This window comes from Martes martes (genome assembly GCF_963455335.1).
Source record: "Martes martes genome assembly, chromosome: 9".
Classification (NCBI taxonomy): Eukaryota; Metazoa; Chordata; class Mammalia; order Carnivora; family Mustelidae; genus Martes; species Martes martes.
Window position 1 is genome coordinate 98,391,024 of NC_137896.1, and position 72,089 is coordinate 98,463,112.

General features: G+C 43.3%; 1 protein-coding gene across 1 annotated transcript; it reads right to left on the minus strand.

Annotated features, from left to right (window-relative positions):
* Positions 1-16,904: 16,904 nt before the first annotated feature.
* SUCLG1 (succinate-CoA ligase GDP/ADP-forming subunit alpha) lies at positions 16,905-49,579 on the minus strand. Its single transcript, XM_080813806.1, has 9 exons — positions 49,456-49,579; positions 39,691-39,794; positions 33,392-33,508; positions 29,610-29,822; positions 29,393-29,450; positions 26,151-26,234; positions 24,441-24,592; positions 18,699-18,887; positions 16,905-17,138 (listed from the first exon to the last, which is right to left on the minus strand). The coding sequence occupies exons 1-9, from the start codon at positions 49,550-49,552 to the stop codon at positions 17,112-17,114; spliced, it is 1,041 nt and encodes a 346-aa protein (XP_080669932.1). The 5' UTR covers positions 49,553-49,579; the 3' UTR covers positions 16,905-17,111.
* Positions 49,580-72,089: the final 22,510 nt, after the last annotated feature.

Sequence of the window (72,089 nt, forward strand, 5' to 3'; positions counted from 1 at the left end):
TATATGCCTTTTTCTTATGGTTGTTAGGGGCCATTTCCACAGTGGCTAGAAGGCTGTGGATGACATGATGTATTACCTCTCCATATCAGGGCTCAGCTATAGGGGACAGACTTCACTCTGGCTACTTTAAGCAGAAAGAAATTTATCATGTGTTATTAGGTGGCTGGCAGAAATACCTGGAGAGCAGGCTTGAGGGTGAGATTGTAGGAGCAACTTTCCAAATCATACAGCAGAACTCACCTTCTGAGAAAGCCTCAGCCATTTCAGAAAGAAAGCTGAGGAATCAGGAAGCTGTGTCCATGTTCCCTGCCTCCAGGATCACACTGCCTCTGCCATGATCAGCACCACCAGAATGGAGGCATCTGCCTCCCTAAGTCCACGCTGCCTTCCCACTCTCATGGGGCCATGTCTGCCTGGTGGAAGCTAGGACAGTTTGCAGAGCCCAAGATATAAGGAAGTCTGGAAACACAGGCTTCCGGTCCAATGGAAACTCAGTAGGATTTGGGGCTTCTGGGTTCTGGGACTCATTCAAATCCTCCCAAATGCACTCTTTTCCAATGTTAAGTTCCTGCTCCTTTCCACAATTATTCCAACATTCACATGCAATCTGGTGAGGCTAAGAGTGCAACCTGCATGTAATTAAGCATTCCCTGCCCCCATCAGACTGCTAGCTGACTTAGATTGTATTAACTCTACAATAGCAAGAAATAAGAGATTCTTTTAGGGCAGAAGAAACTCACTAGTTCTCTAGCCAAGGCTGGAATGAAATGTTTAAAATCTAAGTTCCTTTTTTCAAAGTTTGCAAATGCTATTATAAAAAGCCGACACAGGGGTGCCTAGGTGATGCAGTCAGTTGGGCACTGACTCTTGATTTCATCTCTGGTGTTGATTTCAGGGTCCTGGAATTGAGCCCTCAGTCAGGCTCCCCACTCAGCTCCCTTTCTCCCTCTGCTCCTCCCTCTGCTCCTCCCTCTGCTCTCTCCCTCTCTCAGATAAGTAAGTAAATAAGCCAGCACATTCCCATGGTCTTTGTACTGCTACCCCAATCCACACTCACTCAGTCTGAGAGCACCATGATTCCAATAGGCATTTTTTTCCAAGTGATGCTGGAATTTACATAACTGAAGTAACTTTTGTATCAGCCTGGCATGGTCTGTCAGGAGCCTACCCTCTCATGGTCACCAGATCTCAGTGCCTTCAAATCCAGCCAAGTCACGTCCCCCACCACAGATTCCCATCCTTGAGTTTCTGTTGCCTGATTTCGATATCACTCCCAGTTCCATGCAAACAACAGAGTTCATTCTAGCTAGCTTTAGTATAAAAGAATTTAATGCTCATTTTTTGATGACTTACAAAAAACACAAGAAAAACTGAGCTGAGCTTCCAGAAATGACCCTCAAAACAAAGCAGAACTTGCTTATCAGGAGCTGCTGCTTTCTACCATGATCCAGAAGCCACCTATTAGCACCAAGATCACCATGCCTCTACTGAGATGTTCATCAGCAAATAAAATACCATGTTTCTCAATACCCACAATATGAAACCAGACAGCAGGGCTCTGTGACAGTTGCTACAGAAAAATACTAAATGCTTCCACAACTATATTTAACTTGTGATGGTCACTTTTTCCTTCTATCTTGCATGGGCATGTCTGTTTGGAAGAAGCTGGGTCATTTCTAGAACCCAAGTGGAAGGGACTACTGAATATAGTATTTAGCTTTCTAGCCCCTATCATACAATAAGAATGATGCCAGGTCTCATCCTCAAAGAATCTTCAGCCTGGCAACTGGCATTTCTAAAAGCTGCCCAGGTGATTATTAAAAGTAAATTAAATGATCAGATTAGCTAAATTAATGTTTAAATGTTCAGCCAGAGTAAGAAGCCTTACCTCCACAGATCCCAACTCTGCCCCATCTAGGCTACTCCTGGCCAGGGACTTAAGAATGAAATCTTTACTTGGGGCACCTGGATGGCTCAGTGGGTTAAGCCTCTGCCTTCGGCTCAGGTCATGATCTCAGAGTCCTGGGATGGAGCCCCGCATCGGGCTCTCTGCTCCACAGGCAGCCTGCTTCCCCCCTCTCTCTGCCTGCCTGCCTACTTGTGATCTCTCTGTCAAATAAATAAATTTTAAAATCTTTAAAAAAAGAAAAAAGGAATGAAATCTTCACAAAGAATCCTATGGTCTGTGGGATCAAGACAATCAGGAGAAATTTTTTTAGTGAATAATGCCCAATATGCATCATACTTGGCTTCTATGGGGAAAATTAAGGCATGTGCGCTGATTAGAAGATTTAGCCAATTTAATAAAACAGACTGGTTGGATTTACATTATGCCAATCTCTAGGAAGTCCAAATAGCCCATCCAAACATTCTTTACATCCATTACAAAACAATTGCTGGGACACAATGTGCATCACTTGCCATGTTAGTGTTATGAGAAATACAAAATAGACAATGATGTCTGTCTTGGGAGCTCTGCAAGCCTTTGCAAGTGACACAATTAACAGAGAGAAAAATTATGATTAAGTTATTGCAGTTAAGAAGTTAAAAGTGTTTAGGGTGCTCAGATACAAGTGGCAGTAAACTGTGGCCAAGGAGTCAAACAGAGTGTAAGGTTTTACAGGTGAGATAAACACAACACCAGGTGAGGCAGGCACAAGGCAAGATTTATTAAAGGTGCCCTTGGGCGAGGTTCCACGACTCCGGAGAGGAGAGTCAGGGAAGTGGCGACGGGAGGGGGTCGAGTGCGTCTTTTATCTGGATTAAGACAGGGAATAGGTTCACAGCCATATAAGGTATGGTATTCGGGGATTGGAGGGTTGGGGGAGTCCTGATGTTCCGGTCTCTTGCATAGGTATCAGGTTACTTGTGGAGATGTGACCTCGGCATACATCCTTATGGTAGGAGAGTCAAGGGTCAGGAAGGGGGGGGGGGGGTGCTGGAAGATGGCGGCCCGGCGGTCATTTCTATTGTTTCTCCTGCATTCCCGGAGCCGCCGACCCAACACAGAGTCCAATCTTATTTATGTAAATATAGTTATATTAGAACATAGCCACACCCATTTATTTATATGTTGTCTACAGCTTATACGGGTGCTACAACAGCAACACAGACCATATGACCTACAGAGCCTAAACTCTTTACTGTCTGGCCTTTTCGGGTAAACTTTATTGACCCCTGTCCTTGTTCAATGACCCTGTTGAGTGGGCCTCCATCTATGCATGCCCTACCTCAATTTCCCATCGGATGGTTTGCGGTAGGAGTGAGGTGGCCCCTGACCCAGACTATCTCTCACCCACAAGTGTGAGTAGCTAATCAAATATTCTCTCTTGAGAACTGGAACTGAGAGACACAGACTGTAGTCAAATAGTGAGGATCAGGTCCAGCACCACTGCAAGCCAAAGTAAGTAAGTAAATGAGGGATGGATGGATGGATGGATGGATGGATGGATGGATGGATAACGCTGAAGATCTATAAGAGAAGAAATGTCATGAGTAAACAGAAGAAGCAGAAGAATAAAACACTTGGGTTTTCTGAAGAGTTATTTGAGATGTTGAATGGGAGATACTTTTTAAATCTACCGAAATAGTTATGGGCCAAAGTACACATCAAGCACTTGGTACTAGCTCCTGGGCTTGAATTAAAGCTGGCTCCAGGAAGCAAGTCTTGAGTTGCTGGAGAGATGAAGAAAGGCAGAGTGAGCAGGGCAGATTGCTGTTTATCCCTCCTCTCCTCTGAGAAAGCCATTTCAGTGATGCCTCAGTTATCTCAAAGTGATCAGTCATTAGGAATCAAAGACAGAATGACCCTGGGATAATAAACCAAAGCTTCCCCAACTGTGATTCCCAGACCAACAGCGTCATCACCTGGAAACTGGATCTTTCTCTCCTGAATACCCTCACACCCCAAATAATCAAATTTCAAATTACCCTGGCCCCACTGCAGACCTCATAAATCCTGCCTGCCCCAATGACAGACGAAAAAGCAGAAGAATCAAATGAGATACTCTGGGTCCCAAAGCCTTATTTCCCTTCTGAAGTTTTCCAGGCTACATGGACTCTTTTTTTTTTTTTTTAAAGATTTTATTTATTTATGTGACAGACAGAAATCACAAGTAGGCAGAGAGGCAGGCAGAGAGAGAGGGGGAGGCAGGCTCTCCTCTGAGCAGAGAGCCTGATGCGGGGCTTGATCCCAGGACCCTGGGATCATGACCTGAGCCGAAGGCAGAGGCTTTAACCCACGGAGCCACCCAGGCGCCCCGGCCACATGGACTCTTGAGGGTTACTCCATCCACGCATGTGTGAGAAAAGAAGTGGATTATACTCTGGGAGCAAGGCTTCTCAGCTTGTCTGTCACAAAAAAAAACTTAGACTGGTTCCAAGGGCTTGTCATTGCTACAGTCAAGACTCTAGGAACCCCTCTTCAGCCAATGCCCTAGCTGTGTTTCCTCCTCCACGCCACTGGTTCTTAGCCCTCATTGCACAAAAGAATCCCCTGGGGGCTTTTTTCTCCCCAAGCTTTGTGGAGGTTAAATTGACAAGCAAAACTGGATATATGCAAAGTAGACAATGTAATAGTTTGATACGTGTATACATTATGGGGTAATTACCAGATCAAGTTAATCCACACGTCCATCACCTTACCGGGTTACCTCCGCGCTTGAGACCTACTCTCAGCAAATTTCAAGTATACAATACACTATTGTTAACTGCAGTCCCCAGGTGGCACATTAGATCCCCAGAACGTACTTATAACTGAGAGTCAGTTCCCTTTGACCAACACCTCCCCCATGTCCCCCACCTCCCAGCACCGGCAGCCACCATTCTACTCTCTGTTTCTGTGAATTGGACTTTGTTCTTAGTTTCCACAAATAAGAGAGACCATGCTGCGTTTGTCTTTCTGTCTCACCTGGAAGCTTTTAAAACATCTCCGTGGAGGACCCACGGCCAAGATCCTGCTGTAAGTGTTCTGGTGTGGGGCCCAGACGGCCGTGCTCGTTCAAATCTTCCCCTGCAGTTTGAAGATCACCGTTCCGGCGTTTCAGTCACTCTTTAGGGCTGCCAGTAAAGGGAACGTGGGGCGCCTGGGTGACTCGGTTGGTTAACCATCGGCCTTCAGCTCGGGTCATGATCCTAGAGTCGTGAGATCCAGTCCCAGGTCAGGCTCCTTGCTCAGCGGGGGGTCTGCTTCTCCCTCAGACCCTACTCCCCCCCCATGCTTTGTCTCTCTCTCTCTCTCTCTCTCTAATAAAAATTGTTTTAAATAAATAAATAAAGGGAACGTGATTTCTTGCCTCTTACTTCTAAAGCCTAACACCGACAGGGACGGGGAAGCAGAAAGCAGGAGCAAAGTGGGTTCAAAGACTCTCCAACTCAGCTACTCCCTCAGAAAACAACGCAAGAAGAGCAAGGTCGAGGTCGGCTCCAGGTCCCTCAGAGCAAACTGTCACAAAATCACTGCCGGATTCTGCGCCACACCAGGGAGGGCAGAAGAGGGTTTTCCCTAATTGTTATTATGTTTTTAAGCACTTATCTATGTGCCTGACACAAATAATAAAAAACGCACAGTCCTCTAAGAACAGGGATGTGCAGTGAAAGAGATAATAATGTCAAGACAAACAATATAAGCAAATAAAAACGAAGCCGTAAAGCGACGTGATTTTCACTCCGTGCCGTGGAAGCGTCTGTCCACGGATTCATTAAACAGTCAGTGTGTCCACACTGTGTGCCAGGCAGCGTCTAAGACGGCGAACGTGGGTGAACACAAGTTAGCTCTACTTCCGCCCGCAAGTTTGCGGGGAGACAGGTGGGGCAGAGAGACGCATACAAATCACTGTAAGCTGAGGATGTGTGATGATCTCAAGGGTGGAAGCCTGCCGGTGCTACTTGGAAAGAGAATGAATGAGGGCAAGGAGGGGCCCCGGGGGATAGACCTGTAGACCGGCTGGGAAGGACCTCCTCAGGCTGATTGTGTCTGTGTGGGCCAAGGGGCACACAGAGAATAAGATGTGAGGTGTCCTGGAGGTGGCAAAGAGGGTGACCACGTACACGAACCAAAGGAAGGGGAGTGTGGCTGCTGGGAGTGAGGTAGGGGGGAAGTGGGGGAATGGGGAAGCTAGAGGAGTCCGGGAAATACTCCAGTGGGGTCTTTTCAACGGTGGCTTGAAATACATGTTGATCAAAACAGGTTTCCTGAAAATCAAAGAAGCATTCTAGGGAGAACCTCCCAGGACAGGTCTGAGTTTTGTGAGGCCTGAAGATTTTGAAGCTGTAAGGAAGAGAATACAAGAAGGGGAATAGAAAAATGCCGGGGCCCCTAGCTTAGCTGTGGAAGGGCAGGGGCGAAGAAGAGGCTGGAGGCTTAAGTTTGATTCGCTCCTCAGGAAGTCTGCCAGCAACCTCCATTCCAGTCCTGTGCCTCCCATTGACTGGTGTCGGGATAGCCTCTCATGGAGCTCACTAATTAAAACTTGCACGTACCCCACCCCCCTTTAAGCACACTCATTCCCATGCAGGCCAGCATCCCAAAGAAAACGATAATGGGGGCAGTCAAGAGCCATTCGATCATTTAACAAATATATATGTATTTGTTAGGTCACACCCATAGTGTATCACTTTTCATTGAAAATTATAGAGCACTTAATAGGTTATGAGGATGACCCAAGAAGACATATGTATTTCACATCTACTTTGTACCTAATACCACACTGGACTCCAGATGTGAATTAGATACACTTGGTCTTATGGACTGAGCAATTTTCAAGTAAGAGATCTACATGCCCCTTTGTTAAGTCTAGGCTAATGACTTCATTGGTCATGGTTAATGACCTCCCAGAAAGTATAAAGTTCTATAAAAGTTGGACAATCTGCAAAAGTCTTCTCAAGAGACTGTCTTATGAGAGCAATGGGTGGGAGTGATAACCAGCGTTCAGCTGTTCGTGCATCTTTACAGGTTCCACATATAACCGCTCCCCTGTATATGATAGTTGTACCGAGCAATGAGTCAGTCTGATTGTGTGGGTGGAGATAGAGTCTGGTGAGGAAGGAAGGAGCAGAATTCCTGCATGTGAGTTTGTGGTGTTTGTCTTTTCCACCAGAGAAGTCTGAGAGCAGGATGTCGCTGTGGTGGTGAAGGCTGAATGCCTGTGGGCTTCCCTGAGGTAACTCAGGGAATAATAAATTCCAGAGAAGAGAGAAAATACTAGGTCAGTCCTTATTTTCAAAACAAAACAAAACAGAACAATGTTTTTAGAGGGAGACACGTCTTTAACAATTATTATTTTCTACTTTGCAAAAATAGCATGGTGGCTATCTCAAGTTCAGGCTGAAGTTTCAACAGATGGACTCTGGAATGTTCCTGCAGTGGCGGTGGGGCATACCTAAGGTGAAGAAGTTGGAACATTCAGAATCCACTGTTTTCTCCCTAGCCTCCCTTCCCAGAGTAGCAGTCTCTCAAATGACGTCTGTTCAATGACCTCCAAATAATGCCCCTATCTGAAGGATACTCCATAGTTTCAGGCAGAGTCATCCAAATCATTGTCCAAATGGGCTGAACCACAATCAACACACCCCAAATTCCTTTTGCTTCTTTCCAGTGTGAATTAACTTTATGGTGCACAATTACCTGGTACAAGGTAAAAGCCTTTAATAAAATATCTGGTGTGGTCTGTTCCTTACATTACTGAAGGTTTTGGTATATGACTCTAGGTGACCGGGGGCTCTGTACCCTTATGTGTCACCTCCTATCTATTAGAGACAACAGAAATATAAGGTAATTTGGACTATATTAGGGGCATAAAGAATCTAGGAAACCACACCTTAGAGACATCATCAAAATGAAGAATGCAAAAGGAAGCAATTTTGCTGGGGTTTGGCTTTTTATTTCTGAACTTAGTGCATAAAACAATCCCGTTGAGCCCGACAGAGTAGGGGCTAAAAAGTACCCTTTTTTTCTTGAATATTTATTGAACACCAAGTAGGTGTAGGGCATGACTCCATGAGACACGTGGAGACATAAAATGCCGGTTCTGCCCTCCCTCCAGAAATATACAGTCTGCTTGGGAGGCATAAGATAGATAGAGAAAAGACAAATAACAGACCCAGCTGAACATCATGAGAAGCACAGACAATTTGGGCTACAGAAAGTCAAATACCATGCAGAATCCCTAAGAGCTTTGGGGCAAATGGGAGATTGAAGAACTCTGAAGGAAAAGGAGTGGAAAGCACTGAAGTTAAAATAAAGGACAGATGTAGACTTGTAAGAAGATGGATTTGGGGCAGGAAGGGTGGTCCGAGTGAACGAAAGAACATACATGGTTTATGTCGGTGTTCAGTGATCTGTGGGTCACTGGCCAAATCCGGGACTGCCGTGTTTTTGTAAGGGCTGCAAGCAAAGAAAGGGTTTTACATTTTTGGATGGTTGAAAAACCGTCAAAGAAATCTTTCGTGACACATGAAAATTCTATGAAATTCAAATTTCAGAGCCGACAGATACAGTGATTGGAAGACAGCCATGCTCATTCATGCAGTATTGTTTCTGACTTTCTCACGGCAACAGCGGAGTTGGGGAGTCACAACAGAGACTGTTGCTGGCAAAGCTAAAATATTTACTATGTGGTTCATTACAGGGAAAAAAACTTCCTCCTCCTGGCTTAGCTGAGGAGGAATCACTCAAAGAGATCTAGGAACAGGGGAATGGTCGGAGTCCACGTTGTCGTGGGTCTTACCAGGCTATGGACTTTCAATTCCATTGTCTTAACAAAGGATTCATTGAAGGTTGTTGAACAAAACAAGGAAGGGGAGGCGTGCAGATAAAGGCAGTAGAGAGATCTGCAGCAGGGAACGATTATGAGCACTTAGCTGAAGTGTGATGAAGACCCAAACTGGTTGCTTTACTAGTCTCCTGAGGGCAGTTCACATGTTCTCCCTGTTCTTCAAGGCTCCAACAATTTTCTGCCTCCCCTTCACTTTCAGCTGATGACCCTGTCTGCATTCCATCGAGAGTTTTCTAAAAAGAAGAGACAACTACCACTTCCAGCATCCTCCCACATGACACCCAGTAAACCCTGAATTTTGTCTCCCTCCTGCTAAAAGAATGTGCCTGATCCCATCCCGGGAGATCCTTCCTAGAGCTTGGAAATAAAGTGCGAATTCAGACCTGCACACCAGGCACTGGCTTCTCTGTGTGTCCCAGTCCCACCACACTGAACGAGCGTGAATCATGGAACACGAACACAAACAACTTTGGGAGGTGTCATGGATCGAATGGTGCCCTGCTCCCCCGAAAAGATGTCTGCATCCTAATTCTAGGGATCTGCGAATACTACCTGGTTTGGAAAAAGGGTCTTTGCTTAGGTGATTAAGTGAAGGCTGAATAAAGAGATGAAGAGATTATCCTGGATCATCCAGGGGAGTCCTAACTGCCAAGGAAACCGAACAAACCCCAACAGCCTCCTCAAGCTGATGACTGTCCCCCACAGCCTCTGGAGAGGTTGCGGACCTGCTGACATCTTGATTTTGGACTCCAGCCTCCAGAACTGTGAGAGAATAAATTCCTCTTGTATTCCTGCCCAGTTTGTGGTCATTTTTTGTGGCAGTCCTGGGAAACTAACAGGGCTACTTATTTCTCTTACCTGTAATGACTTACTTATTCCCACACAGAAGATTCAAAATCCTAATACTAATTTAAATTGCCAACTGCTTCAGAATTTAGTATTTCCAATTCCAAGTAATAATCAATAATGTCCATTCAGAGGTCAAGCTTCTCACCACTTTGACCGTCACTATCCCCACTCCCACTTCCCACCTCAGCCCAGCCTCCAGCGGGGCCCAGGGCCTGCCTCACTCAGAAAGTCAGGTGGCAGGGACAGGGCTCAGCTGGCTTCTTTCCTCCCTGCCTCACCATCTTCCACACTTGGCAGCTGCTGTTTCTCACACTTCCAGGGTCAGAGTAGGACAGCAGGAAAGTTCTAACTTGACCAACACTATCATAAACTGGCTTTGCTCTGTCCAGTCATGGGTGGTGTTTATGGATGATTCTTACTCCTTTCGGGTTCTTATCTCCTCATTCCCACCCCATCACCAGAAACCTGTCACCAGCATCTCTCACACTCTTCTCTGGATCACTGCTAGCAAACACCAAAGTCAAGCAGATCACACTGAAGATCTCGGTACTCCCCCGGTGTCAAAATGAAAGTTCTTGCATATCGAGATGTCGTTAATTCAGCAGCCGAGAATGCTCTCTTTCCCGTATCAGAATACTAATGAGCAAAAAAGGTTTTAAAAGGTAGAACTCCTTTATTGGAATAAACACCATCAGCACTGACCTTCACATCGTCAGTTCAATTTTCCCATGGATCACAGCATACCTTACCAAGCTTTTGATATTGAGCAATTTCGAATCTCGATTCTAGATCTGACAGAGCTAACACCAGACATCAAGGCCCACAGAGCTTTGATGGAATTCTTGATAAAGTGAAATTGATGAGGAATCACGGTTCCCTTTCTGGAGGCTTATTTGAAAGCTGCCAAGTCCACCTGGAATCATCCATCCCCACTGGCTGTGGTCAGCTCATTAGCAAGACGAGTCTAGCTCTGGGACACTGAAGCCCAAAACAAGGTTTTCACTCCTGCCGGATTCTCCAGCTTTACTCCTTCTGAGAGCCATAGACCACTCTCAGACCATGCCTCCTGCCAGGCTGAGCCTATCCCACTTGTAGAATATATAAAACTCAAGGAAGGAGGGCCACCACCACCACTGTATTCACATTGTTTGAATACCTATTTCTGTGTGTGCAGATTCCTTGAAAATGCTGTCTATTCTAAGTACCTCCTTTCACCTCCAACCACTTTGTGATGACCAGCTCTGATGCCCTCCTCACACCCCTTGAGTGAGTCACAAGCCTGGGAGTCAGGAGGACAACCCATTCCAAATTCCAAATTTTGCTTTTGCCACCAACTTGGTTGTGATTTTAGGCCTAAAATCATGCACCAGCTCTCCCACCTGCAAAATGAGGTTAGGTCAATCTTTCTTCAGATCTTTTCTGTTACAGCAGCTCTGTGTCATCTGGGAGACAAGGGACAATGACAAACTGTCTGGAACCCCCATGAAGGGAATTATTCCTGGGCCAGGGTCACCTGCCTTGGAGCCTCAGGTACAATTCCTGTCCTGCCTGCTGCACTCTGGGCGAACCATGCCATGCCAGGTGATTTCCGGAGAACCAGAGAACAACCTGGGACCAAGGAGTTCACAACTGCACCGTTGCCTCCCGATGCTGGGAAACCACAGAGCAGGAGTCCTTGGCTCTCTGCAAACACTGCATTGGCCCAGCCTCCTGTCCTGTCCCCTCCCGGGTCCCAGGCCCTTCACCTCCCAAGCCCCAGGGTGCTCATCTGCCCCTACAGCCTCCCTTCCTTGAACATCCTAAAGCTCACTTCAAGTGTCTCACGGGACACTCACCAAACCTCACACCATGGTCTACCACCAAAAATGCCCCTTTATCTTTCCACACCCTAGAGAGCACACAAACAACTATTTTTTTTCCCTGGGGAATACTACTTAGGGTAAAATGCAAAATTCCACTAAAGGTTTCTCTGAGGGTGTCAGTTGTTGTCCCAAATGTGCCCATGCTGATCTGCCACCATACCTGATGCCAATTTTCCCCCAAAATGGACTTGCAGCTGCCCTGGCTGGGATATTATCCAAGTGTGAAGCCAGGGTGGGTAAAATCATGATTCTCCATGGACCTCTCTATATCTCTTCTCCACCCTTCTCTGCCCTGCTCAGCTCTGCTCTGTGCCCCCAGGAGGCTGCCCTATGCATGGCATCATCAGGGCTTGCCCACCCCTGCCTTTCAGTTGGGTCGTAGTCCTCATACTGGCAGGAGACAAGAGGACAGGAGGGGTGTGAGATCAGGGCATTCATTCCCCTCATTTCTGCCATGTCAGGTCTTGAACTTGGGCTGTGGTTTGGGGTCCCCTCCTCAAGGCCATAACACCTGCCCAGGCACTCTCACAGAGCTACTGGTCTCACCTTGGGAAAACAGCTTCCTCTCATTGCTAATCAGGCATAAAGGTGGTAATGGCTTCTCGCTCTTTCTGATCCCAGGGCACTTTACTTTTGAATGTGCCATCTGTCAACTGCCTCCCAGGGACCACCCAGGGGGCAGAGTGCTAAAAGGCACAGGGATACCCAAGCCAAAATCCACTGAAGGGAACCAACGTTCAAATACACGAGAGAGCAAGTTCTAATGTCCAGTCCAGGAGCAAACCAGGAATCGAGGTAGAAGATGCAGGGCCAAAAGGTCAGGACCCAGAGAAGACAGGACCAAATGAACCAGCCTGGTCAGAAACAAGCAAAGGGGCTGCCAAGGGTCTTGCCAATGGCAATCATGCTCAACTTTCTAGGCAGCAGTTTAAGAGTTACTTGCTTAGGATAGACTGGTTTCAAGGAGGAAGGGCACAATGAACTCTGTAATTTTCATGTAAGTTCCTTCTCCAAAAGCTTAACATTAAAATACAAATGAAAAAATAAAAAAATAAAAATATATTTGTGTATACACACACACACACACACACACACACACACACAAATGCCTTAGGGAAGAGTTTAAGCCCAGGGCTCTAATATGGTGACCACGGCATGTAAGGGTATGTATTTCTGGGCAGAGGCCACAGCATTCCCCGAATTCAACAAGGGATCTAGGGTCAGAAATGGTCATCATTTCCAGTTAACCTTATCATCCATTTACCACTCAGCTTTTCCTTGGAAAAAAAGTCCCAACTGCTTTCTGTTATATCAGTACTAATTTCTCATCACTTTCCAAATTCTCCACATGGCCCTGCCTCCTTATTGCCCTACTCCCCAGCCCAAGCCTTGCAATTCAAATATGTAACATCTAGGGGTGCCTGGGTGGCTCAGTGGGTTAAAGACTCTGCCTTTGGCTCAGGTCATGATCCCAGGGTCCTGGGATCGAGCCCCGCATCGGGTTCTCTGCTCAGCAGAGAGCCTGCTTCCCCCTCTCTCTCTCTGCCTGCCTCTCTGCCTACTTGTGATCTCTGTCAAATAATAAATAAAACTCTTTAAAAAAAAATATGTAACATCTACGACGAATGCCACTTTGAAAACAGAGGCAAAGCCTGGTAAATCCTCATAGCTCCACATAAAATGTTTCTGTTCCTCTCAAAAGCACAGTCCAGGATGATAAAGCCCTCCTGGGTGCCCCCTTATATGTCAGAGTTGGCATTTGCCATCCACAGGTTCCAAAGGACATTTGGAACCTTCACATCATCAGCTCAATTTTTCCTTGAAAATTCTCATAAAGACGTGTGACATGAAGGACTGCACTCATGGGATGATCACTGAGTTCCCACTCCCCGACAAGTCTTGGGAGTCTGAACTTTGCACAGCAGGCTTTAGCATCAGAAAGGACCTTCAGTTATGGCCGTGTCCTCTAGAAGGCACACTGTACCATTCTTTGTGTAGTTGGTATGTTCAAGCTCCGTCTGTGTCTGACCTCCGGATGGCGTGGAAATGCTCAGAGATGGGGTGGCCCAGACCTTCTCTTCTGTTTCCCTAGATGCTCGTCATCATTCCTGTAGCTAATGTGATTCCTGCACAAAGGCAAGCCAGGGTGCCCAGAACTTGCATGGACCATGGTTTACCTGACCTTGTCACCTGGAGGAAATGTCAAATTCAACACTTCATCTCAAGTTTCCTCCTTTTCTATCAAGCCAGGGCCTCAGAGGTCTCGCTGCTCAAGCTGGAAACCAACTGGCTGTCTCATCTCTCATCCTTCCCCCCATAAGTCCAATGACTCACAGGTATTGTCCAGTTCACTCCTTACAGATCTCTCAGACCCAAGCACAGCCATCCTCATCTCTCTCTCTCCTGCCCCCATTCTGGCCCAAGAATCCACCAGCCCTCAGCGGCATTAATGCAATAAACTGCTGATTGCTCTCCTGCATCCACATGGGACCCAGAAAGCTTTCTCAAAAATGCAGATGTTGCTACTTCAAACTCTTCAAGAGCTTTCACTGTTCTTGGAATACAGTGCAAAAGTCTTAACTTGCCTGGGTGGCTCAGTCAGTTAAGCGTCTACCTTCAGCTCAGGTCATGATCCCAAGGTACTGGGACCAAGCCCCACATCGGGGGAAGCCTGTTTCTCCTTCTCCCACTCCCCCTGCTTGTACACACTCTGTCAAATAAATACATAAAATCTTTAAAAAAAAATTATTAACTTGGCCTTCAAGATCTCTTCTCATTTTAATTCTCTAGCTTCGTCGATGGCACATTTCTTCACCCTGGTCCATTCCAGAAAATAGAGGGAAAAGGAACATATTGTAGCATATCTAGGCAAGGGAGTAGAGGGCAGCGGTAAGTGGGAATGAACTGTGGACCCATGCACTGGCCCAGTGAACATCACAGAAATTATGCTGAATGAAAGAGGCCAACATAAAAGATGGTGCACTAAAGACTCCCTTCATATAAATGTCTAGGACAGACACAAGTAATATAAGAAGAATACAGTACACCTATTGGGTAGGCTAGAATGGAACCTTCTGGGAGGTTGGAAACGTTCTGTGTCATGAGAAGGATGTGGTTACACAGTTCCATCCATTTGTCAGATGTCTTTGGTTAAGATTTATCTGTTTCAGCATAAGTACATCTTGCCTCCACAAAACACCTGTAACAATAGCACTGGGGGCATTGCGGGAAGGCGTGACTGGAGGGCACTCATAGAACGACAGCAGGGTAAGAGCAGAATGCTGATAATTTCCAAAGCTGGGTGATGGGTAGAAGGGGCTCCTTATTTTATCATAATTGTTTTATACATGCTTCAAAGTTTCTGTAACAATAGTTTTTAAAAACGGACTGGCAGAGTGTCTGGGTGGCTCAGTTAGTTAGGCGTCTGACTGCTGATTTTGGCTCAGGTCACAATCTCAGGTCTTGAGATTGAGCTCCACGTGGGCTCCATGATGGGCATGGAGCCTGCTTAAGATTCTCCCTCTCCCTCTCCCCGCTCTTCCAAAAAAAAAAAAAAAAATGCACTCGGGTCATGCGTGGGACTTTCATTCTTGGCTTGGTAATAATGAAGTCAGAGAAAACAGAACCAAGTATCTCTCCTGCTGCTGTTTGAGCTGCTGGGATCAGAGGTGGTGGCAGTGGCCAGAGGGGAAAGATGGTCAGGAGGAAGTGGTTTCACAAGGCCCTGGGAGGGATGGAGAGCGGTGTGGGATGGGGAGGATGGGGCTGGGAGAGAGAAGAAAGGGTTGAGAGGGCACTGAGCTTGCTGGTGTAGGCAACAGGAACAGAACCGCGAGGCAAGAGGTGTTGTCTTGGGATAGACATTCAGGGGACGTGACAGGGCTGAGCCAGGCCCAGAGCTGCCTGGAATCAGGAGTGGACCCTCAAAAGCATCTCTTCTGGAAGGGTCACCTGCCCCTCACCTGAATTGTGTTCCTATCACAAAGCCTCAGTTAGGCAAAAGAAGGCGATGTTTACCTTGTAGGGACCTTGGGGTGGGGGTGCCAACCAAGAAGACAGGAAGTGCCTTTCTCCCTGGCCACGGGTCTCAGCCTGGGCTGCCTCACTCAGCACAGCAGGAGGCAAGTTCAGTTTAGGAGCAATGCCAAGCCCCAGCCGAGCCCACCGCGTGAAGAGCAGCCTCACAAATCCTGAGAGGTACCCTGTGGGATGGGGCTTATCGTCCCCACTTTCAAGATGAGGGAACAGCTGTGAGCAGGAACTGAGGACCATCAGACCCAAAGCACATCACCATGTGTCCCTTGGTCCAAGCAGAATCCCTTTGTGCCCTCAGCAGCCTGTGCATGGTCATGGGAGTTCCAAAAAGCACCTGTCTCCCCTGCCCCCCCAAATTCTCCTCCAGCCCCTCCCAGGGCTCACTGCCCCGGGAGATGCAGCGTTCCTTTACCTCCTCAAAATGAGCTCTTCCCCTCTTCCTGCCCCTGCCTGGGCACTCGGCCTGCTGCGTGACTGGTACCTTCCCAGCTTCCAGGACCCAACTCATAGCCTCTCCCCGGGAAGGCCTCCCCCATACTGTCTTCAGGGCCTTCTCCCTAATCCTATGTTTGTTTCCTTCAGGGTAGTTACACAATTTGAGAATATCCACTGGAATTGCTTCTTGTTAACAAGCTCCCTTTTAAACCAAAGTAGGATGGCTAACCATTTTCCTGGGGTTTTTTGCAGCAGATGTCTTAAATCTCAAGCAAAGAATAGCGGGCTCTGGAGGGGGAAGGGGACAGCCCTCTGCAGAACCACAGAAAAACACAGCACTACTGCAAACCTTCCATGTCTCAGCTGAAACACAGGTGAGCTGCCTGGAGTCCAGCTGGGGCTGCTGCTGCCAGTGCCGTGGACAACAATGAAGCTGCTTATTACGCGCTCTAATCCTCAAAACTGCCCCTCGGGGGCACCTGGGTGGCTCAGTGGGTTAAGCCTCTGCCTTCGGCTCAGGTCATGATCTCAGGGTCCTGGGATCGAGTCCCGCATCGGGCTCTCTGCTTGGCGGGGAGCTTGCTTCCTCCTCTCTCTCTGCCTGCCTCTCTGCCTACTTGTGATCTCTCTCTGTCAAATAAATAAATAAAATCTTAAAAAAAAAAAACAAAAACTGCCCCGCAATACAGTGACGTTAGCCAGACCCATGAGAAAACGAGGATTCCAAAGAGAACGGAAGTCACTCTACATCTGAGATAAGGAGACCACCGCCACACTGACATTTTTACAGCTTCGTTCTCTCTAAAGTTTGTTACGCTGTTCTCTACAGAGCCCGTTAACCCCCACAGAGAGGCCGTTAAACCCCACACAGCTCCCTCCACACACCTCCATTTCTCCCACTCTGCCTCTCCCCCGCCTCGTCGGAACACTGAAAAGCTGCAAAGGCATATTCAAATCAAATGGTAGGTTTATTGGCTGTCTGTTATACAATGAGGTGGAAACATCTCAATTTAGGACGTTCTGAACCTTATTTTGGCTTCCTGCTACTGACAGACCAGCGACAGGCACAATTAGGGACAACAGAAGCAAACCGCTGCTGCTTCACATTTCCATAATGATTCATTCCATAGGTTTAGGGAACTTCATGTTTCCTTTTTCATAGCATCTTCCTCTTTTCAAACTCCTTCAGAAAGAGAAAGGCAGAGAAGAGAAAGGGGATAAAAAGATTTAAGATTCAAATTACATTCCCGGTCAAAGTGATTCTGAAACCTCTTATCTTTTGGACCCTTTGAACAACCAAAAATTACAGAAGTGAAATGTACCAGGCTGAGAGTGCTTGAACACAATAGAATAGCTTTCACATTAGGCTGTGTCAGCTGGAATTTCACGAACCTAGATGTACAGCCTCAACTTTATGTCTCCCAAACACAGAGGTCGAGAGGCTGTGAACTGTACTTGTTTTTCTGTGGCAGTATTAATATTAAGAGCTGACAAACTTGACTACTTATGCAAACCCTAAAAGGCCACACATGAACCACACTGGCCTTTTTAATAAGGCAATGGAAACAGCTTTGCTTAGTTTCTCCAAGAAAGAGACTAAACGCCGATTCAGTTAAGATTTGAACAGAATGTCAAGCACCTCAGAAACATCTGAAAAGGAAACAATACTGAAAATCACATGGCTGTAGACTGAAATTAGAATACGACCGATATGTAGTTGCCTGCTGCCACTTACTGGAGCAAAATGGTAATGCATGTGTCCAAAGTGAATGTAAGCATTTGCTTCACCCTTTTCCTGCCTCCACCCCACCCCACACACTCACTAACCACCCAGAACTATGGCACATAGTGTCTTATTTCAAAAGACAGGATCAGGCAAAGATTCAATAAAACAAGAAGTGAGGCAAGGGCAAAAAAGATGGAGCCAACATGGTTCCCTCCTGGGGATATAATTTGTGCCTGTTCTCAACATGCTTATAATGTCTCGTTTTTGCTTTGCTTTTCTGTCAAAGCTATAACCGTCATAAAAATAAAAAGAAAGAGAGCCTTAAATGATCACTTAGAGACAGGCTAAAACTCATTGCAAAGAGATTATAGAGGATACCTAGTCATTCAGAACATTTTAAACTATTATGTTCTATTAAAAAAGGAAAAGCAAAGCATATGGTTAAGAAGTCGCTCCTCCATCCTGCAAACAATGGCATCCCAACACAGCCAGGGCCAGAAGCCACAGGCTGGAAACCCCCACCCTCCTCTTTTGATCTCCCTTCCCTGTTCCCCATCAACAACCCCATCGACGCCCTCATCATCCACGTTTCATTTCTTGTCACTCAGCCCCTCTCCCTAGAAACAGAAACCTATGAGATCAGGGTAGCTACTATCCCAAAGGCCCTCAATGAAAAAAAATGAAATGCAAGGCAATGCCCTGCACTCTCCCCAGATGGAATTCATGGCACTTATGGCCTCTGAAATATGGTCTTGTAGATCATATTTTGCCTCTCACAAAAGAGCAAATTCCAAAGTTGAAAGAAGTTAAATTCTTTAAAATCAGAACGTTATTCCTGGTCATGCCCAATTAGGGCCCATGCACATGAATGGTGCTGCTAGAGACGGTTAAGCTGCACACCAGAAAGAAAGAAACAGTAAGGCCCAGAAGGACGGACCACAGTTTCTGGGCACCCACTGCGGCTCTGCACTACAAGGTCCGTAACTTCAGAGCGCTCAGGCCACTGTTAGAGCTCACCTTGTAGATGGTGGTTCCCAGCTGCGCAGGAGACATGCTGACCACAACGCCCGCACTCTGGAGGGCAGAGATCTTCTCTTTGGCTCCACCTTTTCCTCCAGCAATAATCGCCCCTGCATGACCCATTCTCCTGCCAGGAGGAGCAGTTAAACCAGCGATGAAGGACACCACAGGCTTGGCCTTGGGACCCTGGAAAGTGATATTTTAAACATTCTAATGAAGAAGTTGCCCAAAACTGGACTTCAAATTCACAACTCTTCAAATTCACAACTCAGGGCCCACCACTCATCCTCACTGAGAAAATCCACACACACATGAAGCTATAATTGAAACCACTGCATTCACCTTTGAGATGACTTAACTTTTCATATGAACTAGGGAAAACAATCCTGAGCAAAGTTTTTGTCTGTTTAGATATTAAAAGTCAACTTCACTGGCCACAGGCTATTTTACCAACATATATGTGATTCTTCTATTTGGAAAAAAAAAAAAAAGCACACTTTAAAACATGTTATGTAATTTGTGATAATAACGAATTAGGACACTAGATCAGGTTGTTTTCTTTCAACCTGAATTTATGTCTTAATTCATTATTAGTTTACCCATAATAAATTTGCTAGAAGGAAAAAGATGAAGTGGTAAGGTATACTGGAAAAGATGCAGGACTGGAAGTCACCAGATTCAATTTGCTGTTGACTGAAGCTGGCTGACCTTGGACAAGGCACATCAGCTCTGAAAACCTCTGATTCCTCATCTATGAAATGAAATAGCTAAGCCAGAATGATGGCCACGGGTCCTTCCTCTGAAGTTCTATGAAGTCTAAGGAAGCTCAGGACTAGTTTTATTTAATAAAAATCCATTCTAATATGCAACCTCTATGTAGATAAAGAGCACTATTCTAGATTCTGAGGCTAAAAATAAAAAGCCACATAGGAAATATAAGGATTCCTGTGCTCTAGACTTAAAATACAGTTAGAGAAATAATATATTGGGGCGCCTGGGTGGCTCAGTGGGTTAGGCCTCTGCCTTCAGCTTGGGTCATGATCTCAGAGTCCTGGGATCGAGCCCTGCATCGGGCTCTCTCCTCAGCGGAGAGCCTGCTTCCCCCACTCTCTCTGCCTGCCTCTCTGCCTACTTGTGATCTCTCTCTCTCTCTCTGTCAAATAAATAAATAAAATCTTTTTTAAAAATAATATATTATCGACTAGTTAAGAGATACCAAAAAGTTTTTTGAATCTATGGCTAAATTTCACAGTGAGGGAAAATATCATGTTCATCATAGGAGTCCAGAGGCAGCAAGGTATCCAGAGAGGCCTGTACAAAGCAGAACCTGAACACAAGCAGAACCTGAGTGCCTTCATTCAGGAAGGTACCATCACCCTCCCCTCAGCCAGCAATTCTCAAATCATTTGGTCTTAGAACCCCTGACCCTCACAAAAACAATTGAGAATCCCAAAGAACTATTATTTATGTAGATCATATCTGATATTTCCTGTATTAGAAATGAAAACTAAGTGGGACACCTGGGTGCCTCAGTGGGTTAAAGCCTCTGACTTTGGCTTGGGTCATGGTCTCGGGGTCCTGAGCTCGAGCCCCATGTTGGGCTCTCTGCTCCACGGAAAGCCTGCTTCCTCCTCTCTCTCTGCCTGCCTCTCTGCCTACTTGTGATCTGCCTCTCTGTTAAATAAATAAAATTTAAAAAAAAATTTTTTAATAAAAAAATAAAAAAACTATTTTTAAAAACATTCTAGTAAGAAGTGTAGCATTATTTTACGTTTTTCTAATGCCTGAATGTCAAATTTAACAAAAGGCAAATGGATTCTGATATCTGCTTTTTGCATTTAATCTATATACAATACGTTATTTTGGCTGAACTAAGAGAAAATCTGGACTCAAATACATACATGGTTTGAAAAGGGGAAGAATTTTAATAGCCTGTGGATACTCTTCTTTGATACTACACAAAACTCTTCAAGTCGTAATTTCTTAGGGTTAATTGCAATGTTGGAATCTGAAACCACAGCAATGAACTTTCTGTCCTTTGCTATTTTAAAATCCATGGAATGTATCTTTTACCTATAATGATTTTCTAACATTCATTAGTCAGACGAAAAACACAGGTTTACTGAGTTATGCACATCTTCTAAATGCTGATACATTTCATTATTCAATATCAACAAATCATAGTCATCATTATCAGGTATAAAGTCTTTAGTAGGAGGAAGTGATCAAGTTCAATGGCAGAAACAACTTTTCTGATTTATGAATATTCACTTGAAAGCTCAAATTTTATCAGTCAATAAATACTGTAAATAGTTTTCCTTGCTATGACAGGTTCACTCTGTTCGTTTTTGAGAAAAGGTCTGCCAAATACCCGAGTCTGAACAACTAGTTTGCTTGCCAATTTTCCTGAGAGTAAACGGTGTTCCATGAAAAAAACAGCTAGTTCACAGCTTAATTGGGAAGGTGCTTTACCTCCCACTTCATCACAAAATACAGACTCATGGGTTAGGATTTAATAAAATTAATACTTTTTACTGCTTCATCAAGGACATTCTTAAAGGAAATTGGTTTGGTTTTGTTTTTCTAACTCTATGTGCCAGTGAATGATCTAGAACAGCTGCTTCCACTGCCCAGCTCTGTGGTATGGTGCCAGCATGCCAGGTTCTGTGTGGGCTGACACTGCTTACTCCAGCCTCATCTCCCACCATTTCCCCCTGCTCTTTGTCTTCCAGTAATTCCAGGCTCCTCCGCCTCTGCTCCTCTGCAGAGAATGTTCCCCACCTTCCTTGGACACCTGGCCAATTTCTACTTAACTTTGAGACCTGGATCAAGCCTCCTCTTCCCCCATAAGTCTTTCTGACTCTTCCTTCCCCCGTCTCCACAAACGCCCTCGTGGAGACCATCTTCTGTTCAGGGATGTCAAAGCTGTGCCTTTGACAAGGTCCTACTATTACACTAAGTACAGCGGCTATGACTCATTTCCCACGTGTTCCCCACCCAAACTATGAATTCCCTGAACACAGGAACTATGTTCTCACTTATTTCTGTATGCCCAGCACCGACAGTGGTACAGAGAAGACTCTACAAGTCACTTACTCATTCACTCTTGGGCTCTGGAGAGTTATGAACATCCCGTATTTAAGTAGCACTAATTTCTACTTGATCCCTTTGTCTCCATACTCACAGAAAAAGAATACTGTACTAGAAGGAAATAAGATTTCAATGAAACTAGAATGTCAAACAAATTTATATTCTGTCCTATTAACAAAGGAGAGTCACTTGAAATTTCTTAAGGAGAGAAAAATAAAATTAAAAAGACTATGAAGAAGTATGATCTGAAAATAGGATACAGAAATGATGAGAAACAGACCAGTTAGGATGATGTCAGTATAGTCCAAGCAGAGGCCCAGGGCTGGTGACCCTTTTCCTGAATCCCTGCATTCTGATTTCTGAATCAGAATCCCTGTATTCTGATTCCAGAATCCTGAATTCTGATTCCTGAGCCCTCCACAATGCAATGGAGACATGAGTCAGACCTGGGATGGATCCCACCCTTAGTTCATTTGCTGTATACCTACCACTGGCAAGTCATTAATCTCTCTGTGCCAGTTGCCTTATTCATAAAAGGACAAAATACCTTATTCAAAGGATCAAGATTAAACAATACCACTTTTACAAATAAGTATTGTCGTAATGATGACAATAATAAAAACAGCAGTGGTGGCAGCAGATAACACTACTAAGTGTTCACTCAGTGCCAGCGACTGTGCTAAGTGTCTTATGTCACCTGTTCAACCTAGAATCTTGTACACTGTAGGCCCTTAATAAAAATTCACCCCAAATCAAAACCACAGTGAAATACCACCTCACAGCAGTCAGAATGACTAAAATGAACAAGTCAGGAAATGACAGATGTTGACAAGGATGCAGAGAAAGGGGAACCCTCCTACACTGTTGGTGGGAATGCAAGCTGGTGTAGCCACTCTGGAAGACAGTATGGAGGTTCCTCAAAAAGCTGAAAGTAGAGCTACCCTATGACCCAGCAATCATACTATTGGGTATTTACCCTAAAGATACAAATATAGTGATCTGAAGGGGCACGTGCACCCAAATGTTTATAGCAGCAATGTCCACAATAGTCAAACTATGGAAAGAACCTAGATGTCCGTCAACAGATGAATGGATAAAGAAGATGTGGTACATATATACAGTGAAATACTATGCAGCCATCAAAAGAAATGAAATCTTGTCATTTGCAACCACGTGGACGGAACTAGAGGGTATTATGCTAAGTGAAATAAGTCAATCAGAAAAAGTTAATTATCATATGATCACTCTGATACGAGGAATCTGAGAGGCAGGTCGGGGGCCGTGGGGGGTAGGGAGGGAAAAAATGAAATAAGATGGGATTGGGAGGGAGACAAACCATAAGAGACTCTTAATCTCACGCAACAAACTGAGGGTTGTTGGCGGGAGGAGGGTTAGGGTGCCTGGGTTACGGACACTGGAGAGGGTATGTGGTACAATGAGTGCTGTGAAATGTGTAAGCCTGATGATTCACAGACCTGTACCTCTGGGGCAAATAATACATTATATGTTAATAAAAATATAAAAAAATAAAATTTGTCCCACAGGAACTAACCAGGAATAGGAAAACATGTGCCAAGTGAAATAAAATATATATGCTTAGCTTTCTCCACTAAATTCTAAGCTACTCAAGGGATCCAGAGTTGGGCCTAAACACATTTTAAAATTTACCTGAATATAGCATAATGTCACATTAACCCAAATCTTTTCTAAAAAGAAGTCAATTTTTACTTGAATTTCAAACTTTACAACTTTTCTGAATTTAAGAGACTCTAATAACATTTTACCCCAAACTCCTGACAATCTACTTGATTCTTTCCTTATCCACCACTTACTGGTGTCTAATGTGCAAGGGCGATGGGTTGGGCACCAAGGTACAACAGTCCCTGTCGCCCCTGATACAGACTAGAATCGGATATTAAGCATGCCTCGCAGAGGGAATGGGCAAAGGCAGGTGAGAATGAAAACAACCGGAAGGTCAGATGGGACGTGGATGTGAAGAAGAGGGTCAGGGAGGTGTCTAGGCACTAGAATACCATGCTAATACCACACTTAATCCTACGTGTGACAGGAAACTGTCACGGTTTAAAACCAGGCGGTATGAGGTGCCCATGTCTGTGTTTCAGAAGGGCAGACGATTTGGGTGGCCGGAGCAGGATGGCCTCAGGGAGAAGGAAGGGGTGTGGCTGAGCAACGGGAGTTGAGATTTTCAGGAAGAAACTACTGACATGGTCCAGGGGAGAGAAAACGGCTGCTCGAACCAGCGCAGAGGGATGAATTACAGACAACGCTCTGAATCTCAACATACCACTGAGGATAGATCTTGGTAAAGAGATGGAAACAGGTGATGAGAGAGAAATAAAAGATGCTTCTGAGGTTTCTGCCTTGGAAACTACATGAAGTATGATGTTTATATACAAGAACCATTCACACTAAAGGAACCGGCCACGGAGAGTACATCCAGGGAAAAATTAAGATGAGAACAAACAGGAGAAAGACCAAGAGGAGGAAGAAGGAACGGAGGCTGCCGGTAGCCTCTGTGAAAGCCACGGCAGGAGAGTGAGATTCAACAGCAGCACGGCCCTGACGAGCTTACCAAGTGCCAACTGTGTGTGAAGGGCTATATTTTTCCAAACCCAAACCCAAACTTACTGAATTATGTTGCTTCAAAAATTCTGCAGCATTTTCTTCTGCATTACCACCAATTTCACCAATTAATATGATGCCTTCTGTGGCTGGATCATTCAGGAAGATTTCAAGGCAGTCAATAAAATCTGTGCCATTAAAAGGATCACCTCCAATGCCTGAAAAAGTCAAAGAATACCAACATCAGCTGAAAATTTACGGATGAACCTTACAAATTAGGCCAAGAAATGTTGTTTCAACTCATTTCTTATTTTGTCTACCGCTCTCACCAATGTTTTAAAATGCATCATCACTCTTACACTTAATATTTTTAAAAAATCACAAAGTGCTACGTTTATTTCTGTTCCTAATTATTACATGAATGCTAAATCGTAGCTGATTTCAGATATTCACAAAGACAACCTTCTTTTTGTTTTTGCTTTTTCATCAAGCTTCCTTCCTCCCACGAAATTAATCCCAAACAACTCTTTTAAAATGGGCATTTTAAGAAAAAGTGTGTTTATGTTGCAAGCAAGGAAGATTGTCTCTTCTCTAATTAAACATTTTACAAATGTCTTTGCACAAAGTAACTATAAGATGTGGCACATTGCAGAGAAACCACACACAAATTTTAAGACACAAGTCCCAATGAAAGACAGAGTTGAGGGTGCACCGACCCCTCTTCCCTTAGATCCAGGGTGAGTGAGACCACAAACACACACTGTTAAGGCAGGATTGATTTCCTACTTCTCAATGCACCTCTGAAGAACGAAGTTGAGGAAGAGAGGCAGCATTTATTGAGTGCCAACTGTATGTCAAGTACACGCCCCAGCACATTTTAGACCTGCCACTTCCTAATTCTTCCAGCCTCTCTGTGAAATAAGCATTAGTCTCAGCAATTTACAAATTAGAGACAGAAACTGGAGAATATGAATTTTCAATTGCAATTTTGCAATTTTGCAATGTTCCAAACCTTTTCTTATTCTCCATCACACTAAGTTACTCTGTGGCTAAGATTATACTTTGTACATAGAGAAGCTCAATTACTATTTCCAATATTGATTTTATGGGTCTGAATCCTAATAAAAGGAGTCCAGGGCTTTATTTTATAATTTACTATATGAGAAGCTATTTTTGAAAGTCTTTTAACAGTTACTCTAAAAATTTGAAGACATATTTATAAAAATGAGAAATCTGCCTCACTTCTAGCAACTTTAAAAGTGGTAGGCAATATAATGTAGCAAAAAGAGAAGTTCTGGGGACCTCAACTGTAGATTTTTCTCATGACTAATGCTGTAATAGTACAACTTTTCAGCTCACAGGTGCCTCAGGGTTGCCTTAAGAATGAGATAACAAATGGCAAAGGGTTCAGTAATTACGAAGCACTGAATGATAGCTTATAGTAACAATGATACTTATAGTAATCAAAGCCCTAACATGAAGAATCATTTCTTCACAACAAGCGAAGGAAGTGATGTTTTCAGGCACCCAAGGCTCTTCAGGGCATGTGTCCCAGGATGCTTGTTCCACAACATGCAAGTCAAACCTTAGACCATGAATCTTAAAAATATAGGATGGTGCCTCACACTGAGGCTAAGTAAATTTAAGATCATAACATCTTTTTTAATAAAATGGTTATCAAAACCTCTTGCAAATAACCAAAACAATAATTATTACTGTACTCATTCAATGAAGTTACTGCATTATAATAACATGATTCTATCAAAAATCTCTCACCAACACACAAAGACTGCCCCAATCCAACTTGTGTCGTTTGGTGAACCGCTTCATAAGTCAGGGTGCCAGATCTGGATACAATACCTTAAAGGAAGAGAATTTTAAAATATCAGATTGTGTCCCTATCATAGACTATCATGTTACAGATACAAGTATATAAAAAAATCCATTCCACAATTTGTCATCCAAATCAACAAGTGTATGATCAGTGCATAAATACCTAGCTTCTCACTATGAATTCCAGTGTACATAACCAGATTGTCTGCACCAACTGATCAAACTGAAAGACGTGTGTATATCTTGGCACTGCTAGTACCCTATGGAACACCGTTCGATTGCTCTCTTAGAACAACGCTGCTTCTTCCCACTCCTGTGTTCACAGTACTGAACACAGACCCCACACAGAAGGAGCTCAATACTTACCTGAATGGCTCAAAGCTGAAAACCCTTCAATGGAGTACAACATTCCTGTTGAGCAAAACCTAATTCCAATAGTTTTAAGGCCATTCAGTCACTGGACCCTAATTCACGACAAATGACAATCACTACCACCATCCCCCATCTGTCTCATTTATCAGTTCTGCCTTATTCTCTGAGTTTTCTCTCCATCTACACACTGTCTCCTTACTATAGTCCTTCCTCTGTAGGACGTTTCATAACTGAGAAGGTTGGGTAGGTAATACCTACCTACCTATGTATTTAGTACATTTAGCTTTGTTTAAACAAAGTATAGTTGGTAATTTCTTAGTTGTACATCTTGTGTATGATTGTCTAGTCTCCTTTCCACTCTTCCTACTTGACTCTTGTGTTACGATTATGGTCTAGGTGTTCACTCAACATCCTAGATTACTGGGAAAAACAACTATTTTATTTATTCTAGTCTGGTGATGGATCAATGTAATAACCAGTGAATACCAGGATGTTATCATTCTTCTAAGGGGCTTTCATCTGATTATATAAATGATATGTAAATTACATAAGTGCAAACTGCATACACTGAAGGTAATGAAAGTCATGTTTTTAGGGTAGATTACTCCTGTCATTCTTAAAGTATATATAGTAAAAGAGGCCAGCACTTAAAAATACCTATTCACAAGGATACTTCTGCTTCTGAAAAGTGGAAGTACTTTCCTCTATTCTTCCTGTTAAAGTACGACTAAAAACCCTGGGCATTATATGTAAAATAAATACAAGAAATCACTAAGACATGAAAGGAGGCAAAGTGGCTTGGGATCTCCAGACTCGAGGAATGAAACACTGGTGAGTTCCCTGGGTTTTCTTTTGCTTCATGCATCCCAGATATAGAGCGAAAGAAGCCAGCATCCCACAAACAGAAGGGTACAGAAAAAGTTTCCCCCAAAAGCCTGCTCACTCTAGCAAAAGAACCAAGGACAACCTAGCAAAACAGAAAACTTTTTTTTTAAAGATTTTATTTATTTATTGGAGACAGAGAAAGAGCACAAGTAGGTAGAGTGGCAGGCAGAGAAGGAAAAGTAGATTCCCCACTGAGCAGGGGAGTTTGATGTGGGGCTCGATCCCAGGACCCCGGGACCATGACCAGAGCTGAAGGCAGACGCTGAAGATTAAGACACTTAACCAACTGAGCCACCTAGGCACCCCAAAACAGAAAACTTTTGAGACAATAACCACTCTGTACTAACTTAACACTACAGAAGATAACTGCCTCCACCCTCACTCACATGGGCAAAGGGCAAAGGGATTCCTAGACCTCCACAGTTAGGAGGCTGCACTGAGGCACCCCAACATGCCAGCCAGGTTGGTGAAAGAGAAGGCCAAGTAGGCAGTCAGGACTTTCTTTTAACTATTTTTTTTTTAAGATTTTATTTATGTATCTGACAGAGAGAGAGATCACAAGTAGGCAGAGAGGCAGGCAGAGAGAGAGGGGGAAGCAGGCTCCCCACTGAGCAGACAGCCCAATGCGGGGCTCGATCCCAGGGCCCTGAGATCATGACCTGAGCTGGAGGCAGAGGCTTAACCCACTGAGCCACCCAGGTGCCCTAGGACTTTCATCTATGCCAGCCAATAATGAGCTCCTCTTCACCCCAACAATGTTAATTTGGTTATTTCCTTGAGGAACTAAACAAGAATTTTCACTAGACATTTTGAGAAAGTTTGTGATATCCTATAGGGCAAAGTCACTGAAAGACCAGATTATAGAAAGACGAACAATAAAAATATTCAAAGCATGTATATATACTTACAAAGGACTTACACCCAGAATATTTACAGAAGCCCTTGCCACAATCAACAATAAAAAGACAACCCAATAAAAAATGTGCAAAAAACTTGAACTGATAATTCACAAAAGAAGCTATATAAATAGCCTATAAGCACATGAGACAGTGCTCTACATCAGTAGTCACCAGGGAAAGTCAAAGGAAAACCATGAGACACCATTTCACTCCTAGCAGAATGGCTAAAAATAAAGACTGAGAACACTAAATGTTTGTGAAGATGTGGGCTGGAACTTTCATACACTGATGGTGGAAATGTAAAATGAATAGCCACTTCACAGAACTACTGGGTGATTTCTTTCTTTCTTTCTTTCTTTCTTTGACAGAGATCACAAGTAGGCAGAGAGAGAGGAGGAAGCAGGCTCCCCGCCAAGCAGAGAGCCCGATGTGGGACTCGATCCCAGGACCCCGGGATCATGACCTGAGCCAAAGGCAGAGGCTTTAACCCACTGAGCCACCCAGGCACCCCTACTGGGCAATTTCTTAAAAAGTTACACATACTTCAAACCTATGACTTAGTGATTCTATTCTTAAGTATTTTACCCAAGAGAAATGAAAATGTGTCCACAGAAAGACCTCTACACAACTGTCACCTTAGCCTTATTCATAACGATTCAAACCTGGAAACAACCCAAATGCTCATCAATAGGAGAATGAACAAACTGTGGTACAATCACACAACAGAGTATTACTTAGCAGCAAAATGAAATAAACTACCGATACATGTGAACACATGGAAGAAACCACAACATGCTGAGCAGAAAAACAATCTTCAAAAACTCCAAAAAATATCTTCATTGACTCTGCAGAATTATTATGGATTCTTAATCTCATCCAACGCGGGATACAGAACTGATTCACTACAGACCTCCCTGGTAAATTCCACTACAGTTAATTAAAATAAATTACATTTGCACAGTCACAAATTCTCTTGGTGAATTTTGACCCTAGGCAAAGAATTTTCTTTTAGATCTATAAGAAACATACCAATTCTTCCTTTCTTGTGAATATGGCCAGGCATGATGCCGATTTTGCATTCTCCAGGCTGAAGGAAAGGAAATCAGTGTTTCAGAAAAATGAGGAAAAAAACCCCACAACAACCAGTAACTAACAGGTTATATACACAAACACACTTGGCCTAACTGAAAGCTAGTTAGCCTTCTGAAAGCCTAAGTCCAGGCCTATTTTGGTTTGTGACACTTACATTGATGATTCCAGGGCAGTTAGGCCCGATCAGCCTCGTCTTTCCCTGGCGCAATAGTTTGTGCTTGACCCGTACCATGTCCTGCTGTGGGATACCTTCAGTAATGCACACGACCAAGGGGACTTCCGCTTCGACGGCTTCATTGATGGCAGCAGCAGCAAAAGGAGGAGGAACATATATGACAGAAGCTGTCGCTCCTGTCTTTTCTTTGGCCTGAAACATTAACCATGAAGCCCTTTATTACGGGTTAAGTTGTAAACACTGTAAAAATGCATTCAATACCATGATTTTAATAATGTCTTGGGATCAGGAAAGGGCACCACCAGAAGACACTGGTCTTCATTCTTCCCATTAGCAAGTTCACTGCACTGTCAGAAAAGAGCAAAACCAAGCAGAGCCTCAGGGCCTCCTCTCTGCCCCCACCCTGTGGACTGCCAGTCTGAATTGAAAGGTTCTGTGACGTCCCGTTCCCTCAGGCGATGGCCTGTCAGGAAACCTGAAAGCAGGGCTGATGTGTGTTTGGGTCCTCTCATTCCTGTGGCCATATTTATTTTTGTTGCCCTACAAGACACCATATCACCTGTTCAGTACCAAAGACCCTATACCTCCCCAGGAGAAAAGGGATGAGTAAGCTGCCGAGCCTCAGAACTCAGATCTCAAACACCTCTTCAAAACATATCATACTTGATAATATTATCAAGAGACATCAAAAACGATGTGGTTTTTACGCTCACAATTTTTACTCTAAATGCATGTTAATTAAAAATGAACTAAAGTACAAATGCATAAATGGCCACAGAATGAGAATGTGGGCCAAATAAGCATTAATGTCTACTCTACATCACCCCCCAACAAATGCAAAGCACTTAAGACCACCGATTTGACCATGGTTCTCTCCGTGGTCTCCACATACCCTCCACATGTATCAATACAATGTCTCCTTCTCCCCACCTCTATGTGTGGTCTCGCTCTTCCAATGTAACGGAAGCTCCTTGAAGCCAGATACTGTCAGTGATCTCTGACTCTCCAAGAGAGAAAGTACCTGTTCTCTGAGAGACCCTGAAAGACGGCTCAAGACAGGTCTTGTTAAGGCCTCACCACAACCCTGTATGCTTAGTATCCCCATCTACAAATCAAGACGCTGTGGCCAAAAGACAGTAAATAACTTACACAAGGTCACATAGCTAGGAAGTGAGTGGCAGAGCCAAGATTCAGATCTAAGTATCTCTGATTCCAAAATGTCTGTTCTTTTCAGTGACAGCAGGCTGCCTCCCTATAAATGTTAAAATATAACTTAATCAAGATAGAAATCAAAACCTTTAGGAAGGCTGTGTTATGGGATTTTACAATGGAAGAAATACTAAGCTATGGAGCATACAGGTACAACTAGAAGGGGCAGAAGTAAAAGACAGTGACTTTCAGAATCATCCCTGAATGACTCCCCTATCCCCAGAGACCTAGGAGCTTTATCTATAACAGCCCTGTTAAAAAGGGGGATCTTGACACTGACAGAAGAACAGAGTCACATCATCAACAAACGATGCCAGAGGTTAAAAATAATTTTTTTTAAACTCTATTCAAGGTGATAACAGAGAAGAGGGTACAAAAAAAAATAAAATAAAATAAAATGTAGGCTGGAAGCAAAAGGAGTCAGATCATAGGCATGTAGGTATTTTTTTCTTGAAAATGTATCCTGCAGTCTTCCACCTCTTAAGGCTACAAATACTGCCAGAAGCTAACTACGACAATGGGGTCTGTGCTAACAAGCGATACTGGATTCAAAAAAGCTTTCTGAATCATTCAGAAAGCTTTTTGTAAGTGCTAAACAGTTGAGAAATATAGTATCTGTCAGAGAACTTACAAAATACTGCCAATGCCATATCCATTTGAGTCATGATGAATAATAAATGAGTTGCTTAGCAACAAAAACTTTCTTTAAAAGAAAGCAAAAAAGGCTCATGAAAAAGTCAAATCTACCTAGAGGAATTATGAAAACAGCTTTTTTCTGTATTTTGAGGTCATGAAGGTAGCCACAAGAAAACTTAAGGGGTGTGGGGAAACACCCAAAAGTGAAAGCAAAAAGATTTTAAATGATTCTTTTACAGAACATATGATTTTAACTTTTTTTTACTCTTTAAAATACAGTACACTTAGACCATACATACACACATATAGTACACCCTATTTTCAAGTTTAAAGTAAAATGAAAATTCCACATTTGAATATTTGGGTTTTGTCCTACATTTTAGGATCAAGAATACAAATTAACTTCAATCTGAAGTTAGTATTCTAAAAAAGGTGTTGAGTCTATAAATTTGTATTTTAAAAAAAAGAGATACTTTAAAACATGCCTTAAAACTATGTTTAAGAAGAGGGGGCGGGATACTTCTTTTATCATCAATACATCAGTCCCAAGTACTAAGTTTATTTCCTAGATTCTTTTTTATTATGTAGGCAAGATTTTGTACCAGTTTCTTTTATAATACGATTATTTTCCTATATATTCATGCAAGTGTAGAAAGAGAAAGAAAGAATAGACACGGAGCTTACACAAGCTCTCTAGAAAGGCAAAATCTGAGACATGGAAAGCACCATAAAATTTAACTTTACATATATTTATATCGTCTAAGTATTTACAATAAGCACATTATTAATTTTGTAACACAATTAAAAGTTTTGTTCAAAATACTTTAAAAAGTACTAAGAGATCAGCAGTTTGGGGAAGAGACTAGGGCTCTGTGACTTGTCTGTCTGACTTCACAGCTCAGTTTTTTTCAGGCAGAATCGCCATCGTACTTACCCTGAGCTATGCTATCTGCCACTTCGCAGCTATGAATGACGGGCAGGACCCTTAACCTCTCTGAGTTTACAGTACCCTTGTCTTTAAAATGGGGTGGGGGGGTGCCTAGGTGGCTCAGTGCGTTAAGCCTCTGCCTTCGGCTCAGGTCATGATCTCAGGGTCCTGGGATCAAGCCCTGCATCAGGCTCTCTGCTCAGCAGGGAGCCTGCTTCCACCCCCTGCCTGCTTCTCTGCCTGCTTGTGTTCTCTCTCTGTCAAATAAATAAATAAAATCTTTTAAATAAATAAATAAAATAAAAATAAAATGGGGAGAGGGATAGCACCTGCACCTCAGGGGGCCACGGGGAGGCCTCAAAGAAGCAGTGTCTATGAAGCACCTGGCACAGGGCCTGACACACAGTCTGTTCTCAGTCAGTGTTAGGGGCTGGCTGCTGACATGTGCACTGCTAACATCCTGGAAGAAGAAAGAGTAAGGAAAGGAGAAGAAGCCAAATGGAAGCCAAGCTACAGCACTTCTCCTCTTCACAGCGGAACTATGCCCAACAAAAGGACACAGGCGTGGGGAAGGCATCCTGAGTCTGTGTGACTAAAGTAAACCCAGAGGTTTTTACTGGGATTCAAATTTCTTTACGTTACTGGATTTTAAAATTGCAAGTGACTCTCCCAGAAGGGACACAATTAAAATCTCTATTCAAAGTATGCTTGCTCTGGGGCACCTGGGTGGCTCAGTCATTAAGCGGCTGCCTTCGGCTTAGGTCATGATCCTGGAGACCTGGGATGAGTACCAATCAGGCTGCCTGCTCAGCAGGAAGCCTGCTTCTCCCCCTCCCACTTCCCCTGCGTGTGTTCCCTCTCTCCCAGCCTCTCTCTCTGTCAAATAAATAAATAAAATCTTAAAAAGAAAAAAACCAACCACAACAACAAAGTACGCTTGCTCTTCTCCTGCCTTTCTTTGCTTAGCAAACTCAGTACCATTAATTACCTCCTTCACAGTATTAAAGACTGGTAAGCCCAGATGTGTCTGGCCTCCTTTCCCTGGAGTGGTTCCTCCAACCAACTGGGTGCCATAATCCAATGCCTGCTGGCTATGAAAGGTGCCCTATGGGGAAAAAACACAAGGCTCATGAGAAAAGACAGGCTGGGAAGCTGGAAGGCAATCTTCAGCAACCTGGAAGAGAAAAACAAATAGGTTAACTATTTCACAGAATGTGATAGATGCATACATCCAGCATTCTCAACAACCTGCTAAACCCAGCTTTGAACCTTGAAACAATACAATCCTCTGCAAAGCCAAAATAGGAGTTGTTTTTGTTTTTGTTTTTGTTTTTTAAGGAGGATCTTTTGGGCCATCTAGGTGGCTCAGTGGGTTAAGCCTCTGCCTTCGGCTCAGGTCATGATCTCAGGGTCCTAGGATCGAGCCTCGCATCGGGCTCTCTGCTCAGGAGGGGGCCTGCCTCCCCTCTGCCTGCCTCTCTGCCTCCTTGTGATCTCTCTCTCACTCTGTCAAATAAATAAATAAAATCTTTAAAAAAAAATAGAAAATAAAGGAAGATCTTTTTCATTCCATCTTCAAATATGGCTGATGGTCAGAAACACCCATGTGTTTACTTAAAAATCCCTCCTTTTCGTTGTTCCTCTGTCAACTCCTGATGTCCTCACATCCGTAGTTTAAAATCAATTGGCAGTCATTATAAATCCCCAACAACCTTGGCTCTCTCTCACTTCAACTTCCACATCTGGCAAAACCACAATCTTGGTTAAATCCAGTCCCCTACCTACTCTAAGTAAGACTGCGCATGTGCAGCCAAGTAGAAGCTGGAGAGAAAACAGAACAGGATAACTGGTCTCCCTCTAAATCAACGATCACTAACCTTAGGTGAGCTTTTAATGCTGCCCGGCCAATAGCCTGTGGTTTGCTATCCACCACCCTCCCTCCTCAACTTCGGCTCTACAGACATTTGGTCACACGGATTCATTGTTATGGGAGCTTGTCCTGCCCTTTGTATGAGGTTTAGCAGCATCCCCGGCCCCTACTCGGTAGATTCCGGTACATGCCTTCCTCTCCACTACTACCAGCTGTTGTGACAACCCAAAATATCTCCACAAATTGAAAGATTATTTTTCACTAGGCTTCAAGGGCTCTGTCTCCCCTGGTTTTCCTCTTCTCTTTTTCTCTCCCTCAGACTTCTCTTTTTCATATAAATTTGTACCCTTGGTGATCTCATCCCCTATCAGGGCAATAAACACTATTCATATGGCAACCCTTCCCATACACACACACACACACACACACACACACACACACACCCATACCCAGCCTGGACCTTTGCCTTGAGCTCTAAACTCACACTGTTGACTGCCTATGTCACATCTCCACTTGGAGAACTAGCAGGCATCTCAAACTTAATGTGCCCAAAACCAAATTCCTAATCATTCCTCCCCACACTCCACCCCATCTTGGTTAATGACAATTCCACTCTTAACAGATGTTCAGACCAAAAACACAGAAGCTATCCTTGATTCTCCATCTCACATCAGGCACACTATTGCACTACCTTCAAAATATAACTGACAATGTCTCAATCCCTTCTACTGCTACCATGCTGGTCTAAGTCATCATCAACTCTTAACAGAATACTGCCCCTGGCTCCCTTTCATCTATTCTCAACACAGCAGCCAGAGTAATGCTGTTAAGACATAAGCAAGATTGTATCATTCCTCTGATCATAATTGTCCAGGGGCTTTCTACTTCTTTCACAGTAAAAGCCAAATTCCTTATACTGACTCCTAAGTCAATATTCAGCCTACATCCTCACATCAAAACTCCTTAACTGCCTGGCCTCATTTACTGTTCTCCCACTGCTCATTTCACTCCAGTCACACTGGCCTTGTGACTTCCACGCACAACAGGCACAGTCCTGCCTCCCAGCCTTGCTATCCCTTTTGCCTTGAATGCACTTCCCTTCATATCCACTGCTTTACTCCCACATTTCCCTTAGATCTTGACTAAGGTCAGGGTTCCCCTGACCACCTAACATAAAATTCTCCCTTCCCCATCCTGATCACACCTCTGCACACAGTCACACATCTCTACCTCTGGTTTATTTTTTCCACAGCATTTATACTTTCTAATATCCCACATAACTTTGTGGTATGCTCTGTTGACTTTGTTGGTATGTTTCTTTCCCTCCCACTACTAAAATGTAAATTACATGAAGGAAGTGATTTCTGTCTACTTGGTACATTGAGAGGTGGTACCTAATCCAACACATGACATATAGTAGACATTCAATAAGCAATTGTTGAAACTGAATGGCTACGTGGTCATTCTATAGGGACCTCAAAATGCAAACCCAACTACTCAAGTTCTATTGAAGGCCTAATAGTTGGGGCTAAGAGGGACTTCAGAAATTTCCTGATTCAACTTCTCCGTTTTTCAAAACAGGAAACTTAGCCTCAAGCATGTTAACTAACTTGTCTAAAGCCAACGATGGAGTTTTGAAAAGAACCACAAGCCAATGCTCTCTCTTTAAGTGGTGCTATTCAAAGTGTAATCTGTAGACTCCTGCTGATCTTCAGTGAGATAAACACAAAAAGAGAAAGAATAAAAAATTACAAAGAACAAGGGAAAGAATAAAAAAATGAAAAAATAAGAGAAAAATTAAATTAATTAAAACAAAATAAAAGAAAATGTTTGCAAACTTTTATAGCAATATGATATTGCTAAGCAGGGTCGGGCCTGGTTAGTACTTGGATGGGAGCAATATGATATTGCTGCAACTTTCACTGTATTTTGCAAAAAATATTGATCTGTATTAGATTAGAAATTAAAAGCAAACAGACAACTGAACTGGTCTTTCACTCCAGACAGTCTGAGAAGCACTGCCCTAGATCACTACTTTTTAGATAAATTCAAATGGACCCATTTTTTAGTCCTAATATAATAGTAAACAAGGTAAACAAGGACATTTCCTGTTCTAAGCTTATTTTCCTTAGTTTTCCTATCATCACCAGTTACAAACAAAGATACTTTCAGCAGCTCAAACCAGCTTAAAGCCAATACAAGAAATTCCACCCACTGGAAGCCTGCATTATTGAAATCTACTCCGAAATACAAATATTCCTTATTCATATGGGGAACAATGTATACACTGAGTAAAAGAACTAACGAGACAAAATGTAGATTTCCTATGAAGATAAACCCTAAATTTCAGACCTTACTGTTATCTCTATAATAATAGAATCTTAACTAACAAATCTGAGACAAGTAAAACTCCCAATTAATTAAATTTAAAAAAAGTGAATGAGAAACAATGTACTTGCAGGTAACTGAAAGACACTGAAACCAACCTTGGATTTCAGTATTTAGGCAAACCACCACTTAATTCAGGAAGCAGAAACAGTTCCAAATATTGCTTACACCGTGGGCAATGGCTCTTTTAAAAAAAGGTCAGAGGTTAAGATGTCACAGGATCATATAAAATTTAGCAAAGAAACAAAACAACACATATAATAAACTTTTGTGGGGAATCTGGATTAATCAAAACACTTGATTATATGCTAACACAATTAATATATAATCAAAAAGGGACTGAATATAATTTTAATTGGCAGAAGGAGACAATGTACTTCAAATCTTTTTTTTTTTTAAAGACTTTATTTATTTATTTGTCAGAGAGAGGGAGAGCGAGCAAGCGAGCACAGGCAGACGGAGTGGCAGGCAGAGGCAGAGGGAGAAGCAGGCTCCTTGCCAAGCAAGGAGCCCGATGTGGGACTTGATCCCAGGACGCTGGGATCACAACCTGAGCCAAAGGCAGCCGCTTAACCAACTGAGCCACCCAGGCATCCCTGTACTTCAAATCCTAAATCAGCATCAATTTTCTTTAGAATATACAGATGTGGAAGTGATACTCATCAAATATATGGCTATTAAAATAATGAAACCAATTTTACCTATAAACAAAATTTCAAAGTTTTGGATGTTCCTTTTTTTGTTGGTGTGGATTTTTTTTTTTTAAGATAGTAGAGGAACAGAAGAAGAAAAAGGTCCAGTTATTTCAGAAAAATAACACATTATTATGTCCAATTACTTCAGAAAGAAGTCAAAAAGTGCAAGGACATTTTTATATGAAACAACCTTCTAACCAAATTCATTAAAACAAAACAAACAAACAAAAAAAACCTTGCAGAATTTTAAAGCAACTTAAAAACAAAAGTTACAGAAGTCTGGATATTTAGGTATTATTCTATAGATCAAAGTTTGGAAAACTATGGTCTAAAGGTCTGGCCTGCCACTGGTTTTAGAAACTGTTTTACCGGTACACAATCACCATTCACTGACTTACTGTCTATGGCTGCTTTAGCTGCTACCGTGCTTCTGGGTCATTGATACAAACTGCACGGCCTACTAAGCCTAACATTTTCATATGGTCCTTTTCCAGAATAAACTTGCAGACTCCTGCTCTAGATTACCCGAATATCACAGAATGGACATGAAAATTCTTTTTTTTTTTTTTTAAAGAGTATATTTATTTATTTGACAGAGATCACAAGTAGGCAGAGAGGCAGGCAGAGAGAGAGAGAGGGAAGCAGGCTCCCCGCTGAGCAGAGAGCCTGATGCGGGGCCTGATGCGGGGCCCGATCCCAGGAACCTGAGACCATGACCTGAGCCGAAGGCAGAGGCTTAACCCTCTGAGCCACCCAGGTGCCCTGCAAATTCTTTTAATTACAGAAAAATCATTAACTTTTAAATCACACAAAAAAATCATGAACTGTTGGGGCACCTGGGTGGCTCAGTGGGTTAAGGCCTCTGCCTTCGGCTCAGGTCGTGATCCCAGGGTTCTGGGATCGAGCCCCATGTCGGGCTCTCTGCTCAGCGGGGAGCCTGCTTCTCCCTCTCTCTCTGCCTGCCTCTCTTCCTACTTGTGATCTCTACCTGTCAAAATAATTAAATAAAAATTAAAAAAAAATCATGAACTGTTTTTTTAAAAAATTAATTAATTAATTTATTTGACAGACAGATCACAAGTAGGCAGAGAGGAAGGCAGAGAGAGAAGAAGGCAGAGAGAGAGGAAGGCAGAGAGAGAGGAAGGGAAGCAGGCTCCCTGCTGAGCAGAGAACCCGATGTGGGGCTCGATCCCAGGACGCGGGATCATGACCTGAGCCAAAGACAGAGGCTTTAACCCACTGAGCCACCCAGGTGCCCCATGAACTGTTTTTATTTTGCCATGTCTTCTTTTAATAATGAAAGGAATACTCTGGGTTAAGGCTCATGGCTATCTTCTAAAGATTTTTTATTTATTTTTTTGGCAGAGAGAGATCACAAGTAGGCAGAGAAGCAGGCAGAGAGAGGGGGAAGCAGGCTCCCAGCTGAGCAGAGAGCCCGATGTGGGGCTCGATCCCAGGACCCTGGGATTACGACCTGAGCCGAAGGCAGCGGCTTAACCCACTGAGCCACCCAGGCGACATGGCTATCTTCTGATTGATTTGGTAGTATTCCTTTGTTTTAAAAAAAATCCACATCTACTTTGGTGGAACTACAAATCTGTACAAATGTTTTAAAGGGTAAGTTAGCGATAGCTATTAAAATTTTAAGTACACGGAACCTTGAGATTCAATTTTTCTTTTATGAATCTATTTTATAGATTATATATAAATGTAACATATACATTATGGAGTAAAATGATAGGAAGAAGGGAAAGGACACTCTTATGTTGCATTTTATTGTGGAATCACATTGCAAATATATTTAAAACTTAGCAAATTCTATGATGTAAGCAGGGATAGGGAGAGACAATGAATATAAATGAATGAGAACAAATTAAAATACTTCAGGCAATTTTGCTTGCTAGTCCTCTCAAAGACCATTTGGCTAGAGAAAGTATAAGATGAGACAAGTCAGCGTGCTGCTGCTTCTGCCTATCTCTGTTCCCATGTGCCTGTCTGGGCTGGAGCATTTCCCCACACCATCCTGTGTTTAACAGGACACAAGCCATTTACTTTACCTAGTTTTTACTCAAACAAACGGTAATCTACTCCAAAGCTGGAGGAAAACCAGTGGTGTTAAAATGTGCTTCTAGGAAGGGATTTTCAAGATAAGTTTAAACACAATTTTCATCTTACAGGCTGACTATCACATTAAACCCCCTCCTAAGATACAACTCCATTGCTGTACTGTATACTTTTCTGCAACAATAACTTTTGTGATTATTAAAAAATAGAAAATAGTTCAATGTTTCTGTATCTGTAATATGCATCTTTATAAAACATCTTGACACATACCTGCTTACCAGTGAAACCCTGGCAAATAACCTTTGTATTTTTATCGATATAGAGATGTTTCCGGGAAGCTACATAGGAACAATGCCGAATTCCATTCTGTTGCACTGAAAAGTAAAGAAAATATGACACATTATAATTTCTTCAAACTTTTGGACCATGAACTGAACTTAGTGACAAAAAAAATCCTCTAATACAGGGGCTACCTTGTGGTCATGACAACTTCAGATTAGACACGAAGACTAAAGAAAGAGAGAAACAAACAAAAAAAAACACCTTTCTATTTTCCAGAACCCCCTTTTCACCAAGAACAATTTTGCAGCTTGTTCTAAAAGTGTAAAGAAAAGCTTAAGTTTATAACTGTCATTCCTCAGAAGGAAAACTGGGGCTCAAAGACAAATGGTTCAAATTTAATCCAGGGATGGGAAACTAGGTATCACTTGTACTAACAATATTTGCTAAACAGCCACGCCCTTTGCCCATTTTACACAACCTTTTTCTTTTTTTAAGTTTATTTATTTTCTTAATATATCTCTACACACAATGTGGGACTCAAACTCACAACCCCAAGATCAAAAGCTACCTGCTCTTCTGACTAAGCCCAGCAGGCACCCTTTACCCAACCTGTTTAAGGTTGACATCTGTACATAATACGTGAGCTAAGAGGTAAACTTTGTTGGGAGAACTTGTAGGAACTATTCTGTAACTCATTCCCCAAAACGATATTAAATGTTAACATTAAAGATTAAGATTAAACCTTAAGTCAGAGATAAAGCTTGTCTAATATATAATCCAAAGTTACTTAATTTGATATCTTCTGATGCAAGACACCAGACCTTACATAAAGATGAAACAGGGAAAATAAAATAAATAGATGAGGGGAAAAACATGTAATAAACATCTAACTTACCTTCAGCAACTTACCTCAACAAAAACTGAGAAATCTATGTATTCATACCAGCTCACAATATATCAACAGTCAGTAGAAAATAGGGCATAGATGAATTAAAATTGTGGGCTACTTTCTGACTACTTTTAAACCTTCATTTCAGCCCCAACTTGCTGTCTGTGTGGCCCATCCCTGACCCTTTCAAAGTGTCAGGCCCTCCTCCTACCACTGAGGTAGCCCATAAAAGCTAGCTCCAGAAAAGAACGTCTCATCACGTATTTGTCCAGGGTCCATCCGTGCTTTCTGTCTTGAATTGCTGCCTCATGCCCTCCTAAATCCTCAGAACTTAGGTTCCATAATTGATTGTATCTGGCCCTCCAGGCATCTCTTGAGTTGTCTTCAACTCCCATGTTAACGTCAGCTTCTAACTCTGAATTTTGGAATGTCCTGTATCTCTAGGAAAGAGACAGTCCAAGATTTTGCCTTTACCAAGAGGAAGAGGAATGTTCTGTGTGCCTACAAATCTGTTGGGTAACAGACAGCTGCATTCTCAGACTAGATTATGCTGAACAGGGAGACATGAGGGTGCACTGAGGGTCAAGTCCTGCCACAGTGGGCATAGCTAAGCACCTGAACCCTGGCACAACAGACACTACAAAGGGAATTTAGCATCAGGGCCCACCCCAGCCAGTGCTGTCACTTAAGGCTCATTCTTGCCTGTGGCTCCCACTTCTCCCAGCTAGAGACCCACAATCACTATACTTGTGGAAGTATTTCTGCTGCTATTCCTGGCAGAATCTGTTCCACCAGTCCTTCCTATTCCTGGAATCTTCAATACATGGTCCATCTATCAGAAGTTTTCGGACAGGATAGCAGATTTGATTATAAGATCCAATTTTAAGATATTTGGAGCCCACACTTGCTAAAAGGAAACCCCTGCTTTTTGAAGGTAAAGTTGGGCCTCCACAAGTATTCTTAAACTCAGTCTTAAGAAAGGATCAATCGGTTCACCTCTCCTTCCACAGAGGCAGGGGTGGCCTGGTCACCTTGAGAAAAAACAAGTCTGCCTACATCCACAAAGCATGACTCAATAGCAGGACTAAGATCACTCTCTTCTCCTACTCCTACTCCAGACCTCCTGGATCAACCCTATGGAGCTCAGGGCTTCACAACCCAAGATCTCTAGTGCCCATAAAAACTGCATCAGGAAGTGTGATGACTAGCAATTCACCTTCCAGTTTCCTAGACCTTCAGTACTGCTCAGACTGCGCAGTGACCCTGACATTCTAAACCTTTGGGAAGCTGACTAGGGAGACTTGCTGTGTGCGTGTGTGTGCGCATGTGCATGTGATCTCCCATCTATAGCTGCAGTAAGCTGGAATTAATACCCTCTCATCACTTTGGGCCAAATCCAAAATCTATATTCAAACATAAGAAATTCCTGATCATATTTGGGCCTGACAAGAAATCTATATGCTGCCAGACCAGGTATCACTGGTACTGAAATGAGAGGTTGCAAGAATAGTCAAGCACATATTCGTGTCTGGAGTTGTCATTAATCGTTTATTCAATCAGCCATCAGGGAACACCTACGCCAAACCACAAAGCCAAGTATCAAGGATAAAGTGTTGAATAAGAAAGTCTCATCCCTCAAGGAACATACAATCCACCTGAACTGATATAAAACAGGCCGTAAGCACACAGTATGAAAAGTACTGTGGTAGGAATAAGCCTTGGACATTTGGGGCAAATATATTCTGGGACACCTGGGTGGCTCAGTAAGTGTAGCATCTGCCTTCAGCTCAGGTCATGATCTCAGGGTCCTGGGATCAAGCCCCTCATCGGGCTCCCTGCCCAGTGGAGTGTTTGCTTCTCCATCCCCTTCTTTCTTTGTCCCTCCCCCACTCGTGTGCATTCTCTCTCTCTTCTAATAAATAAATAAAATCTTTAAGAAAAAAATGCACTCTGAAACCCAAAGGAAAGACTGAGGCACCCCCAGCAAGCCATGATGGTACTCTATAATTACCACAAATGCTCTTTTAATCCCAGAAACTCGCCCCACATCTGACAAACGTGCCCTAGCCCTGGACTTTACACCAAGTGCACTCTCCCAGCTACCACGACCGTGAGGAAGGAAGACCTAACCCACACAGACTGGCTATAGTCACTGTAATTCTCCTCACCTTAATTTCTGCCGTCTCTACAGCTCTGGGATAGAAATAATGCAAAATATGCTTACATTCCAAGTCAAAGCCACCAAATTCTAAGTTACTTGCATCATTCTCCTCATTCTTCCCTACTTTATAATATCCAAAGTCCAGAATCACAGGCTGCAGGCTCCCCATGAAAGCAAACTGTCCTCAACCCCACCCCTGCACCTCTTCACCACCCCCACAATCCTCCCCCCTCACTCTTTTTTTTTTTTTTTTAAAGATTTTATTTATTTATTTGACAGAGATCACAAGTAGGCAGAGGCAGGCAGAGAGTGGGGCAGGGGAGAGGCAGGCTCCCTGCGGAGCAGAGAGCCCGATGAGGGGCTTGAGCCCAGAATCCTGGGATCACGACCCTAGCGAAGGCAGAGGCTTTAACCCACTGAGCCACCCAGACGCCCGGCCCAGCTCTCTTTCATGTGGTCTGGTAGAGCACAAGCTCCTAGCTGCTGTAAACATTAAATCTGTCAGACCAGCTCTTTGCATTTTCTTTCCCCACTTGATTTCCTCCCCACCCAAACCAAATGCCCTAAGTAATGAAAAATAGCCTCTTCCACTTCTGCTGAAGAATGCAAACTGATTTACAGTGCAAATCTTGAATCGTCTGTCTACCGCTAAAAGATGCTCAATCAAACCACCAAGTATCTAGAATAAATTATTCCATAAAGTTAAAATCAAGAACATAGGGCATACAATAGTGGTCAAACCATCTTGCAAATATCTCTCACATTTCAATGACAGAGTCAATGTACTCAACATCTCCCTGAGAATTTCACTGGCGTTAATTCATATAAGTTCACATTTAAATAAAACACTGCACAGTGAGGAATCCTTAAATCTTCACATGACATTCCTGACTCGTGAATATAATGAGGGGTGTTTAGGGGATCTGAGATTAAGAATGGAACCTGGGGCGCCTGGGTGGCTCAGTGGGTTAAGCCGCTGCCTTCGGCTCAGGTCATGATCTCAGGGTCCTGGGATTGAGTCCCACATCGGGCTCTCTGCTCAGCAGGGAGCCTGCTTCCCTCTCTCTCTCTCTGCCTGCCTCTCTGTCTACTGTGATCTCTGTCTGTCAAATAAATAAATAAAATCTTAAAAAAAAAAAAAGAAGAAGAATGGAACCTGCAAACACTTCTATGTGGTATATAGCACTTATGCCACACGCCGTAAATGGGGGGATGCACACATTTTGTTACTCCCTTTACTGCATTATTTCTAAGAAAAATTATTTAAGGTTAAATTTAGTTCACGATTATTTCAAGTATCATCTATATACTCTAGAACTTCTAACTGTAAATGGCATGACTATAAGGTCTATATCTTGCACACCATGGTGTCTCCCATATGGTACAGTGACTTACAGAGTTGGAGTACAAGAAATGATTCACTGAATCTCAGGACAGTCTATAAAAAACACACTTATAACAAGCTGAATGTCGTAAGTTCCATCTCTTTTTTCGCCACTTAGGAGAAAAACCTACATCCATTTTTGGATCATAGGCTTCCCTGAAATTATTATGAAGACTGTACAGAAGTCGAGCCCTAAATGCTATTAGCAGTCCTCAAAGCTCTTATCTTAATCCAGTACAAACTCCATACTAACCTTTTTTAAAAAAAACAAATAAAATCCAAAAGCACTAATGTAACACAACTGGACTATTTCACAGTAGGAGAGTTAAGGCAGTAACAGACCAGGAAGAGTCTTTTCATAATATATAACAGACAAGGAAATAACTTGGGCAACAGGAAGCACCACCAAGGTAGAGCCCAAAGCCTTACAGAAAAACAGAATAAAGGCCACGAACAAGAAACAAAACTAAAGACAGACAAATGATAAATCAACAGACGATGAGATCTCTAACTTAACTATTGTTTAGAAAATGAGCATTTAAAATTAAATATTAAGGCAGCGGGAGGGCCTGAGGCTGGACACCAGGAAGAATTTCCCAATGATGAAGGCTGTAGCTGCCACACCTTGGGTCACCTCCAGGGAATGTGGTGGTGTCACCTTCTCTTCAAGTTCTTAGAAATCAAGGCCTAACGCTGGGACTGTATCCCGGGAGCATCTGAGAACTGCTCTGAGGAATCAGACAGGCCTGGGCCTGAGTTTTTACTCTGCTGCTCACCAACCACTGACATGAGACAGATCATTTGATCTCCCTTAACCTCAGTTTACCCATCTATAAATGAAGTAGCTGCCCATAACAGCACCACTATTCTGTGACGTTGATATGAGAGGATGACTGGGTAAACCGGGTAGCAAAGTAGCTGGTACGCTCCCAATATTGGATGCACATCCTACATAAACACAAAGGTATACTGTTTCCTAAAAAGAGAGAACATATGATTCATATTTTAAAATAAGTCCAACGTTGGGGCACCTGGGTGGCTCAGTCAGTTAAGCATCCGACTCTTGACTTCCGTTCAATCAAATCTCAGGGTTGTGAGATGGAGTCCCATGCCGGGCTCTGCGCTGAGCATGGAGCCTGCTTAAAATTCCTTCTCCTTCTCCCTTTGCTCCTCCCCTCCTTCTCTCTCTCACCCTCTCCCTCTTAAAAAAAAAAAAAAAAAAAACACAAAAAAATAATGACTTATGTTTTATATATCTCCTCATGCATACCCTATGTTTATCAATAAATACACTAATCCATGTCTACATGTAGTGTATACAGACATACTTGTAAATTTTTACCATATGAAACATTTTTAAAGGAGCAGCCTCACTGTAAAAAAAAAAAAAATGGGGATAGTAATACTATGTACCTCATAGGCAATATGAGAATTAAATGAGTTCCTAATATAAAAAGCACACAGAACAATGCCTAGGGTACGGCGAGTGCTGTTTCATTATTAGTTCTCTATTATCATTATGATTACTAATGCAGAATGAAAAGACCACACTGCTTTGAGGTATTCTTTGTGCCAAGCCATCTGCCCGGTACTAGGAATTCAGGAGCAAACAAGATGGACTCAGGTCCTACCCACATGAAGCATCCTACCCTGTAAGACAGCTAAACAGTAAACAAAGAAACACAAAACTACCGAAGTTGCAAACTGTAACAAAGGCTATGAGAGAAACAGGCTGAGTAATGTGAGAGACATGTGCCTTCAAGAAGGGTGGTAAATTTGTATCCGTTAGCCACATGCTGAGTCCTCTTCCCCAAAGAGAGCAACCACAGCATTTAGAAGATGGCTGCGGGATCCATGACAGGAGGTCCGGCCAGAGAGCACATGCGCAGATGTGACTCAAACCATAGCCTTGTATGATCAGGACAACGCTCCCAACCAAAAATCTGAATCTCTGTTCATGAAAATACTCCTCTTCCAAAGTCACCTCCCAAACTGTGTCCTTGTGTCCATGCATGCACTCATCAATAAACGGTTATTCATTAATTACATACATTATATGCACATAATATATATAGGCCATCGTGGTTCCTACCTATAGAAACTTATAGCAGAGTAACTCAGCAGCCACTTACTCCCAAACCCCAGACAACCCACTATTCAAATGCAAAATTATATATTCATTTAATATTTACTTACAAATTAAGCTAAGTTGGCCAAAAGTGCCATATTTCATCAAATCTAAAATACCACTTAAGTACTAATAAATACTAGCAAGAAAGAAAAAATGCTGCCAATTTACTGTAGATACCATCAATTATAAGAAATATCCCAATTTTAGAAATGTTACAAAGAAAAAAAATGGGTCTATAGCAACATTCCTGTCCTCCAGTAAAATGAAGTTGTTCTCCTATACTTACAAAAATTATTTTGAACACCCCCAATTATGTTTCTACAGAAGAACGAGTTTGAGGTGAGAAAGTCAAATTGCTTTCTCATGGTTCCACTGGTACATTCAGATCAAGACTATTTTGTATTTCTGAAACAGAGATCTGGTCCTTAGATGCAACAGCAACAGACAGTAGTACCAGAAACATCACCGTTGAGGGTCCCTTTTGCCCAACTACACTTCTAAATGCCTGATTTCAAAAGTGGCCTACACAACTTGACAAACACATGGAAAAGGCAGGTGGTAACTTTGAGCAGGGTAGTCACCTCAACAAAACAAGGTGGCTAAAAAGGAAAAAAAGAACTAAAAAGAAAAAAAAAGACCAGAAGTTCAGAAAAGGAGACTCAGAGTATCACACAGCACATACTAGTAGAAAGGATACTGCAGAGTCAGAAGACCTGAGTTCTAATACCCATTCTGATATTGGCCAGGAAACTTTCTGGGTTTATTTCTTCATTTGCCAAACAGATATGAGACCAGCTGGATTTTAAGGTTCACTTTCTGGCATTAAAACACCATAACTTGGAGGCTCAAAAATACTGGCTCTTATTCCCTTACAAGACCTAATTTATAGGAATTCCTGGTTTATGGGGGTTTTTTGGGTGGTTTTTTTTTTTTTTAGTTTAGTTTTTTATCCCCTGCCCCCGGCTTATGTTTGAAATCAGCTTGCCTAGCTTTATATTTCTTGAAAAGCTTTACTATCTCAACTTCAAGTATGCTTAAAAAATCCTTAAACTTTCTCATGGAAGAAATCTTCCTTATTTTTCATTTTATTTTCTCTCCCTACTTCAACTGGACTCTCCCTTTTTTCATAAACTATAAAACTGTTTTGGTTCGGTTTTCATAAACTATAAAACTGGTTTGGTTCGGTTTTCATAAACTATAAAACTGGTTTTGTAAACTATAAAACCAAACCAAATTTTGGCTCCAAAATTTCTAAACATTCCAACAGAGCTCTGTAAGACATCTACAGGTGTTTGAGTTTTGCTCTTGTTTTTCGTTTTTCCTAACTCAAATCAATATTGCAACACTTGTGAACTTTAGCACAAATGTACCATCAACTGAAACTTAAGAAAACAGAGGAAACAAAATTCGCTAGCCATCTTCAGGTCTATTACTAATCTTAGAGCCTAAATAATTTGTGACCACCCTTTAAAAAAGTTTATAAGGTGATATTGTTGTGGCTGTTTTTCTAGTGGGAGTGGAAATGGGCTTAAACATGTGGCATGAGAAACAAGATTTCGAGGATTTAGAGGTTTTTCTGCATTAAACACTATAGTCTTGCATAAATACAGGAGATAACTTGGTTCAGATCTCAGACCTCTCCGACCCTTAATAACAGATTAATCACATGACTAGCATACACTCCAGCAACAGAAAGCTAAACTAGATGATCCTTTAAGGTTTCATGGTCCTGACAGTCTAGGGAAAAAGAACTTCCAGCTCTGTGAGAAAAGGACTGCTAAGGGCAGATTAAAGATCCTGATTCTTTAGACACTTTGATAGACTCTCCTCCTACTGAGACAGCAGACCTATCTGAGGCTAGGATTCTTCAGAAACTCCGATAAGCAGGACCCCAGGTGAGAATGACCTGGCTATAACTAATCCCTTTTCCCCTTCTGCCTAGGATACCTTCAACTGTCCTTTAATTATACAATAAGAATCTTGAGAAAACTTTCCCAAATAAATCCAACTTTTTCCTACTTGCCAAAGTTATCTAGCCAGAGGTTTGTCCTCACATGGTCTGGTTAAGTAAGTGCAACTACTGAGTGCATACTTATCCCGGCACACTTTTGGAATGTGATCTTCTCAAGAAACGAATTAAATCTGTCCAATATTCAGTACAAACAGAATTAGGAGTAAAGTGTAAGAAAGGAAGAAAGAAAACTAACTTTAGTTGAGTGTGGATTACATCCCATGTGCCTTATGTAAATTGTTTCAACTATTCTGTACAGTGAACCTGGATTATCCTGTACTGCACCCTTTCTAAGATGTGCATTTTTTCACTTTTTAACATCTCTTAAATCTGGAAGCATCTGACAACTAATGGCTGGTCATGATTAAGAAAAGTCCCAGGGTTATTACACAGACTAAGGGATTAGCCAGACTTCCAACGTGATTTGGTTTGATTCCAAAGTCTCTTTCTATACAGCTTACCTAACACAGAGACTTTGAACATAGCAAGAATTTTTAACAGTCAGCGTTATTCAAAAACTAGCAACTCTGGGTATTAAGTTTTCAGGGAGTGAGGAGTTCACACCGCCTGGTGGAGACACTGCAAACAGTTGGTTAAAGTCCCAGCCAACCCTAAACTTCTAGGAGTATTCTGGGCTATGCTCACTCTGGGATGCAGAACCCACCTTTCTGCTTAGTCTACAATTTGCGGGGGGGGGGGGGGGGGGGACAACAAACAAACAAAAACTAAGGGACAGCCTTACCCTCTTCCCCCAATGTGCTACTAAGACATTCCTCCTCCTACCCCTCAATCCAGACACTCACTCTCCCAGCTGAGTTAATCCTGGACCACCTCACCTCTCACTCCCAAATAGGGACAATCTAGACGCCGCCCCCATCCGGCCATTCATCATCGCGGGGGGCAGAGCATGCCCCCAAGTCTACAGGGCTCCCACACCCGAATCTTGGTTCGGCCACTCCACTTAACCCAGCTGCCCAGGTCATGTCCCACCCTACAAATCCAGCAAAGCCACTTCCACCCCAGGTGGTCCCCGGCTTGGGGCCGCACTCTCGCGCCTCCCAGGCCCCCACCGAGGTCCGGCCCCAGAGGGCCCAGCCACGGCCTGGACCAGGACGTTGGGCCCGGCGAGGCCAGGAACTCGCGGAGACCTGGAAGAGAGAGTCTCGGCTGGACTCACGGAGGAAGGAGCGCGACAGAAGGCGGGCGGCAGCCATGCCGCTGCTGCCAGAGGCCATGGTCGCGGTGACAGCCACAGCAGCAAGAGCTGCGGTCATCCACCAATGACACTCCCAAGCCCCCGAGGACCTGGCAGGGGCCTAGGCTCCAAGAGGAAATGGGTGGCCATAGCAGTCGCCTGAATGAATTTCCCGCCACAGAGGCCTCTTCGCCGAACATTAGGAATCGCAGGTGGAGGGGGAAAAAAGGTATCTGAACGAAGAATTGGACGATAACTCGGCCGTTCCCCGGAAATGTGGCTATGATCTAACGTTAATTACAACGGCAGCTTAGGGAAAACCCCACGCGAGGCCCGTCAGCGCTTAAGCATTATGGGAAATGTAGTTTGGTGGCTTCGACCTGGTTGTAGTTTAAGTGGAGGTTTGCGGGAGGCGGAGCGAGCCGCAGAGCGGGTATTCATACTGCGGGGATGGGGTGGCAAGAGGAATTAGGAAGTCGTGGCGAGATGGGAAGAGCAGTGCAGAACTCTCCGTGTTTCTAAACCTATTTGCTCTTCCATTTAGCTCGGCTGGCACGTGGAGAGGCTAATACTGCTTACCGGCGCCCGCTGTGAGGACCTGGAAAAATTACCGACGGTAACAGTGAGTTCATGCTATTATCCGGCGAAGATAAGAAGTGATGAGAAAGACCAAAAGCTACCTTACTGACACTTAATTTCTCGGAATACGGATCTTTTGGTTAAACAAGCTATGATACAGCTTTTAAGTAGCACCAAATGAATGAGTGACTTTTTCCTGGGATCCTGGAGGACTGAAGTTACAGATCAAATATGACTGCTCCCTGTTTAAACCAGTGGTCACTGCTGTAAGAGCTTTAGAAGGAACCTCAGAGTCCCAGAGTCAAAGGGTGAACACGAGGTAAAGTAATCCATCTCCCTGCCTCCAACCATGTTCCTGAGATTCCTCATCATTTTCATCAGTGGAATTATGATCCTAATTGACTGAAGTAGTAATTATAATTTACACTGAGCTATTTGATGTATGAATGGGATTACCCAATGGAGATTGCCCAATATTTCTTCTATGACCCAGATATTGTCAGCGCCAGCTTGGACTTGACTACTCACAAATCCCTCCTTCATCTAATGTATTGTGTCCTTTAAATACTATCAGTGGCTTCCACATGAGACCAGTATGAGGACTCATTTTCTATAGCAAAGTTCTTCCTGAGCCTTCACATGATAAGTCATATTTTCAGTTTTAGTTAATTGGTAAAATGCATGATGACAAAAAAATGTAATTTCTGGTATGATTTTAACCAATTTATATTTCCACAAGAACAGGGATTTTAGCTTGTTTGGTACACTGATGTATCCCCACCTGGCACAAAAAGAGAACTCCTTTGTTGAGCATTATTTGTTGAAGTGATAGATAAGAAATAGCATATACATCTATTTATTGAATCCACACATGATGTTTGATGGGCCTAAGGGTATTTCAATTACTCACAATAACTATACTTCTACCGTAATTCTGTAGCTCGTTGGTGGGAGACAGTTGCAGTAGACGCTAATTGTACTACTCATTTTTATATGCAGGTTGATTTTGAAGTCAAACAGATCTGGGTTCAAATTCCAATTCTGATGCCGGCTTATGGGACCTATGAGTCTCTGGTTTTCTCACTGAGATGGGCATAAAAATCCCAATATCATAATAGTGTTGTGAGTAGTTAGTATATTAATATGCAAAATTCTTTGTACCTTATAAACGTTCAATAAATGGTAGTTATTAAAGATAAGAACTTTCTTCTTTACATGGCAGCATGTTGTTTTGAAGTTTTTAGCGATATGAGTAACCAGATGGGAACTAGGACATTTCCATTTGTAGCAAAACTTTGGCTAAAGCCCCAAAGCTGAGGGCAACAGGCCATTAGAACTCTACATTCTAAGGTGGGCAGCCTAGGAGCCAGCCCTCTCCAAATTTAATAAGAGCAGGTCAAACTTGTCTTTGAATTCTCACACTCATACTCTAACAGCTCAAATAAGCGAAAGACTGGAATTCATTGAACGAGGGAATGCTGAGTCATGAGTTGTCCCCTGAATGTTCCCCTCTCCCCTCACTCCCAGAAAAGTTGGTGGCAAAGGCTCCTTACAAAAAGGACTGGCATTAAGTCTGGGCTAAATCCCCGCAGAACCCCAGAAATCCATGAGCCTACCTCAGTGCCCCAGAGCAGATATAGTCAGAGTGCTCAGGAAAACTTGTGTTTGGATTTCAGACCTACACCTAAAGACTAATGCCTGTTTCCTGCCTGGAGAACTCAAGGCAGGAGGCTGGCTAAAGCAACCCTTGTTTGTAGGCAGGGCATTGTTTGGTATGGCAAGATGTGTAATATTCCCATGGGTAAAATTGATTCCAGGAAAGAAAGCTGAGCTTCCCTCTAAGGATCCTCTGCTGCCGCAAGGGACTATAGCATAAAAGACCATGAAAGATCCCCCAGGGGCAGGAGGGAGACAATGGTGGGGAAGGGTTTACAAGAGATCAGCCAAAGAGCACATAACTCATCAGGATACTATGCAGATGGAATTTCCTACACAGGGTGGGGAGGCGAGGAGCCACTGAAATACCTACCCACAAAGAGCCAGCGTTTCAGAGTGTAAGGACCAGAAGGAACCTCCCATTGCACCATTTAAAAGATTTTATCCAAAGCTTACCCATCCACTGCTGGAGCCAAGAGCAAGGGAAGTGAAGATGAGGAGGAGTGAAAAGAGGAGAAAACAGATCTTGACTCCTTCCCAGCTGCAGGCTGTGGAGTCACAGATCATGCCAGTCTTCAGAACATGTAAGGAGCTTTGAATTAGGTATAAGATTTATGTTTTGAATTGGACTGATCAAGGACTTAGAATTATTAATTTTTAAAGTGGGCTATTTTTCCAATGAATAAAAAATCAAAAGTCACAAAAAATTTATATAGTAAGAAATCTTCCTTCTACCTGTTTCCCCACCATCCAGTTCTCCCTGGGTGAAATCCATATTACCCAATTTCTTGTGTAACTTCCAGATCTATTTTGCACGTAGGCACACGTACATCCATCCTCTCACTCCCCCACTTCACCCTTCTGTGTTGCTACTAATGTGGGAGGAAAAGGGGACAATTAGGACTCAAGAACAAGGTTGGTGGGGAGTCAGGAGACCAGTGGTCAAGACAGTTAGTGTCCATGCTTACTACCCAAGGGCAGTGTCTTCTTCTGCTTAACTTAACCTGAAGTGGTCTCCGCTCTTTGCAACCAAGAATCTTGATAGATCTGAGCTAAGTAAAGATGTTCTATCTACTGGAACAAAGTCTCTCATTTGCATTGTTTTTAAGGAAATAAATCAGCTATAGTCACTGATGTTTATAATCCAATCAGACCAGAAAGAGAATCTGACCAAGACTCCGGTAGATTCTCTACCTGATAAACAAAATCCGCTTGGTTTTTGTTTTGTTTTGTTTTTTTTGTTTTTTTTAATATATATGTACAAGAGGAGTTATAGTTCTGTATTTTACCTTGATTTTATTCTGAGCCCCCATTCTGCCAGGATTTCAAATCCATCTCCTTTCACCAGAGTTTTACCTAAATTTGGATTTCTGCTGGGATAAGGTGAATGAAGTAGAAGAAACATTTAATCCTCCATCTACACAGGTAGCCCCTAATACGTGCATCCTTCTATCTTGTTCTCCGCTACTGCTATATCATGCCTTCCACCTACTTGCAGCATTCCTTTTGGTCTGGCTCTATCAGCCGTCTATGGGCTCTTCTCAGATACAGGAGAACCACTCAGCCCCTCTGGTTCCATGTGGAACCACAGCAAATATCCGTGCTTGCCTGGACACACTATTTAGCAGAATCTTATAACCAGTCAGCTTGCTTTCTCTCTCTGCCTCTCCATCTATCTCTTTCTCTCTTTGTTGCGGACAGCAAGTTCCTGAGTTATGGACCAAGTTATCTCCCCACCCCCCCCAAATTCATATTTTGAAGTCCTAACCCCCAGTTTGACTATATTTAGAGTAAGGAAGTAATTAGGATTAAATTAAGTAAGTTAGGACTAAACACCAATATTATTAGTGTTCTGCTAAAAAGAAATACCAAAGAGTTCTTTCTTTCCACCATGTGAGGACATAGTGAGAAAGCAGCCATCTGCAAGCCAGCAGAACTCTTACCAGAAAACAAATTAGCCAGCACCTTGATCTTGGACTTTCAGAACTCAGAACCGTGAGAAAGAAATTTCTGTTGTTTAAACTACCCAGTCTGTAATATTTCTTTATAGCAACCTGAACACACTAATACATCTTGCTTCACATAACCATTCTGGGATTCTCTCTTCACCTTCAGCACCTAAGCTCTCCTGCTCCCTGCCTCTTTCCTAGCCTGGGATCCTTTTCTGGTCTTGGAAACATTAATTCACACTTTTTGGCCTAAATCTAAGTTGTTTCTGTCATTCTCGGGGGGTTTTAGGTACACATTCCTTTCCTGGGGCAATGGACTGAAAAGGCCAAAAAGAAATTGGTGAGGGGAAGGATTAAAAATACCAGGGAGAAAAAGGTCAAAGAATAGAAGGAGATACTGGAAGGAAAACATCAGTTAATATCACACATTACCTTCCTGCTACAAGGTGGATATGCCAAAGCTTCGTGTGTATTCACCTAGGCAGTCTGACTCTGCCGTGTGGAAACGAATAAAAGGAACCTTCTCTAGGGCCCTAGCTCAGGGGCCTAGACAAAGTACCACAGACCGGGTAGTTTATAAACTACAGAAATTTATTTCTCACAGTTCTGGAGGCTGGACGTCCAAGATCAATCAGGGTCCCGGCATGGTCAAGTTCTGGTGAGGGTCCTCTTCTGGGCTGTCCTCTTCAGAGCCTCACCTGGCAGAAGGAGGGCAAGACAGTGCTCTGAGACCCCTTTTATAAGGACCCTGATCCCAGTCATGGGGTTCTACCCTCATGACCTAATTATTTCCCAAAAGCCCCACCTCATACCTTCACATTGGGAAGTAGGTCTCAACATAGGAATGAAGGTCTTGGCCTAGTTCTGCCAACATCTTTCTGGGGAAAAACAAAACTTCCAGCCACCTTCCAAAAGGAGAAAAGCTGCTTCATCCTCGGTGATACAGGCACGCTTCCAGAGAAATGTATTGTAGCCAAGAGACGCTGAAGAGCCAGGCTGAGCTCTCAGGCACCACTATAGGTATGACTAATCCCTTCATAAAACAAATGCAGTGAATAGGAGCTTGTATCCTTGGCCTTACTTGTGGAAGATGGTACAACACAAATCAGGACCTCAGACACAGCTTCAGCTCTTGGAGAACTACAAAAAATCAGTGAGAAAAACTCATCTCAAGTGCAACTTCAAAGAGAGGCAGAATCACACAGCGCAGTTCTAAGGACGAACCAGCTAACTAGCACCACCAGCTGATTTGAGCAAAGGCTCTTTCCCTCTCCCCTTATACAGGGTGGGCACTGCCACCCTGGCTGTCTTGGGGACAAAGAACTTTCTGAATTGCACTTGTAGGGCCCTCCTGAAAGCTTCTTACACTTCTTTGAATGACTGTTCCTCTCAGCACCTGCAAAGGAGAGGTTTCATCTGCATTGGATCCTTTCAGGGGTGTCAAGAGCTTTGACCTCCCCTTTAGAGGAAGTGGTTTCCAAATATAATTTCTTTTCCCCATACTTGAGCCCTGTTGCAGAGCCTGAACACCCTGTGCAAGAGTATCCTGGGGCCCAACTCCTGCACAAGGGAAGAGAGCAAGGTTGGCAAGAAGGAGAGGTCCAGCTCTGTGCAGGGCCAATGACATCTTGGCCAGTGCCCTTCAACATTGCCCTGAATTGGACAAGATGATCAGGGTTCTATACCCCTGCATGGATTGTCACCAAGGTGTGAACAGCCCTGGAAAGGGTATGATCATACGGTAGGTTGAGGCACCCGTCTGTGTTCAGGAAATTCCCGAAAGGGTTGGGGGGAGCTGGAGGCAGCTGAAGACTACCGGCAGCACTCCCTGTTGGGAGGGCAGCGTGTCCTTCACTAAAGGGGCGTCTGGATGGTGCATCACAGTATCCACCAAATGCCCCTTCCAGGAGAAAGTCTGATAAGCAAGCGTCAGTCTTCAGCAAAACCATGAAGAATATAGCTTGGTTTGAGTGTCTCTCTTTTTCCCTCCTTTCCAAGGCTGACTCCTCTCCTTTTCCCTAGAGAACCATTGCTCTCACGCTGCCCAGTGCTGGATCCAGCCATTCTCTCACCACCTCTAAGAACTTGTGCAGACAGTGCCCTGTTTCTCAGGGCCATGCTGTCTCCTAGGGATGAAATACACTAGGACTTTGGCCTAGTTTGATAGTCCCTCCCAAAATTACATGTTTATTGTACATTTTAACAGAGATTGCTGTTGTCTTCACATGAATGAGTGATTCACATTGAGAATTTCTGGAATTATAGTCAGGAAAGTTCTTTTTCCACCAGCCTCTGATCCTTCTAGAATAACTTTCCTTCTTCATCAAGTACATCTTCTGGAAGTTCTCTGTGTGTGTATTGTTTATTTTTATTTTAATTTTAATTTTATTATTATTATTATTTTTTGGTAGCAGATGAAAATCCAAGATACCAGGAGAGAACAAGATTCCTTGAGACTCTGGTATGTAGCTGAAGACATTGTGACATGTGTCCCACTCTGCAGCCTGGTAAAGGGGCAAGGAATCCCAGGAATTGGTACTAAAAGGAAAGAAGACTGAGGCCTATGGAAAAGAAAGGAGAGGAGAGGATTCTTGGGAAGCTGGTTGTTGCCTGAGAAAGGACTCTAAGGTGGAAGAGAGTGACCCATGTTCCCAGAAGACAAAGCACTCCACAAAAAAACAACAGCTACCAAGTTATTGCAACTCTGGCTCAGGCTTCAACCCTCATCTGTGGTCAACATTTAAATCACCTGGGGCTTTGAAGATTGCCTTTTTCACTGGGGCTTCATAGATTTGTGCAGTGAGTAAGAGTGTTGGGCTTTGGGGTGCTTGGGTGGCTCAGTGGGTTAAAGCCTCTGCCTTCGGCTCAGGTCATGATCCCAGGGTCCTAGAATCGAGGCCCGCATCGGGCTCTCTGCTCAACAGGGAGCCTGCTTCCTCCTCTCTCTGCCGCCTCTCTGCCTACTTGTGATCTCTGTCTGTCAAATAAATAAATAAAATCTTAAAAAAAAAAAAAAGGAGCATTGGGCTTTCAAGTCTGATATCCTGACAGAAGTTTAAAGGGTCTACATGGACCCACAAGGACGCACACCTTCCAATCCATTCTGGAACATGTCTAACATGCCCTCCAAATTATTACTTCATTCTCTAGAAAGATGAACCTTTATTTAACTTCTCTCATGATTAAAGCAAAAACAATATACTTATTCATTATAAATTTTGCAGATAATTTCTACTTTGGGATTTATTCTTTTCAGTATCTTTCAAGTGTTCTCCAAGGTTAACATTTTTTTTTAAAGGTTTTGTCCATTTATTTGACAGACAGAGATCACAAGGAGGCAGAGAGGCAGGCACAGAGAGAGGAAGGGAAGCAGGCTCACCGCCATGCAGAGAGCCCGATGTGGGGCTCGATCCCAGGACCCTGGGATCATGACCTGAGCCGAAGGCAGAGGCTTTAACCCACTGAGCCACCCAGGCGCCCCCAAGGTTAACATTTTTATAACCAGAAAAAAAATTGAGTTTTGGTTTTTTATGGATGAAATGTGATTAGGACAGACTATGTGAAGCTCTCTGTTAACGTTTAAGATTTTTGTCTGATAGAGATATAGTTTCTATCTGGCAGAAAACTCAACCCTCAAAGTTTGTTATCATTGGTGTGTTGGTGTATCATTTCCATTTTATATGTCACTTGGAAATCTCTGTGCCTTACTTTATCAGTAGGGGTACTACCATTTCTTACAGGTTTGTTGTATGGATTAAATGAGAAACTACATGTAAAATACTTAGGAAAGAGACTATAGTCAGTGGTAAGCACTCAATAAATGCTTATTAAAAGCTCATTTAATGGGGTGCTTGGGTGGCTCAGTGGGTTGAGCCTCTGCCATCGGCTCAGGTCATGATCTCAGGGTTCTGGGATCGAGCCCTGCATTGGGCTCTCTGCTTCCTCCCACCCCCCACCACCTCTGCCTGCCTCTCTGCCTACTTGTGATCTCTCTCTCTCTGTCAGATAAATAAAATCTTAAAAAAAAAGAAAAAAGCTCATTTAACTGAAAAACCTAGGGTGTATCCTTCAGGTATAGTGCAAGTAAGTCATGAAGTCTTGTGTCCTCAAATTCCAGCAGAACCCTTCACAAGGAGAATGCTTCTGCCTTGGATCCTCTACAAGCACATTGGGATGACCTGACTGGAAGACTTGGGTGCACTCTTCAGCACAGGGGCCAGTGGCATGGGTGGCAGCAGGCAGCAGATGTCCCAGGTAGAGGCAAGGGCACACAAGGGACTCCATACCCTGGAATCTGTGTCCCACTATCATGGAGTAAGACCCTAACATGCATGCAACCCCAACAGCCCAGCTTATCTCTGCTTCATGATTTCAGGCTAAGACTTTCAAATGCTTAACAGCTAGCATGGTATCTTTCTTAAAAATAATTCTCGGGGCACCTGGTGGCTCAGTGGGTTAAGCCTCTGCCTTCAGCTCAGGTCATGATCCCAGGGTCCTGGGATCGAGCCCCGCATCGGGCTCTCTGCTCAGCGGGGAGCCTGCTTCCCCCTCTCTCTCTGCCTGCCTCTCTGTCTACTTGTGATCTCTCTATCAAATAAATAAATTTTAAAAAATCTTTAAAAAAAATAATAATTCTCTATGAACTTAGCCCAAAGATAGGCAAGATGAGATGGGAAACAGGAAGGAAACAGGACTTAAATTGAAAAGCAAATGAAAGTATCCTCTACAGGTCCACCCAGTTCTGGTGAAGGGGGAGAACTCACAAACATGGAACAGAATATACATGGGCTTCACCATCCCCATCCCGAGCTCATATCTCTGCGGTGTCACACACAGCAGTATCAGCTTGGAATTACCACCTCATTGCTCTCTGAATCTCAGATTCTTCACTTTTTTTTTTTTTTTTAAAGATTTTATTTATTTATTTGACAGAGAGAGATCACAAGTAGGCAGAGAGGCAGGCAGAGAGAGAGAGGAAGGAAGCATGCTCCCCGCTGAGCAGAGAGCCCGATGCGGGGCTCGATCCCAGGACTCTGAGATCATGACCTGAGCTGAAGGCAGAGGCTTTAACCCACTGAGCCACCCAGGCGCCCCATCTTCACTTATTTTTAATGAAGTTCAAGGAGCGACTCATATGCTCTGCTTCACTCCCCATATGCAGAAAACAGCAAGGAGATCTGACATTCTGTTCCTCTTGATGCTTGTGACAGTCTGAAGGGAGCAGGAAATGACCCAGCTGACTGTTTCTGACAGAACTAGGTGGCAGCTGTCCAGGCTGCTGCAGTCCCTGTTTTCAGGCAACACTGACTGCTAAGCCTCCCTCTCCTACCAAGCAGTGTCCCAGTGATCCTGGAGTACTGGTTGAAGACTAGCCCACCTTGCAGATCCACCATCCTCTGCTTCTGGTCACCCGCAATTCCCAGTTGTCCCTCCTCTACATCTTCCTCTTAAGAGAGGTCATATCCTGTTGATGTAGAGAAAGATGACTTACTTAGAGTTCAAAGTCAATGGCTGAGATCCTTGGTGCAAAATGGTTTATTAAAGCACAGAGACAGGACCCATGGGCAGAAAGAGCTGCACCCGGGATGTGCAGGGTGGCTGATTATATACTGTGGGGTTGGGGGAGGTACTTTCATTTGCTAAAGAGCACCTACAATGGCCTTGCCATTGTCAAGGTTGTTTTCCCCCTGTAGCAAGGCATTAACATTAAGTCAGTGGGGAGATTCCTGGAAGATGTCACATGTGTCCCACCCAGGAGTAGGGGTTGCAGGGTATAAGCTTCTGCTTTGTCTTCAGCCAGCCTTCTCTTAGCTAGCTCATTAACCCTCTGAACAATTTTGACCCTGAAATCTTTAAGGTTGTTGAAGGTGGAAGTTCTCATCTTCTGTAATGTCTTCCTGCTGAAATAGGGCGTTGAGATGTCCCTACCTATGGGTCAATACTGGGGTTACAAAAGGGGAGGCAGCTGAATCCGATGCTGTCAACATATGAACCTCTTTGAGTAGAAGGATCATCCATTAGCTGGAAGTTATGTCAGCGAAGGAGACTTAGCACTAGGGAGACACTGGAAATAACAGAGTAAGGTTAATTTTGTAACTGAGAAAAGAGAAGTCTGAATACAAGAGAGCTCTGATAGTTGACCTTTGATAATTTTCCTCCAGTCTAGGAGTTTAGCGCAATCCCTGAAGGGAAAATATCATTTAAAGTGCCATTTTGAGTATTCATGTCAGTCAGAAACCCAGAAGTATTTTGTGGTAACCTGACTGTATGCACAGCATCCTGTTTTCATGCTAGCCCAAGTTTCACCTTGTGAAACAATTAAAACATTTAATGTCATTCTATGATGTAGAACCATTTCACACATTTGTGTTACTTCATTATTTAGTGGAGAGATGCTCTGAGTGTCATTTAGGGCTTTGACCATGTAATTAAGAGTTTCTATGTGTCAACATTCTCCAGTTTCAAAGAGGTAACAGAGATAGATGCTAGGTGATTACACCAATATAACACCAACTGTGCCCACCACTGTTTTAAATTTGGAAGGTTAGCTGGGTTGGTAGTGGTTTTAATAAAGTGTCTGTGCATCCAGGCAAAACCCAGAGTACAGTGGCCTGTCCGGGCTGGGGGAAGCCATGGCCTCAAGTTAGAGTGCCATAGCCATTAGGTCCCAGCCAGGAGCCAGCCATATAATACTGGGCCTCCTTGAAGTATAGTCAGGATTTCACGGGCTACTCAGTTTTGGAGGACCATTCTTTGAATGTGCAATAATTTTAGGCCCATATTTGATTGGGGAGTTGTGGCTTGATAATAGTCCCATATTTGGAGTCAGTATAAATATTTAAGGCTTTTGCCAATTGCAAAGCACAGCTGGGCATTATTAACTCTGCTCTTGGGGCAGACATATTTGCTGACAGGGCTTTGGTCTCAGTCTATAGGACCGTAACATACCCAGCTTTTCTAACCCCTTTCCATGAAACTACTGCCACTAGTCTTAATTAAGGAGGAATCACTGGCAAATGGGGGAAGACTTGTCAAGAGATAAGAGCATCCCCAAGTCACCAGCCAGTCCAATCACAAGGAAAGTGGGGTCATCCATTCTATTATCTCCACAAGCCCATAGTTAACCCTTTGGAGTGGGGTATGCTCTGGCTTTAAGGGAAGGATTTTTGTCATTCCAGCCACATAGAATTGGTCAAGGTGCTAGTGGAGTTTTACAATTTTGGGGGAATCAATCCCATTTTCGAGTTGTTCAAATAATCATATGCCCATGGGGTGCTGTTATTATCCCCACAGAATGAAAAGCACAAAGATGGTCTCTGAGCTATTGTGGCAATTTCTCTGAAGTTTACCTCAAGTTGTCTAGCTTTAGGTAAACAATAAGCATTTAAAGACAATCAGAACTAGAATTTAACATCCACAAAGTGTGTTATTGAAACAATATTTTTCTCTCTAACCCTTCATTTCCAGAGATAGCCAAATCAAGACTAATTTGTTTGCCAAACAAGCACAATTTTAACAAACTTGGCATAATTATTTACATAAGCTTAGCAAAATAGTGATTGATCATATAGATCTTTTAGAATCTGCTTTGCTGGAACTTTTTATAAGGAATCTCTGGGTTGAACTTTTAGTAGCCTCTCCAGGCCAGAAGCCAAGCAAGTACTTGCCTGCAATACCTGTAGAGTTGGGCAGATTTCTCTTTACTAAAGTTCCCAAAGTATCTTAAGGTTCCTGCACCTGCCACGAAGTGACATTCTTCTTTTTTTTTTAAAGATTTTATTTATTTATTTGACAGACAGAGACCACAAGTAGGCAGAGAGGCAGGCAGAGAGAGAGGGGGAAGCAGGCTCCCCGCTGAGCAGAGAGCCCAATGCGGGGCTCGATCCCAGGACCCTGGGATCATGACCCGAGCCAAAGGCAGAGGCCCCAACCCACTGAGCCACCCAGGCGCCCCAGAAGTGACATTCATTACTCAGCTGGTGAGGCTGCTGGGAACTCTGTAGGCAAGGTATCAGGCCAACATTTCCAAGGGGCTTTATGGCTTCATGTTTCATAAAGTCAACCTTAGTTCCTTAAAGCTGTTTGGTCATATCTGAGTCTATGCATGTCTCTCAAGTATGACATTCCTGTCAAAGCCTTGATAAAATAACCAATGTTTCCAATGGTGTCCTGTTACAAGGAGAATAGATTCTTATTGAACTTACACAAATGGCTATGACTGCCACAGAAGCATACTTACTGAGATCTTTTGAATTTCAGAGAGTTCAGGTAGATAGAAAGGTTGAATGCTTTGATCTGTTTACAAATGAGTATTTTCACATTTCTGTAAGTCACAGATCTTAAAGTTTCCTTAGCCTAGAGGAGCAAAATTAGAGAACCAGCAATGTTTTAAACAAGAGTCGCAAAAAACTCAATTTTTTCCAATTCAGTTAGTCCTGTGTTACTGTTTCTTGTTTAGTTTGAATGCAGTTTTAGTTCTGGAAATTTTTAGACATTTCAGTTTTATTAAAAAGGTAATTTAAAGAACCTGTATTTGCCTTGAATCCTTTTTAATGAATCTCCTTGAAGATGAATCTCGTTTTACAAGAGAATTCAAACGATTATAAATGACAAAAAGCTCAGAATGGACTTAGTTAAAGATCTGATGACATTAGAGTTTACAGTATAGCTGGCAAGGAAATATGATTATTTCTGTGATGCCTAACACTTGAATAATCAAAATATCAAGTGATGACCTTACACTGAAACTTCAGGAATTGCCATCTCTAGGATAGTTATAGCATTTACCCCAAGTTAACCTCCTAAGGCTTATTTATCCTTTGTTTAACAGTACTTTCAGAGTAACTTAGCAAAGCAAATAAAAAAGCCTAATGAGTTAGAGAGACAATTCCAATCTTGGGAAAGTTTAAAACCTTTAAGTTATATAGCACATGCCTGAATAGGATTACAGATAATTACAAAACATTTTTATTTAATCAACGTGACAGTAAGAGATTTGAAAGGCAAATATGTAGGGCTCTATTGTTGTTAGCAAAACTTAACTCCTTTAATATTGAGAAGTTTTAGTCAAGTAATGGAAGACCTGATAAAAAACAAAACATAGAAACTGGTTTCCTGGGCAGACAAAAGAGAAAAAAAACAAACAACTTGGTTTCCCATTTTCTTATCCAGAGCAGATGAACAATTCAGGAAAACTTGTCTTTTTTTTTTTTTTTTAAGATTTTATTTATTTATTTGACAGACAGAAAGCACAAGTAGGCAGAGAGGCAGGCAGAGAGAGAGGGGGAAGCAGGCTCCCTGCCGAGCAGAGAGTCCGATGTGGGGCTTGATCCCAGGACCCTGAAATCATGATCTGAGCTGAAGGCAGAGGCTTTAACCCACTAAGCCACCCAGGTGCCCCAAAACTTGTCTTTTGAACACAGAGAATTTCAATTTTATATCAGTGTACCTTTAAAACCCATTCATTTCAATCTTCATCCATTATGATCACACCTAAAGTTATTTTCCAAATATTTCCCTTCACAAACCTTGTACAATTTTCTTTTGCATTCAGATTTTTGTCCCATGCCAAACAACCATCTTATTTAGGACAAAATTACCTTCTTTTACCTTCAAAAATGCATTCCCATTCCTTTTATCTTTCTTAGATACCTCCTACTCTTCTACATAGAGTTGCTTCCCTTATTTCCATCAGCCTCAATTATATTTAGTAGAATTTTGCATTCTTTAGAAACCTTAGTCTCCAGTGAAGACTAAGTAGTGAACCTTTGTGAACTGCTACACCAAAACTTTTAGACAGCAGACTTGTGTATCAGTTGAGCAAAACGTGCTTAACCAACAGACTCAAATATCCTTAGTTCTTTGCAATAAATCAAAAGCACTAATCTACATCCAGTACTCAATACTTTAGCACTTTACCCTATTTGGAAAAGACCTAGATGTCCAATGAATTTAATCCCATTTCTTATCCAATAAGAACTGTAAAGTTTCAGGTTACCAAAGATTCTGAAAGCTATTTTAACAATTACCCACAAAAACTTTGATGAGACAATCATTTTAGTCAACCTTTTACTAACAAATTGCAACAGAGATAACATGAGCTTATTTGACCTTCCGTAAACCTCAACAGAATAAAATTTCCATGTTTAGTGCTGGTAACTTTAAGGACATGTCTATTTTAATTAAACCAACAAACTTAACTTCGTTTAAATACTAAATGCTGTTCTAACTGGATCCTCCCCGTTTTAACTGAGACACTGGTGGGGAAATCTGGAGTGGGCAGTGTTGGTGATGGTGGGGGGAGGAGGGGGAGCCATGGTGCCTAAGGCACTGAGGATGATACAGAAGCCGGTTATGCAGGACTCCCCCAAGGTGATGCAGAAATGGGAGAAGGGGATGGGGGCGCAGAGAGGCAATGTGCTGCCAGAAGGCAGAGAAAGGGTTCCCAGTTCTAGAGCTCATCAGCTCCACCAGAAGAGCAGATGCCATGTTTTCCTGCCAACAAGGCAGGATAGACATTCCATATTGGGCCAGAGAAGACAGGGCATTTCCCCAAAACAAAGGAGTTTTGGCAGCTGCTTGGGAATATTCCTTAAGGTCCCTGTCCCAAGGTAGACTAATCACAGTTGGCTCCAGTTACAGCCATTAGCCCAGGAAATGAGAGAGGGAGAAGCCCCCACATCTCTTAGGGGGAACAGTGAAGAGAGAAAGAGAGTCAGAGTCCCCTTCGCTAGGAATGGCCTATATTTCCTCCCACAACCTGGGTTTGGTTGGAGGCTTATTTAGGTAATTATCATCCAATGTCAGGAGAGAGTTTACTAGCCAAATATGTTCTCCAAGAGGCCATTGGGGTGCTGGTGTAGAGCAACAAAGGCCTAGGTACAAGCAATGAAGTTACCCCAGGTCCATTTGCCTGGTTTCCTGCAAAAGAGATCTAACTGATAGATCCCACTGAGGCCTTGCAGTGTTACAGGAGATCAGTACTTTCCTAAATTTTGCAATCTGAATTGTTTCCAATGGGTTACAAGGCATCCCAAGGGAGAATCCTTGGGGACTGAAAAAACTCCCATGAGGGTGCTAGAGGGGGTCCGTTACCAAAGAAAATCCCCTCCAAACTCCTAAGTGGCATCCCACATGCAGGATATGTCAGAGGTTCCTGGTGTCAAAGCGATCCAAGGCATCCCTTAACAAAATCTCTATGATTACTGCCGCTGTTGAAGGCCCCTGTAAGACCGAGGGCACCCTCCCCCAGCTTTCCCATCGCATTCTAGACTACAATGGGTGCTGGTGAATGGACCAAAATACCTTGCCTCAAAGAACCCACCATTTTAAGCCCATGGAGAACACTAGAAAAGTTTTACAAGGGGGAATTAACCAATTTTGTAATCTAAATAGTATAGGACATTGACAGAAAACAGTAAAGGTAGAAATCCATCATGATTCTAAGAGACATTCCAACACATGTGGGCCTTATAGACAACTTCCCTAGGAAACAGTTCCCGGTTGGGTTTTAATTCCATCGGGTACTGGTTTCAGCTGGCTCCCACTGGAGGTCCTGAGGCCAGAAGTGGCTAGACCGGGGATATGAAGGGGATCATATTAGATCAGTCAGGAGAAATCCTCACACAGGAGTCTTAAGATCGGCAGCCGTGCTAGTCACTTAGGTGGCTGTCCCAAGCCCAAGATAAGATGGTTTTATGTAAGAGAGGGCATCAAGTTTCTGGGTCTTACTACCATCCTGGCCAGGGGAGTAACTTCCAGCCAAAGTCAGACTTTCCCCTCCCCATAGAGTAGCCATGGACTAGAGATTGCAGCCTGATCAACTGGTATGAAAGTGTTCCAATAAGACCGTACTTCTTGAACATCCCCTGAAATGAGAGTAAATGAAAAGGAGAGAAAGTACTCACCAATTTTGCACTGAAACTGGGTTCAGATACAAAGACTCAAAGCCCCACGTTCAGGCGCCAAATGATGTGGGAAAGACGACATGAAGGTTCGAAGCCAACAGCCAAGAAAGAATTTTTATTTTATTTTATTTTATTAAATTATTTTTATTAACATATATTGTACTATTTGCCCCAGGGGTGCAGATCTGTGAATCATTAGGCTAACACATTTCACAGCACTCATCATAGCACATATCCTCCCCAGTGTCCATAACTCAACCACCCTATCCCTACTCCCTCCAACCCCCAGCAACCCTCAGTTTGTTTTGTGAGATTGAATCCAAGAAAGAATTCTTGAGATGTCATTGGTGCAAAACGGTGGCTTAACTAAGCAAAGCACAGGGACAGAAACCATGGGCAGAGAGAGAGGCACCAGGGCTGTGAGGGATGGCTGATTATATACTATGGGGTTGGGGGAGGTAAGGAAAAAGGGAGGTTTTAAAAGAACTTTCATTTGCTAAAGAGCACCTACAATGGCTTTGCCATTGTCAAGGTGGTTTTTCCCCTGTAGCAAGGCATTAACATTAAGACAGTGGGGAGATTCCTGGAAGATGTCACAGGTATCCCACCCAGGAGTGGGGATTGCAGGGTGTCAGCTTATGCTTTGTCCTCAGCCAGCCTTCTGTTCCCTCCTCACTGTGATCTCAGGGAGGTCCACCCTACCCACCTAAGGGAAGCTGTTTTCAAAAATTCCCTGATGATTTCTTGCATCTGCCTTTCACATGACAAAGGTGGCAATTTCTCTAGATAAAGAAGAGGTGAATACCGCCCCTCCCCCGTACACACACACACACACACACACACACACACCTTCATATATTTAATCTCTGGGGAGTACCCCTCTTGTACAGCTTCCACAAACCATATGTTTTTTATATAAAATATAGATAACACCTACCTCCCAGGGGTATTATAAGGAGTAGAAGTAACAGTATGTACAAAAAGCACATTGCACCCTTCCTGGCACATACGAGCTCCCTGGTAGTGTTAGCTCACCTTCCCTCTGACCCAGTTAGCTGTTTTTATGGTGGTATTGGAGCTGACATTTAAGTAATGCCTCTGGATAAAATAGATGACCAAAAGTTTTGGATCATCCTGAAAGTGACATAAAACTGGACAGGCGCTTAATCAAGCTATTATCAAGCTATTGAATATGATCCACTCATTTTTAAAAAGATGGGGCGCCTGGCTGACTCAGTTGGGAGAGATGTAACTCTTGATCTCAGGGTTGTAGGTTTTGAGCCCCACATTGGGCATAGAGATTACTTAAAAATAAAATCTTTAAAAAAAATAAATAAGAGAGAGTGCAATCTGTTGCCTCCTGAGGAAGCTGATGTGGGTTGTCTTCCTGGAGCCTGAAGCCACCTGGGGAATCTGTCAAGCCCCCGTTGTCCTCACTCATGACAGGAAGCAACAACCCCAGAGTCACAGCCCTGTTTTTTTCCAACAGCTAGTGTATGGATGCAGCTCCTGGGGCAGACCTGAGAGTCACTTCTCAGGGTCTGGCAGCTGTGGCTGAATGGCACTTGAGGTTTTGCAGTCAATTTGTTCTCATTGTCAGAGGCAATCATAGTGTTCCAAAAGCACAGCTTCTGGCTTCCGTGTAGAGGCCTGGGAGGACTTCCATACTGCCCTCCACCGCTGTTTCCCTGAAAGCAGCATTCAGCCCCCAGGAGGAAGCAGTTAAGAATGCAGGTGTCAGACTGGGAGGGGGAGTGGGAGGCAGCAGTGAGGGCAACACAAAGCAGTGAGGGCAACAGGTTTTATCTAACTCTGGGTTCTTCTCACATTCCCTTTTATTCTTAAAATTAATCAGAACTGGGGAAGCAAAACCTCTGTCATCAAAAACAATATGCGAAGGAGAGTGAAGAGAAGTGACATGCCCTAAGTCATAGATTTAGAATGGAACAAAGCAAGGAGTATCACCCACATCTCTTCACCTTGTCCGCTCTGAGTCAGAGCAACTGCTGCAGCCAACAGCAACCACAGGGGTATTGGCTCAGGGATGCTTCTTCAAGATCGGAGCTATCAGAATCTCACACGTGAGGCATCCCAGGAATTTATATTTTTAAAAGCTCCCTCAATGATCCTCATGTAGCCTGGGGCATATGGGAGCTCCCTGCTTTGGACCAGTAGTTCTTAGGCGTTCATACTTAAAGTCTTGTTTATACTCTTATGCCACACACATCAGGAAGGCCAGCAGATACTGAGGACAACAGAATGTTGCAAAAAGAAACAGTGTTTCAAAGTATTTACCAATTGGGAAACAATTAGAAATTTGCTCATGGTCAGTTGTTCTCTCTCTCTCTCTCTGCTGCCCTCCCCCAACCCCCATATACAGACCTCTGGCATGATCATGAGAGGACCAGAAAGAGGACAGCAAAGTCTTTGGGTTTGTTGTTGTTGTTGTTGTTGTTTTTTAACTTTTATTTTGAAAGAATTACGGATCTACAGGAAGTGGGATGATAGTTCAGGAAGGGCAGGATGCCATGTTACGATGGAATGGTGGTGAAAGTTGTGGCTTCCCACTTGGCCACTTCTGACACCATCCAGGAAGGGTGGGGGAAGGGTGCCTCATTATTGCTGGGTGGGGATGGAAGCCCAGCATCCCACAAGGCTTTCACTGAAACTCTTTTCGGGGAGGGGGAGCTTTTATCATTACTGAGGAGGAATGAAAGGGCCAGCTCCCCACCAGGTCTTCTTTGAGGGGGTATGGGGGACCTTGAGCAAGGTTGACGGGGGTGGGGATGGGCCCTATTTTTTCTCCATGCTGTTTGGCTAGGGTAGAGTACTGTCTTTGTTCAGAACACTATAGAAGAAGACTATAGACTGAGTAGCTTATAAACAAGAGAAATTTATTTCTCACAGTCTGGAGGCTGGCAAGTCCAAGATCAAGGGGCTGGCAGATTCACTGAAGAGCACTCACTTCCTTGTTCATAGACAGATGTGTCTCCGTGTTCAAAAATCTTCAGTCACCATAGGATAAATGTTTATGAGATACTAAGTGCTAAAAAAGAAGTTAAAACCATGATTTTACACAATACCAACCTGGTGAGATCAAAGAGAATATTTTATCTTAACGGCTGGCACTTCCCCCAAAACTCTCTTTTCGGCCTCATTTCCCATTACAGACATTAGTTTATCCTACACACATCTTTACACTACTCAATCTCTTAAGCATATCCTAACATTTTCACAATTCTTTGACTTGTACCTTTGATTTAATTATAAAATAAAAGGACCCTGATATCTTGAGAGGTCATCAGTAGGGAATAAGCCTCAAATGATACAAAATAAATGTGAAATTTGAGGAAAATGTAAGAAGCCATTTAAGTCTCCCCCTTGATGTGGGAAAGATGTTAGGATTTGAAGCCGATGGCCAAGAAAGAATTCTTGAGATGCTGTTGGTGCAAAAAGGTGGTTTCGTTAAAGCACGGGGACAGCACCCACGGGCAGCACTGGGATCGGGAGAAGTAGCCCATTATATACTTTCAAGCTGGGAGGACGTTAGGGACAGCACAAGCCTCCCAGGTATTTTGGTAACAAGGTTTCCAGGACCCTGAGGGGGCTAGCTCTTGTTAGGAAACCGTCATTTATTACTGTTTGGTAAGCCCTCAGTCAGGAGACCCTTCAGATGTATATTTGTGGGTTATATGCTTGGAGGATAATTACCAGCATGTATCTTGGGGGGTAGGGATGAAGGAAGTTTCCAAAGAATTTTTGTATGTTAAAGTAGATTTTCAAGATCCTGGGTTGGGGAGGCTAAGATGGCCTTTTGCCCTTGGCAAAGCATTAACATCCAGTCGGCAAAGGAATGTCACTCCACCTGTTTCAAGGATTTGTCAATGGACTGTAGGCAGTAAGGAAATTAAATAGTTTTTCTTCTGCCTTTGTTTCCCACATTACCCTGAGCCCCCCATCGTCAATGCCTAAGGCTACCCCTTTCCAGCTATCCCCACCCCTCAGTCTGCAGACTGCCTGCCTGTCACTTCCTACACCTTAAGCTACCTGCTGCTTATTGTAACCCGCTGCCACTGAGTGCGGGGGGGGGGGGGGGGGGGGGGGGGGGTGAGGAGGGGAAAAGCACACTGTAATTGCCCAAGGCCTTAATCTGCCTCACCACTTTGAGCTGGAAAAAGTCAGGAATGGGCCTCCAAAGGGAGGCGCCTATAGCTTGATAACTAGCTGAATTATCTTGTCTGCTGGTTAATAGCTAACCCGCTTGCCTCCTTTATTGCCCTGCAGACTTGGCTATCTTCCAGGTTTGCATGGCTGTTTGCCTTTCCCATGGCAAGAAGGGAGTTTTCCTTCACTGCCAATGCAATATGAGAACAAAACATTGAGCAAAGGACAAAGATACCGAAGGAAACCTGTTCCACCAAACTATCTGGATTCAGTGGTTGAGAAGGAATTTAATGATTAGAGGCAATTATCACTCGTTCGCTCAACAAATATTGATTCCGGATCGCCTCCGGGTCTGGACCCAGGCAGGGTGCCTCAATGGTGAGCCAGGAGGCTTTCTGGAAAGGCTCAGCGGGGGGCGCCAGAGGAGCCAACGACAGCCGCACCACAGGTGGGACCTTTACCGTGGCTTCCCACGGGGTTTCATTTCTCGTTTTTACTCATTCACCGCGAACAGAAGTCGCAGATACGGTCTGGGGGTTAGGAGACCTGGGATTTGGGTCCTGGTACGGATGAAGACTCTTAAAGGTTTAACTTTCTGTATGCATGAAACTTCCCCATCTGTCAAGTGGTAACGTGCATTTTTCTGCCTGGCCTGTATCGTTCAGCACTATTTTGAGGATCAAATGTGGACAATAATAGAAGATGCTGAGTAAATGGATATTATCACATTAGCTAAATCTCTCCATTCAGGCTCCCCAGTTGTATGTGGCCCTGCCTCCGCGGTATAATGAATGAATGAGAAAACCCAGCTCATCCCTGACAGCTTGAGAAACAGCGATGTTATTCACGCCTCACAGCCACATGGAGTCTGGTTCATATTGTATCCCTGGGTGACAAAAAGCAATTCTTGCAGAGCCAATGAGCCATTGCCTCTGATCCTTGGATGGTGCAGACAGAACCCAAATTTATTTCCTGCATTAAAGCCATAGACAACGCAGGAAAGATTTGTTGCTAATTCCCAAGCACTTGCAGACACTCAACAAATGATGCTAATGATACTGGCTATGAATTAGGGGCCTAAAGTCTGCCCTTGATGAAATCCTGCCAGACTTTCACAAACGGAATTTGGGTCCGTTGAAAGCAGCAGCCAGGGAGCAAAGAACAGCCCCCTTTCCCAGGTCAGCAAGGAGAGCTGAGGTCAGCCTGACGCTGAGCTCTTCAGACCTGGCACCAAGTCCCTATTGATGATGAAAACTGCAGAGAGGAAAGTACCTCTCTGGGGACAAACATTCTATTCTAGGACATCATGACCCTGTGGGATATTTATACGGGTCAAACCTGTCTTTTTAAAGGGGTTCTGTCTCTTGTTTTCTTCATTAACTGATACCCTCTAAAGACCCCAGTCCACTTTCATACTCAGTTTGGAGAATAGACATGAAAAGAAAATTGTCCCAAGAAAATAATTCACATGATTATCATTAGTTATTTAAATATTTCTTGAATGCTTAGTCTGTCTTCTCCCACTAGTAAGAGGACAAGAGCTACATTTTATATTTACATTTCTTTCAGGTATCTGCCCTCCTACATCTCCCCCTCCTCCCAAACCCTCACTGACAACAGGCAGTCAATAAATGCTTGCAGTTTTAAAAAAGATATTATTTGCTTATTTGAGAGAGAGAGATCGAGCACAAGTCAGGTGAGGGGCAGAGGGAGAGGGACAAGCATTCTCCCCACTGATCAGGGAGCCCAACATGGGGCTCAATCCCAGGACCCTGGGATCATGACCTGAGCTGAAGGCAGATGCCCAGCTGACCGAGCCACCCATGCACCCCAGTAAATGCTTGTTAATAACTGAATGTCCTATTCTTCCAGACAAAAACATGAATGTTTATAAGCAACATTATTCGTAATAGCCAGGAAGTGGAGACATCCCACATGTCCAACAACTGATGAATAGAAAAATAAAATGTGGTATATCCATACGATGGAATATTATTCAGCAATAAAAAGAAATGAAGTACATGCTGCATCATGGGTGAGCCTTGAAAACACCATGCAATGTGAAATCAGCCAGTCCCTAAAGACTGAATGCTGTATATGATCCCTTTTATATGCGATGTCCAGAATAGGTCAATCTATAGAGACAGAACTAGATGGGTAGTTGCCTAGGGCTGGAGGGAATGGGTTGGATAGGGGATGAGTGGTAAAAGACATAGGGTTTCTTTTGGAGGTGTCTGTAAAGGTTCTAGGATGGACTGGTAATTGTCGCATAATTCCCTGAATGTACTAAGAACCAGTGAATTATACACTGTAAATGACTGATTGTATAGTATGTGAAGTATATGTCAAGAAAGGTGTTACT

Bases quoted from the DNA above. Each gene is read 5' to 3' on its own strand.
- SUCLG1 (XM_080813806.1), bottom strand. From the start codon at position 49,552: ATGACCGCAGCTCTTGCTGCTGTGGCTGTCACCGCGACCATGGCCTCT. The intron at 29,823-33,391 runs GTAATTAATGGT...TTAATGTTTCAG, and splicing joins TCTTTAATACTGTGAAGGAG to GCCAAAGAAAAGACAGGAGC. The intron at 29,451-29,609 runs GTAAGTGTCACA...CCTTTCCTTCAG, and splicing joins ACTGCCCTGGAATCATCAAT to CCTGGAGAATGCAAAATCGG.